The 72,089-nt window shown below is 39.2% G+C and overlaps 1 protein-coding gene and 1 pseudogene across 1 annotated transcript; both read left to right on the top strand.

Annotated features, from left to right (window-relative positions):
• Positions 1-3,663: 3,663 nt before the first annotated feature.
• LOC124963281 (sulfotransferase 1C1) lies at positions 3,664-34,813 on the top strand. Its single transcript, XM_047522906.1, has 9 exons — positions 3,664-3,890; positions 12,786-12,981; positions 14,733-14,861; positions 26,903-27,000; positions 30,978-31,104; positions 32,019-32,113; positions 33,264-33,444; positions 33,630-33,751; positions 34,556-34,813. Exons 2-8 carry the CDS (start codon positions 12,810-12,812, stop codon positions 33,740-33,742), a joined length of 915 nt encoding a protein of 304 aa, XP_047378862.1. The 5' UTR covers positions 3,664-3,890; positions 12,786-12,809; the 3' UTR covers positions 33,743-33,751; positions 34,556-34,813.
• A 5,838-nt stretch (positions 34,814-40,651) lies between these two features.
• Positions 40,652-41,729, top strand: LOC124963724 (sorting nexin-5-like; annotated as a pseudogene).
• The last annotated feature ends 30,360 nt before the right edge of the window (positions 41,730-72,089 follow it).

Here is a 72,089-nt window from a genome sequence, read left to right on the forward strand (position 1 = left end):
GCAGAAGCGTTCCTGAGCTGGTCTCCCCATTGTCATTCCTATCCCTCACAAAGGACTCTCCAACAGCAGACAGTGCACTGTCTGCCCAATGGAAATCAGAACCCTGATTTTAAGCAAGGATCTAAAATCTTCTAAGGGCTCCTTTTGATTCAGAATAAAACCCGAACTCTCACCCAGCCAAAGTCTACTTGGACTGATCCCTTCCTGCCATTCTGACCTCACCCTGTACCACCAACCCCTCAAGACCATCTAGATTTGAGCCCCTTATGATTCCTGGAGCAGATCAAGTCCTAGGTTTTAGAACGTGTGGTTCCCTCTGCCTAGAAGACCCCTGCCAAGGCCTTTGCCAGCCTAGCACACCAGATCTAAATTCAACCTTCCATCTGCCTCTGAGAAAATTTTCATAATTTATAGGTGATCACTCACTGGTTTCCATCACTAGCTCTCCTTATTTTCCTTGTAACATAACACTTGATGAAATCTTGTTGTTACCTATCTCCTTGCATCACATTGGAAGCTTCTCCACAACACTGACAATTAGGTGGTCCCTAGCACATAGGAGGTGCTCAGTCACTGTTGGATGGATGGGTGGGTGGGTGGGTAGGTGAACAAATGAAGCCACCCATCTACCTTTGGCATTCAGACAGAAGACTCGAGTCACCTATTTTTGAATCACCTGGATAAATGCCTATGCTCTATCTCACTCCACAGTGTACACATACTCATTTGCTGTTTTCAAATGTTGAGGCCCATATGTGAGTAGCAGTCTGGTCTCCTTTTGTCATTCTCCCTCTTCGTTCCCCCATCCCTCCCATTGGCTAGTCTGATTAGAAGTCCTAGGGCATTTGCATATGGACAGCAGAATCAATACAGCTATTGAATATTTTGTAGGTAATTTGCAATAAACACGTCCTATCATTTAATTTCAAGGTGTGGGCCTTAGTAGTTGATGAATATTAGTAGTTTCAATAAAAGTCCAGAATGTTAAATATCCAGAAATTGCCAATAAAAAATATACTATTTCTTCCATTTTGCCCTTTTCCCTCAGAGCAAACAGTAATTGGAGTAAATTGAGGTCACAACATAGTATTTACAATTTAGAATCTTATTACTTAGAGCAAGTATCTTTAGGAGACACTTAAAATAGTTTAAAATGTGTATTATATGCATATACATAAACTTGGTAGGCTTTCACTATAATTTAACATAAAAATCTGAAGTATAGTTTACTTAGATAATTATATACTTTCTAATATAATTTCCTTCGAAATAAACGCTTCAAAATCTGGAGAATCCAGTAGAGCAACTGGATCTAATTTTGCATATTTGAAGTAGGCATTAAGTTGCCCAAATCAGCTTTGCAGTTGATATCTCTCTTTCTACTCTACATTGAACCACATAGTAGCTAAAAGATTTTAGGCCTCAACTGCCTGGATTCAAATCATTCACTAGCCTCTGATTCCAGATGGGCTATTGATGCTCTCTGGACCTTAAATCCCTTACCTATAAAATAGGAAAATGATAGTACCTATCAGACAGGACTCCAGTAAAGATTTTCAATTATAGTATACTGGGCTCAATATCTATTAGCTTTTAGTGAGTGTCAGCGGATTATTGTTTGGCTTATTTCATTTGGGACCTGCAAGTCCCTGGCTATTTTTTGCTGCCTGTCAGTCAGGAGCCTGTCAAACTTTTAGAGGTGGCTGCATTCCCAGGCCCACACTTCAAAGGCACCACCAGCAGATGAAGCAGTGCTCATACTTCAGATCTCTCTGAGTCTTCTCTTGAACCCTACCCTTCTGAAGCCTTTCTTCTTTCACATTGTTCTGATTTCTGTCACTTCTTTGGGCCTATGTGATTACATTGGGCTGCTTTGAATAGTCCAGGAAAATCTGCTTTCTATAAAGATGGATGATTAACAAAGTTTAAAATAAAATGAACTTGTAAAGCCTCACAAATATAATTTTAATTATTTGAATGCAGTTTAAACTGCATGTGGAACAAAAAACATATATAAAACAACACTAGAAAAAAAGTCATTATACCTTAATAAAATACCAACAACAGACTTAGCAAATGTGTAAGAGTACCATGCAGTGTGTCTATAGGATATTTTATGGCAATAGAATTATATAAGACACCCAGGTAATTAAATTAAACAACAAAAAAATTATCAGGTACGTGAGAAAATGAAATAATAAAGAAAGAAATTAAGTGTTTCACTGCATCTTTAACCATTGGCTCTCATACTTCCAAGAATATCATGTACATCACAAACCAGGGATGACAAACAGATTTTATCTTTTACCCAATTCTTATTAGTTGGCAGTGACTCTGATGGATGGATTCTGTGTTAAGAAGGATTCTGAGGACACATCAGGGTTCATTGGGAAAGATTCCCTAACCACTTATTAATGTACACTACACATGCAGAAGGGAAAATTATGCAGAACACTTCACATAATTACTACATGGCTTATAATTTCAAACTTGTAAATCAGAGTGGTTTGCCAGTACCAGGAAAAAGCAGCTGTAGGTCAGAATAGTTTGGAATCAAGGACCAGGCTGTGCTTTCAGGAAATCCTGAGTTCACAACCAGGGCTTCCATTTGTTCCTTCCTTCACCTCCCTCTTCCATTGTTCAGTGCTGTGGTTGCTTGGGTAGCCTGATCCCTGGCACACCTTAAGCAGGTCCTATATCTAGGGAAGGAAGGGCCAGGATTAATGCAAGAACTGCTCAGCAGGCCCTCCTCTGCAGGTGGCTCACTGGGGCTTCCGAACTCATGAGCTACCCTGGAAGAAGAGCTTAAAGACATCAGGAGAGTCAATAAGCAGAAAGCAAAGGTCAAGGTCTTGAGAACCACCACCTGGAATCTTGTGAGTACTGGCTGAACATCCTTAGAGTGAATGACCAGAACAGCTTTCCTCAGGGAGAACAGACAGCAAGGTCAGAAGAAAGGAAAGAATTGTTTACTTTTCAGTATAGAAGAGAAAATTATTTTTTTTTTAGACATAAAAGAGGGAAAAAATATTTTTCTGCCTCTTGTGCAAAATTTCCCAAGGCCTCTTTCCATTGTTCTGTGGTGAACTAATTAGATTCACAGCCAAGTCTTTCTTCAAGGATTAACTTAAGGGTCTTCTGAGCAAATCACTGCCAGGTCCTTTCCCTCCCTGTAGGAGGGAGACATGTTGTGCCCAAAGGCTCGAGACCCCACAAAGACCACCAGAGACCATGATCAATGCAAGCAACAAAGAGTCATTTATTAGCAAGCTCGAGCCTGGTCCTCTGCGTCCTTAACCAGTGACGCTAAGAGAGGCCCCCAGCCCTCGTTAGCAGGGTTTTTATAATGAAAGGCAAGCCGTTTTACAGTGTTCTTTTAATTGGTTAACATTTGAACAGCTAAACATTAGTCCTCCTCTGGTTGGGTCCGGCCAATCTATTTGATTCTCATTGGGTCCTGCCAGAACTGAACGGTCCTAGTGGAAGAAGGGAGGAGGGAAGGGGTGAACTATGCAGGAGATGAGTCGGGGCTAAGCCCCGCTCCCGTCCTTGACGGATAAGGTCTCCAGGCAACCGCACATTCCTCGGACAAATATCTCTTAACAACCTTGGTAAGCACAGGGGCCCAGCAGTCCTGTTTGTCCTTGAGACAGTTAGCAGCACAGATACCACCCTGCTCTCAACAGACACCCCAGCCTACCCTCATGGAGGAAGCTGGCCTCCCAATTAAAATGTGTCTGCTCTAAGATGAGGCCAGGATCTCTTCAGTGGAGCCCACACGACAAGGGCAAGGCCCCATCAGGGTTCTCTGGCCGGCTTGCACTGCCTGTTCATAAGGATCCTATTGAGAAGAACAGAAGCACAGCCAGACAGCAGATTAAGGAGCCCAGGTAGGCAGATCGCAGAGTCTGAGGACCAGGGGTGGATGGCCTTCCTTCCTTTCCTCTAGCTAGAGAGAGGGTTCCTTCCTCTTCACCTGCGTTCTCAGATGAAGCTTGGGCTACACAACCACAGACACTTCCATCTAGCGGTCTGACTTCATAGGTCTCACAAAGCTCTTACCCAGGTGGACAGGAGGGCCATGCTGCAGGTGGGACCCCAGCACCTGAAGTCTTGACCCAGTCTTTATACCATGCCAAGGCCTCAGGAGAGGCAGAAGGAGGCTCTTTTGGAACTATCAGGATCTCAGATGAACAAGGCTCAGAGGTCCCTGAAACAGTCACCCTTCACCCCAGTAACAGATTGACATGATATGAAAAAGCCCTACAGGCACTTAGGCATGAAATTGGTTTGTGGAGACAGTACCTTGTCACCTGGCAGGATCAAGTGAGTGGACTGTCCTGTGGCCTCCTGGCACTCTCTAAGCTCCACTGGAATGAGAACCTCTGAGCTGGGACCCACCCCTCAGGTGAAATTGTAGTGTGTAAGAAGGGACCAGGCCCCAGGGACCTCCTGAGATCATTCCTCAGGGCCACAGCAGCAGTGTTGGCTTCTGTGCCCATCACCCTGCTTTGGAGCACAGCAAAAGTCCACGAGGACACAGTAAAAGCATATGGAACGTGAAACAAGAACATCCCTGACCCAGCAGGGCACGTTCACACCCCAGGCGGGGGACCTGGACAGGCCTTCTGCAGAAAGCACTCTTGTTCCCTAAGAGTCCTGTCTCACTCAGACCTCTACGGTCTCAGGTGTGATAGAGGCTGGATCCCGGGGCTTGAAACACCCAGGCAGCCCAGGGTGAAACCCTCTCCTTCCCAGAGAACGGGGAGCTTGCCATGTGCCCATTTCATCTTCCCATAGGGAAATCTGCTGGCCAGGGCTGTGTCCGCAGCGATGATCACATGTAGCTCATTAGGCCTGGCAGGAAGCAAGCTGTAACTCAGGAAGAAAAAGATGCCTTCCCATCTGATCTGTGGATAAGCCCAAAGTCACTTAACAATGACAGAAATCAGGTGTCCGCTCTGTGCTGCCCTAAGACCAGCCACAGAAGGACCAAGTTGCAGATGTGGTTCCTGGAATTGAAAAGCAGAAACTAGTTTGCTTATAAATTTTTGTGGCCAAGTTTACTAAGTGTCACTGTTTTCCTATGTCATTGAAATTATTTTTGCTAAATTTAATGTGTTTAGAAGCACATTTAATTTAAGAATTTATTTTTAGGTACATGTTATTTATATTTTTACTCAGTCTAATAGCTTTAAACCATTTATGCAGGGAGATCCTTTCCATCAGTTTACAGACTAAAGTTTTGTTTCCTTGTTATTTCTTTTTCCCTTAAGCCAAAAATAACAGATTAAGGAACTTCCAGTTCTGATTTAAAAAACTGGCAAGAAAATTTGAAAAATCCTCCCAAGACAAAGACCAAGAAATTCTAGATACATGCATAAAACCATTTTTTGAAAAGTGGAGCTGAGTGTAGAGGGAGAGAAGGGAATTTCAAAGTGCCCAGAATGAAGACTCCAACATCCGGGCACCGCATGGCTGGACGGGCTGCCCCACGGGGCGGGGCGGGTGTTTCAGGCTCCTGAAGGTGAGGAGCGTGGGCCCTTGCAGTGAATGGAGTATGATGAGCAGCCTCGTACAAATGCAAATTCTAGAAAGGGCTCTAGAGAAAACTGGCTCCCCCACCCAATAGGGGAAAAGTAGAAATGCTCAGCTGTGTAATCCTGGACGGTAAATGAAAAAGTCTGTGCTCAGAAAATGCACAGAAAATGGGTCTGTGCACAGATCAAATCACCAAGCTCATTTAGATCCCAGCAACCCCCAAGACAATAAATTAACACAAAAAAAAATCACAAGTTAGAAACATCCCTGAGCCACCTGGTCTGGTGGAGACAGAAGCCCTCAGCCAGGGCATATAGCATTCTGACTTATGTCCCCACAGAAAATGAACTTCATCCAAAATCAAAAGTTCATTCAAAAGCAGAAAGAAAAACAGCATATTGAGGCCTTCTAAAATGTCAGGCAAGGTAGCACAGATATACAGTCATTAATATCGTAAAATGTAGATTAGTCAAGACCCAAAAGAGAAGTAAGTGTATGGAAAAGTAGATGTAGCTGCAGAAATATCCTTTAAAAAGCTGAGCTGGCAAAACTGTAAGGGAAACCCAGAGAAATGACAAGGAAGTGAAAGTTCCCAGGTAATGGGACGGTTCTCACTCAGACAGCCAGAGGGACCGGGGGCCAGGAACCAAAGCCCAGGAGCCCAGAACATGTGGAGCTTGCTAAGGGACCAAATCCAGTGAAAACCCACCTGGGAAGAGAGGTGGCAGATAGACTCCCACTGCCTTGGTGGGCATTTTGGAGGGAAGGAGGAAAATTCTCCCTGAAAATTTGAATCATGAGCTGCCTGTCCTGTGTGTAGGCAACTGATGTAACATAGTAGTCTAACAACAAATGGGACTTTGTTTTTCTCTTACCTCTTCTTTAGAAAAGTTGGGGGCAACGGGGAGGACAAACAATACTTGTGAACCCTCTCCCAGATTCGCTTCTAGGTATTTTCTTCACATTTTCCCCTTCTGTGCCTCCTTCCCATAGTTATGTGCGTATGTGTGTATTTGCACAAGAAAGCAAACATAGATATGCACTATTTTACGGAACCACCTAAAGGCACAGTCAGGGCACTGCGACACTGCAGCCCTCTGCAATTCAGCTGATATCGCTAAGAGTAAGGCCGTTCTCCTCCCTCATCCTAACACTAAACATACAGTGGAGGTCAGATTTTCCAATGTCTTCTAAAACTTTTTTCTATTTTAGAATCCAGGACGTTTCTTGCATTGCCTTTGTGTACATCTCTTTAGTCTTTCTAACCTAGGACTGTCTCCTCTGCCCAAGCCATTTTGTCTTCTTTGGCTGCTTGTTGCTACATGATATTGATTCTTTTGAAAAATTCAGACCAGTTGTCTCACAGGATGTCCCATTCTCCAAGAGTATCCGGTTATTTCCTCAGGATTAAATTCGGGTTAAATATCATTGGTAGAGCTCTTGGCATGTCCTGCTCTTGATCTGTGATTGTCTGAAGCAGACCCAAAATGCCAAGTCTTCCTGTTATCCAGGTGCTAATTTAAGGTGATTGTCCCCATACCTCTTCCAGAGGTTCTAGAATAGAATCTGTTGCCTTGACTTTTCCAGCTTCTAAAATTCTCCTGCATTCCTTGGCTTGAGGCCCCTTCCTTCATCTCCAAAGCCAGTGCCACAGCATCTGCAAATCTTCCCCTACACACACAAACCTTCCTTCTGTCTCTGTTCTTCATCTCTGTTTATCTTAACTCTGAATCTGTCCTCACGTCTCCTTTTCTGACTCTGACTTCCTGGCTACTCATATAAGGCTCGTGCCCAGGATCAACTCATCTCAAGATCCTGAGCTTAATCACATTTGCAAAGCTCCTCTTTCCACATGAGGTGACATATTCACAGGTCCCAGAGTTATGATTTGGACATCTTTGGAAGCCATTATTGTGTTCAACACTCCACTCTTCTCAGTGCTGTGGGATTGCAGAAGAAGCCATTGGAAGCGCTGCTTCCTGTTCAGAAAGCCAGGGTGAAGTGTGTCCCAGTGAGGAGCCATGACAGCCCCTGGCAATAGCATTCCCCCGAAGTTCCCCACCCTACAGCATAGCATTGGAAGTTCAGTCCTGGATCAAAGAAGTTATAGTGGTCCTAGGGTGAGGGGCGCCCCGAGGTAATATTTATGGACATAAGGGCTCTGCTTAGATTCATTCTTTTTATTCAATTATTTAAGTTTTAGATTACAATTTATTTAGTTTCTAAGCACATTCATGGTTAAGCCTATGTACTATACATTCCTAGAAAGCATGTAGACATTGTTAAGGTGGCACTAACAATATATTTTTATAATTTTTTTTTATTTTTACAGACTGCATTTTGATTCATTGTATACAAATGGGGTACAATTTTTCATTTCTATGGTTGTGCACAATGCAGATTCATACCATTTGTGTAATCATACATGTACACAGGGTAATGATGTCTGTCTCATTCCACCATCTTTCATACTCCTGCCCCTCCTTGCTCTCACTTCCCTCTACATAATCTAAAGTTCCTCCATTCTTCTCTTATCCCCCCACCCCTCCATTCCCATTATGTATCATCATCCACTTATCAGGAAAAACATTTGGCCTTTGGATTTTGGGGATTGGCTTATTTCACATAGCATGATATTCTCCAATTTCATCCATTTATCTGCAAATGCCATAATATTATTCTTCTTTATGACTGAATAATATTCCATTGCATACATATACCACAGTTTCTTTATCCATTCATCTGTTGAAGGGCAACTGGGTTGGTTCCACAATCTAGCTATTGTGAAATGAGCTGCTATAAACATTGATGTGACTGCATTATTGTAGTATGCTAATTTTAAGTCCTTTGGGTATAAACTGAGGCATGGGATAACTGGGTCAAAAGGTGAATTCATTCCAAGTTTTCTGAGGAATCTCATACTGCTTTGATAGGCAGAATTAATATTGTCTATATGGCCATTCTACAAAAGGTGCTATACAGATTCAATGCAATTCTAATTAAAATCTCAATGATGTTCCTCACAGAAATAGAGAAAGCAATCATGAAATTCATCTAGGAGAAAGAGAGGCCTTGAATAGCCAAAGCAATCTTGAGCAGAAAGAGTGAAGTAGGAGGTATCACAATACCAGAACTTAAAATATAGTACAGAGCAATAGTAACAAAAATGCCATGTATCAGCACCAAAATAGACAGGAAGGCCAATGGTACAGAATAGAAGACACAGAGACAAACCCACATATATAGTTACCTCATACTAGACAAAGAAGTCAAAAACATACAATGGAGGAAAGATAGCCTGTTCAACAAATGGTGCTGGGAAAACTGGAAATCCACATGGAGTAAAATGAAATTAAACCCCTATCTCTCACCCTGCACAAAATGCAACCCAAAATGGATCAAGGACCTAGGAATTAGACCAGAGACCCTGCACCAAATAAAAGAAAATGTAGGCCCAAATCTTCATCATGTTGGCTTAGGACCAAACTTCCTTAACAAGACTCCCAAAGCACAAGAAAAATCAAAGAATCAATAAATGGAATGGTTTCAAACTGAAATGCTTTTTCTCAGCAAAGTAAATATTTAACAATGTGATGATAGAGCACACAGAATGGGAGAAAATCTTTTCCACGTGTACTTCAGACAGAGCACTAATCTCCAAAATTTATAAAGAACTTACAAAACTTTACACCAAAAATACAAAGAACCCAATCAATAAATAATTCCATTATTAAAACATATAAGAATTATGAGTTGGGTCAAAGGAGATGTACAGATAATAGGTCTACATTTTCTAAATGAACAGGGTAAGTTCTTTGTGTATTCTGGGCTGCCTCCTGGTAACAGATCATTTCTGCACATCAACGTGGCCTGAAACAGATCAGAGATTTTGACATCTCTGGGGATAAATGAATAATTCTGACCCCTTCAAGACATGGTATCTGAGGTGGAAATAAAGCTATAACTGGATGACTGGGCATTGAAGACTCATGGTCAAAGCTCAGTGAAGTGATATTTTAGAGAGTTTTGAAGAATGAGTTAAAAATTGATTACCCACAAGTCATGGCACAGGCACTCAAAACTAGGGTCCATTAAAAGTCTAAGGCTGTTTAAGACATGGAAGTAAGTTTAACGTGGGCAAAGTGTGGACCATGGGGTGGAGAGTGAGACCACATGAGATGGAATGTCTGCTGGGGACCAGAGTCTCTTCTCACTGAGGCTTTCTCTAGGATAGTTGGTAGCTTGCACTTCTCCAAATTTGGAAAATTATGTCATTGTTAATATGTTAAACTTCCACTCAAACCTAGAACAATTTCTAAAAGAATTCAGTTAGGATGTCCCCTCCAGGGTTATGGACTCAGCTCAGTGGCAGAGCACTTGCCTAGCAAGTGCAAGGACTAAGTTCGGTCCTCAGACCTGGGGGAAAAAATGTGCCCTCTCTTTAGGAGGAAGAAGTAGCACTAAGGAGACATTGTCAATGGCTACCTATGTCAGCTGTGGTGGCCCACTTTGTGCCTTCGAAGCCACTTCTTTTGAGATCTGTCTCCATCACCTAATGAAGCCATCCTGTCAGGGTCTGGTGACCCATTAACTTTGGCCTTAAGTAGGATCATGGAAGACTCAGAAAATATGTGTAGTGGGGCTGGGTGCCCTGAATCACACTGCCTATTTCTGAAGCATCAGTTGTACTTGCTGGTAGATATTAATAGCTATGTCATGAGGAAGACTAGAAGACATTTCATTTTTTGAAATACACTTTATTTTTAAGAGCAGTTTTAGGTTTGCAGCAAAACTGAGCAAAAAGTACAAAGAGCCACATGATCCAACCCTCCCCAACCCACACCCACATGCACATCTGCCCCTCATTATCAACAGAGCAGTGCACTTGGTACAACTGACAAACCTGCCCTGATGCTTCACTGTTACACAGAGTCCATGTTTACTTTAGGATCCACTCTACATGTAGGACATTCCATGGGTTCTGACAACAGTGACATGGATCCACCATTGCTATATCATACAGAGCAGTCTCACTGCCCTAAAAACCCACTGTGCTCTTTCTATCTGATCCTCTTTCCCCCAATCACAGGCAAACCCTGATCTTTGTGACTTCTTCACAGTTTTGCCTTTTCCAGGATGTCATAAAGTTGGAACCACACAGTGAACAGCCTTTCAGACTGGCTTCTTTCACCTAGTGGTAAACATTTATGATGACCACATGTCTTTTTGTGGCGTGATGGCCATTTCTTTTGATCATTCAATAATATTCCATTTTTACATAAAAGAAAGTTCGTGCTTTAGGTCCCTCCTCCAACTGTCCCTTCTCCTCCACCGGTGATAAGTCTCACCTCCTCTGACCTTAGTGACGTGGATTCCTGTGAATAATTTAACACACAGTCAGCATGGACAACTTGTCTGTCACATTAGAAGGGAAGAACTGTGTCTTCAAAAGGTAGGTGTCAAGATTGGTTTTTATCCATTCCAGAGTCCTTTTTTTCAAATGTACATGGAAGTCCCAGATAGAAGACAGGTAAAAATGAACATGCTCAGGTCAAAAGGTGTTGGGAGGTCAAGACAGAACCAATCTGCTTGGGACACATCATCCAGATCTCCCAAAGGAACAGGGGTATTCAGTGTCCCCCAAGCAGCTACAGCTGCCTAGAAATGACTAACCCTAAGGAATGGAATCCAGGGCTGGTAAACTAGGACCAGGAGACAGAGCCGGACTGAGGCAAAGGATGGATGTGGAGTGCCAAGACAACAGAGAACAGCAAAAGGTGGCAGGTCCCAAAGCCAAGCTCCATTGCTTGTAGTTGCTCATGCGGGTTGACTGCTCTAAATGCTGTGATGGGAGAAGAGGCCTCAGAGAGCGAACATCTCATAACTGAGTGACCGGTAACTCAGGAAACTGTTTATTACATATGCAATAGCTAAGTCATAGAGAAATCCGAGTGGTAGCCTGATCCCTCATGGTGTAGACGAGAAAAGCAAAACTCAGAAACAGGAAATGAATGAAACGCCTAACACCACACCCAGTAACCTTCTCCCACCTCAAAACCCCTCTAACTGGGCAGAAGGCTATCAGGAGAATTTGGATAAAGATTTACCGCTTAAGTCCTTTTTAATTCTATTTAATAAAATCCTCCTCAATATTTTCAATTATATTTAATTTAATGCTCTTTTTAAAAATTACTTTGTCTAACAATAACAAAAAGAATAATCTTAACTATTAATCCCACAGATCTAATAAACAAGCTTATGAAGATGCTAACTCCATTTCTCTTTAACATTTACAAATCTGGCAAAATTGAATGAAATTTCAACCCCAAATTCCTAAATATTAAATTCTTCAATAGCATGTTAACTATTAACTTCAAATTTCATCTGTTAGACGTTCCAACATACTGTTATTAAACATGACAAAAAGATTCTTAAACTTACAATAAAAATAGTAATGCTATAGTTTGATTTACTTTATTACATTTCTATAGTAAATTTAATTTTGAGACTGTATGAGACTGAAACAAAATTATCTACCATAGAAACAAACATCACATCCCAAGCAAGTCAGAGTTACTCCTCCAAGCAAATAGAGGTCACAGACTTAGCTGGCTGATTGCTCTTCAGTCAGAATTTTGGGGTTTGGTATACAATCTGCGATTGTAGGCATTCAGGGGGATTTCTGCCATGCACTCTGTCATGCTGTTGTCTGTTGATGGCCACTGTATAATGAGGAATCCCAAGAGGAGCTTGAATAATTTCTCCAAGCTCTATAGTTACTCAGGTCAAATGCAGTTTATTCACCCTCTCCCAGCCTGCCTCAGTGACAGTCAACCTAAGTCTTGATTTCATTCTGGCTTCTTTGTGTTGTTCAAACCTGACAAGAGCCCATGACCCTTTTGACCCCTCTGCCATGGGTTCCTCATATCTCTACTTGTCACTCAGTTCTCAGGCAGGTAGACTCTGAAGAACCAACCCAAGGCAGCCAATTTCCCAGATCTGTTTTCCTCCCCAGTATTTATCTCTGTTTGAGATGCATTTGTGTCTTTATTATTGCTACACCCTGAAATACAGCTATTTTAAGTGCTCCATACTTCCACACTTTTGACTTTTCTTACTTACATGAATATTAAACATACTCATAGGCTTCTATCATGCACCTCTCCTGACTTTCTCCAAAGAAAAAAATTAAGAAGTGACTGTTCTAAGTATTAGAAATGACAAAAGTATACCTTTCTTTTAAGTGCCTGTCAAGTCCACATACTAAGATGTCCTTGGAGAAAATGAAAGATCTCCACCTGGAGGAAAAATACCTACAACCAGAAACCACAGAAATTAATGGAGTCCTCATGACCAAGATGATAAGTGATAACTGGGACAAAATCTGGAATTTCCAAGCAAAACCTGATGATCTCCTCATTGCAACCTATGCAAAGGCAGGTGGGTGTGCAGAAATAGCAGTAAGTGACATCACCTTTAGTAAAGCAGGGATACTGGAAGGTGGACTCCTAATTTTAAAAACAATGTAGGGTTTCTCCAGGACTGGTCCCTGGAAAAAATGAAAACAATGCTCACTCATGAACACAGATGCACTAGCACCCAAAGATCCTCCCTCTTATTTAGGTCCTTGGTAAAGAGCGAGATGGTCAGAATTGCAAAGGAATAGAAAAAAATTAAAAATAATGTAAGAGCACAGAATCTAAAAAATAGTATGGAAGTTCTTCCAGTAACTCTTGGCAACCCAGGAACTCCTGTGCTGTTAAACTCTCCTGGAATGAACAGCAGCCCCTGTCCCTCAGATATTCCTCCTAGGGAGAAACTGACAAGGAAATGAAGCCTTTCTGCCCAATAGAAACTGTGCTAAAAGAGCTGGGTCTAAAACCCACATGAGTATGGTGGGATGCATCTGGGAAAGGGCAGGTGATGTCCCAGACTCATAAAATGAAGTGGACTGTGTGGGGAAAAGAATGGTCAGAAAAGGCAAAAGATACCTCAGGACTGTGCAGAGTAGAGAAATAGGAAACATGGCCTCCAGGAAAGACGTGATGAGGTGACTGATGATCTCCTGCATTTTCTGTATTAATAATTCCACTCTGTGTGACCAAGTGAAGCAAAGAAGCGTAAACTGGAACCAGTTTGAAAATGTCCACCTCCTGTGAGCCTTTCTTACGCTTCCCAGCATGAGGAATATGCCTGCCTCTCCCCTAGCTCTTGAAGTTTCCACTCTTGGCTTGCCCTGCCTCCTCAATGGAGAGGCACATTCCATTCCTGCTTCCAGTTTCCATTCCAAGCCTTACACTTTTCTCCTCAATTAAGCCTACCGACCCCTCTGCAGTAAGTCAGCCTTCCTCCCATAGTTTAACTTTTGCCTGTCCATATGTCTATTTATATCCTCTTCTGTATCATTTAGAGTTCAATTTGACTGCAAATATCAGAAAACTCAAAATAACACAAAAGAAAAGTTGTCTGTACGTTGGTAGTCCAGTGCTGAAATAGTGACTGCACTCATCGTCAGCAACCCTGGCTCCTTCTAACTTTCTACTCCACCATCTTAAGGTGTAGCTTTTGAGTCTGTCGTTCTGTACAATTGCTAGAGTTCCAACCATCACATTCCAAATGGCATCCTTTAAAGACAACTTGCCAGAATTTAGTGCCCTGGCCATATCTAATTGCAAGAAAGGTTGAAAATGTAGTTTTTTACATAAATAGTGATATGTCCAGCTAATATTTGAGGATCTCTTAATTTGAGAGAAAAAAAATGAATAGTAGCTAGACAAGCAGCAGTCTCTGTCATATCTCCTCCAATAAACATCATAAGCTTGTTAGAGGAGGTTCATTGGTTAATTCACCTTTATGTCTCATTACCTTTGATTCAGTATTTATACAACCTATCTAGGTCTATCACCTGCAAATCCCTATGCTAAGTACTAGTACTTAGTACTTAATGCAGAGAACAGAAGGTGTTGCAAGGAAGCACATGTTATGAGCAGATCGTGGCAATGAGTATGGAGGGGCACCAGTGCTCAGAGGAGGGCCCCACCCACTTTGGTTGGCACAGAGAGAAGGTGACACATGGGATGATTCTGCTCAATATTCAGAAAGAGCAAATTTAATGAATATATGAATAATCAAGGAAAATGGACCAAATTGTGCCATGAGTGGATGGAGTTGAGAATGATTGATGCCCTTAGGTACAACCTGGACACAGGAGATTGTGGACATGATCCAAAATGACGGGGATGTGCAGAAATGCCAGAGGGCCAACACCTTTGACCGGCATCCTTTCCTAGAGTGGTCATTACCTCCACCTCTCAACTCAGGTAAGTGTACCCAACTGGGACCTAAGAGGTTGTTACCACTGTGCAGGGTCAGTGTTCACCTAAGAAGAAAATCATCTCCCCTAGCCTCTTAGAAAATAGTTCCAAATGAAACTGAGAAGGAATTTGAAGATAATCAAAGTCAAACAACTAGGAAAAAAAGACTTCCAAATTTCTTTGCTAAGATATATGATTTGGCAGCCTCAGATGCACATTCCCTCCTTATGCTTGAGCATTTCAATGTAGAGAAGGCACGTGCTATGGTTTGGGTCAAAATGTCTCCCCAGCGTCCACACAGTGAAGGCTCGAGCCCCAGGTGGAGCTGAGAGAAGGTATAGGATCTTTGGTGGGTAGGGCCTAAGTGGGAAGTGATTACATCACTGGGTGTGCCCTTGGAAGGGGGACCGACCCCATGCTTTCTGTCTGGCACTTCCTGTCCACGAGGTGAGGTTTTTTGTTCCATCACACACTCTCACCATGAGATGCTGCTTCACCACAGGCCCAAAGCAAAAGGGCCAAATGGCCATGGACTGGAACCTCTAGAACTGTGATTTAAAATAAATCTTTCCTCTTTATAAGTTGATTATCTGAAGTATCTCTTTTCTTGATGGAAAGCTGACTCACATAGCAGGATTGAGAACCCATAGCCCCCATTGATTAAGAACCAAGTTCTTGGAATATAGACACTGAAATATTATTCAGCCATAAAGGAGTGAAAGTCTGTCATTTGCCTCAACTTGAATGTGACTGAAGAACATTATGTTAAGTGACATAAGCCAGACACAGAGAAACAAATACTGCAAGTTCTTGCTCACATGTGGGAGTTAAAAGTTGATTTTGTAGAAATTGTAGAATACAAGTCACTAGAGGCTAGAAGGGGAACCAGATCAGATACTGAATAAGGAGCATCAAAATACAGTTAAATAGGAAGAGTTTCAGTATTCTATACAGCACAGTAGGGCATCTGCAGTTTACAACAATTTCATTATGTATTTTATAATGACTATGAAGAGTTCAAAGTTTCCCAACACAAAGAAATGATAAATTTTTAAAAAGGTGGAAATGCTAATTATTTTGACTTGATGATTGCACATTGTATACAATGTTAAATTATCATAGGACCCCATAAGAATGTACCATTTTGTGTCAATCATGTCAATTATTTTAAATGTGTTTTAGAAAGCTACATTCCTGTGTCATTCTGCTGCCAGCTCATGGAAGGATTAATTCAAATGTATTTTATCTAAAATCTGTCTATCAAAGAAATGTCAAATTTATATTATAACATTATCAAAAAATGATCATGCTTCACAACAAATATACTAAGAAATGTAAGACACAGCATGCTGGAAGAGTCTGTAATGAAGTTGAGAATAAAGAACAAGCTTTATTTTTATTTTTTGATAAATTAGACTTTATTAAAATTAAAAATTTCTGCTCTGCTAAAGACACTGTACAGAGAATGAAAAGACAAGGCTTGGACTGGCAGATGATTTTCACCAAACACATATCTGACAAAGGAATTATAACCAGGATATATAAAGAACACTCAAGACTCCATTATAACAAAGCAAACATCTCTCCCCATATTTAAAATATTTGCATGGACATTTATATTTTTAACATTTATTTACTTTATTAACTTTGTTTTTGACACTGATAAATACTTTAGAAAATTTTTTTCATACATGTATATAGGGTAAAAATGTCTGTCTCAATCTATGGTCTTCCCATCCCCCCCCCACCCCACTGCTCCCCTCACTTACCTCTTTACAATCCAAAGTTCCTTCATTCTTCCCTACCCACCCTCCACTATGGATCATCATTTGCTTATCAGAGAAAACATCTGGCCTTTGGTTATTTGGGATTGACTTATATCACTTAGCAGGATCTTCTACAGTTCCATCTATTTCCATGCAAATGCCGTAATTTCATTCTTCTTTAAGGCTGAGTAATATTCCACTGCATAAATGCACCACATTTTCTTTATTATTCATCTGTTGAAGAGCATCGAAGGTTAGTTCCATAGTTTTGCTATCATGAATTGAGCTGCTATAAACATTGTTGTGATTGCATAGTATGCTGATTTTAAGTCCTTGAGTATAAACTGAGAAGTGAGATAGCTGGGTCAAATGGTGGATCCATTCCAAGTTTTCTTAAGAATGTCCATACTGCTTTCCAAAGTGGCTGCACCAATCTACAGTCTCACCAACAATGTATGAGTGTGCCTTTTTCCCCACATTCTCATCAACACTTATTGTTTGTATAATTGCTATTCTGACTGGAGTGAGATGAAATCTTAGAGCATTTTTGATTTGCATTTCTCTAATTGCAAGAGATAATGAAAACTTTTTTCATATGTTTGTTGATCAATTGTATTTCTTCTTCCATGAAGTGTCTGTTCAGTTCCTTATCCCATTTATTTATTGGATTATTTGGTTTTTTTGGTGTTAAGATTTTTAGGTTTATTATATGTCTTAGAGATCAGTGCAGTAACTGAGGTGCGGGGGGTAAAGATTTTTTCCCATTCTGTAGGCTCTCTCTTCAAATAGTTGATCGTTTTCTTTACTGAGAAGAAGCTTTTTATTTGAGTCCATCCCATTTATTGATTCTTAATTTTACTTCTTGTGCTTTAGGAGTCTTGTTAAGGAAGTTAGATCCTAAGCTGACATGGTGAAGATTTGGGCCTACTTTTTCTTCTGTTAGGCACAGGGTCTCTGTTTTAGTGTCTACATTTTTGATTCACTTTGAGTTGATTTTTGTGCAGAGTTAGAGATAGAGGTTTGATTTTATTTTGTACATATGAATTTTCAGTTTTCCCAGCACCATTTGTTGACTAGGCTATCTTTTCTCCAGTGTATATTTTGGCACCTTTGTCTAGTATGAGATAACCATGTTTATGTGGGTTTGTCTACGTGTCTTCTACTTTGTACCATTGGTCTACATGTCTATTTTGGTGCCAATACCATGCCTTTTTGTTACTATTGCTTTGTAGTATAATTTAAAGTCTGGTAGTGTGATGCCTCCTGCTTCACTCTTCTTGCTAAGGATTGCCTTGGCTATTCTAGGTCTCTTATTTTTCCAAATGAATTTCATGATTGCTTTTTCTATTTCTATGAAGAATGTCATTGGGATTTTAACAGGAATTGCATTGACTCTGTATAACACTTTTCATAGTGTGGCCATTTTGACAATACTAATTCTGCCTATTCAAGAGCATGGGAGATTTTTCCATCTTCTAAGGTCTTCTTTAATTTCTTTCTTTAGTGTTCTGTAGTTTTTATTGTAGAGGTCTTTCACCTCTTTTGTTAGATTGATTCCCAAGTATTTTATTTTTGTTGAGGTTATTGTGAATGGAGTAGTTTTCCTAATTTCTCTTGCAGTGGATTCATCACTTATGTCTAGAAATGCGTTTGATGTATGGGTATTGATTATCCTGCTACTTTGCTGAATTCATTTATTAGTTCTAGAAGTTTTCTGTTGGTATTTTTAGAATCTCCTAAATATAAAATTATGTCATCAGCAAATAGTGATAGTTTGAGTTCTTCTTTTTCTATTTGTATCCTTTTAATTTCTTTGGTCTGTCTGATTGTTCTGGCCAGGATTTCAAGGATGATGGTGAATAGAAGTAGTGAAAGAGGGCATCCCTGTCATGTTCCAGTTTTTAGGGGGAATGCTTTCAGTTTTTCTCCATTTAGAATGATATTGGCCATGAGCTTAGCATAGATAGCTTTTAACAATGTTGAGGTATATTCTTAGTATCCCTAGTTTTTCTAGTGTTTTGAACATGAAGAGGTGCTGTATTTTGTCAATTGCTTTTTCTGCCTCTATTGAGAGAATCATATGATCCTTGACTTTAAGTCTATTGATGTGATGTATTACATTTATTGATTTCTGTATGTTGAACCAACCTTGCATTCCAGGGATAAATCCCATTTGATCATGGGGCACTATATATTTAATATATTTCTGTTTGTGATTTGCCAGAATTTTATTGAAAATTTTTGCATGTATGTTGTGAGGGATATTGGCCCAAAGTTTTCTTTCCTTGATGTGTCTTTGTCTGGTTTTGACATAAGGGTGATACTAGCCTCATAGAATGAGTTTGGAAAGTTTCCCTCCTTTTCTACTTCATGGAATAATTTGAGTAGTATTGATGTTAATTCTTTCGAAGGTCTTATAGAACTCGACTGAGAATCTATCTGGTCCTGGGCTTTTCTTGTTTGGTAGGCTTTCAATGACTTCTTCTATTTCTTTGTTGAAATTCATCTATTTACATTGTGTATGTCCTCCTGCATCAGTTTGGATAGATTATATGTCTCTAGAAATTTGTCAATGTCTTCCATATTTTCTATTTTATTTGAGTATAAATTTTCAATATAGTTTCTAATTATCTTCTGTATTTCAGTAGCATCTGTTGTGATATTTACTTTTACATCACAAATTTTAGTAATTTGAGTTTTCTCTCCTTTTTAGTGTGGCTAAGGGTTTATCAATTTTATTTATTTTTTCAATGAACCAATTTTTTGTTTTGCCAATTTTTTGAATTGTTTCTTTTGTTTTAATTTCATTGATTTCAGATCTAATTTTAATTATTTCCTATCTTTTGCTGCTTTTGGTGTTGATTTGTTCTTTTCTAGGACTTTGAGGTGTAATGTTAGGTCATTTATTTGTTGACTTTTTATTATTTTAATGTATGAACTCAATGCAATGAACTTTCCTCTTAGCACTACTTTCATCATAGTAGAGATTTTGATATGTTGTATCAGTGTTCTCATTTATCTCTAAGTATTTTTTATTTCCTCTTTGATTTCTTCTTTTATCCATTCATCATTCAGTAGCATGCTATTTAGTCTCCAGGTGTTGAAGTATCTTCTATTTTTTATTTTATCATTGATTTCTAGTTTCATTCCATTATGATCTGATAGAATCCACGGTAGTATTTCTATATTTTGTATTTCCCAAGAGTTGATTTGTGGCATAACATATGGTCTATTTTAGAGAAGGATCCTTATGCTGCTGATAAGAAAATGTGTTCACACATTCAGGGTTATTATTGAGATATTATTTGTATTCTGGTCTTTTTTGTTTATTTTTGGTTTTTAACGTGACTTAGTTTCTCCTTTCATTGACTTTTCCTTTAGTATAGTTTCTCCTTTTGCTGTTTTTTTTTTTTTATTTCCTCCTCATGGAATATTTGCAGAAAATGTTCTATAATGCAGACTTTCTAGTTGTGAATTCTTTTAACTTTTGTTTATCATGGAAGGTTTTTATTTCATCTTCAAATCTGAAGCTAAATTTTGCTGGATATAAAATTCTGAGTTCAGATTCATTTTCTTTCAGAGCTTGATGTTTGCTATTCCAGGATCTCCAGGCATTGAGGTCTGGGTTGAGAAATCAGCTGAGATCTGAATCAGTTTCCTCCTATATGGAATTTGATTTTTTTTTCTCTCACAGCCTTTAAAATTCTATCCTTATTCAGTGTGTTAGTCATTCTCATTATAATGTGCTGTAGTTTTGTATATTTTGGGTCCTATAAGCCTCTTGTACTTGATTTTCCAATTCATTTTTTAGATTTGGGAAGTTTTCTGGTATTATGTCATTAAAAAATTATGCATTCTTTTGGTTTTATCTCCATGTCTTCGTCTATTCTGATGAATCTTAAATTTGGTCTTTTCATGTTATCCCATATTTCTTGGAAGTTCTGTTCATGGTTTCTTAAACCATCTTCTCTGTGCGGTCAGCTTTATTTTCAAGATTATATATTTTATTTTCATTGTCTGAGTTTCTGTCTTCCAAGTGGTCTAGTCTGTTGACTTTCCATTGAATTTTTATTTCAGTTTATTGTTTCTTTCATTTCAAGGATTCCTACTTGATTCCTTTTTATAATCTCTGACTCTTTATTGATGTGATCTTTCACTTCCTGTATTTTCTCTCCAATACCATCCTTTATTTCAAAGATCAAGCTAACTATGTATTTTCTAAACTTCATCTCTGACATTTCTTATACTGTGTTGTCTATGGATTCTATTGTTGGAACACCTTGGTTTGTTTGAGGCACTTTTTTCCCGTGTGTTTTCATGTTGCTTGTGTATCTGCTTATCTAGCGGTATGGAGCTGAGGCAGTACAGATTCTACCCTGTAGCCGTTTAATGTCCCTGAAGTCTTCCAGTACCTCACCTTTAAGGGGGAGAACAATATTAACAGCACCCAATGCAAATGTTATACCACTTTAAACCAAATGGTTCCTTTTAAGGTGCTTATAGTTTTTTTACAATAAACAGACATGAAGTTTTCAATTATTGTTTACAATATAAGCAGTAAGTTTGACAAAAGGGTTTACCGTTTTAAATGATGGACAATGAGAGAACAGAAGTAGTGTAGGATGTGATGTTTATGCAGAAGAGGGAGAGAGACAGAGGTAAAAATTATAGTAAGAGTGAGGGAGGAATTACTAGAGGATGGCTTTAGTATGAGAAAAGTGAGAAAGAGAATCTAGGGAGACAGGTAGGTGGGAGAAAAAATATGTACAGTTTTTTTTTAAAGTAAAATATAGGAATTCACAAAAAAAATGTATACTATTCAGACATCCCACACATAAATTGATGTATAAAAAATATTTGAATTTAGAGATAGTAGAGGTGTGAGACAGAGGGGAAAAAAAAAAGAGAAAAGACTCAGTGGAAAACTGAATTATTGCTTCCATTGACTTTCAAAAATGTTCTCAGCTTCCCTTCTCCACAGATAGGTGGGATTGTCTGAAGTTTGATGTTAGCGCCAGTCCAGTGGGTGCCAGACTGGTTGGGTGGGTGAGCTGATAGCAAGATGACCTCACACCCTCTTACTGTCTTCCCACCTGCTGTAGCTAGCCCCTTCCATCCCTGTGCACTTCAGGACTCACTCAGGTGGAGATAGCCCAGTTTTCTTCAGTTTCTTTGACCTGTGCTCCCCCAGGGAACTGCCCATAATCTCTGACTTTCCACGGGCTTGCCAGACCCAGACTGGCCCACACAAACCCATCTGCAGTCTGATGGACCTAGGCTTCAGCTTCCCCAGCCCTCTCTTGCTGCAATCCCAAGATCTCAATGTCCTTTCAACTTGCAGAGAGACCACCAGGCCTGTGCTCACACAACAGAGTCACCCTGAAAAGAGGCAGCCAGATGGTGGCCACTACCACACTGAGCAGATAGATCTCAGGTGCAACCAGACCTGCAGGTACCCCAATGTATCTCCAGCCCTGGCCTGAGTCTCCAGACTGAGGTGTCCATGCCCTGAGGTGGCAGCGGCCAAGGTAGCAAACCTGCAGACCCTGGATGTTATCCCAAATGGTGGCAGCCACATGTAACCAAACCTGTGCGTTCTGTGCAAATGGACTTCCAGGTAACAGCAGACAACAGGTGATCTGTTGGTGGTCTGCAGGTGTTCTGCAAGCTAATGGTGAATGGTCGGCAGGTGGATGTTGGGCAATGGGCAATGGGTAGGTGAAAGGCAGGTGATGGGCAGACAAGAGACAGGCAAATGGGCAAATGGCAGATGATAGATGGCAGTCAGTGAGCAAACTGCACTCAAAAAGTAGGTGATATGCTGGCAGATGGCAGGTGATCCCTGTGGATACATGGGGTAAACAGCAAGGGGTTGGTGAGCAGTGAAGACTGCCTCACAGAGATACAGTATTTACTCTGCTCGAATCTTGAGTTATGAAGTAACAAGGAATGCAAACTCCCTCTAGTCCATCATCTTGGATCCTCCAAGAACAAGTTTTAATAAAGTACATAGTAATAAATGGGAGCTTTGGCAATAGAAGATAACCCAATGGTGAGAAGGCAAAGACTTGGGAATCCAACAATTCTGCTGGAAAGGCTGTTGAGATTCTTGACCTTGAATAAGTTATTAAGCATCTCAAAACCTAATGTTTCTTTATTTGTAAAATAATAATACCTAGTATTTATTAGAAACCTATCTATTGAGCCAATTATTCCATCAACCTTTGTTGAAAACCTAGTCTTTCCTTCCATTGAATTGCCTTGACCCTTTTGACAAAATCAGTAACAGTACAGCATGGCTGTATTTCTAGATTTTCCATTATGTGTCTTTTCTTTGTGTATCTATTTTTATTTCTCTATTACATGTAATCTCATTTTGATTACTGTAGCATTATAATAATCTTGAAGTGAAGTTGTAGGTCCTTCCAAGCTTTTCTTCTTTAATATTGATTTAACTATTATAGGATCTTTCACTTCCATATAAATTCTAGAATCAGCATCCTATTATTAATGTATTTCTGTTTCTCATTGCATCTGTTATATTTTGTTTTTTATGAATGGTTACTTGGTTATTTGGTACCCAGATATTTGTTTTTACATTTTATTAATTTAACAGGGTCTTTAGTGCTATCAAGTTCCTCCTCCTTTGTTTCATATGAGAATTGAATCCTGCTTTATCTAATAGCACCACAATCCCTGCTTCTTTCTATTTGCTTGTTTTACCTCTCTTCATTGTGTTATTTTGGCCTTTAATAGTCAGTGTGTTTTAGAAAGTTCTCATATTCCTCGTATAATTAAATTTCCTTTTATGAGTCAATTTGAAAAATCTTAAGACTCCTTAATTTAGAAGCACTGACACTTATTGATATGACTGATTGATAAGTTTAATGATAATTGTGTCAGAGTCAAAATTTTTATATATTAAAATTACCATGTATTTATTATATTTACTGTGTGTGATTTTTTTCTTCTTTTAAAGTGTGTGTAGGATAGAGCTCTTATCTTCAAAATTTATAAATTCTACAAAACTTTACACCAAAATTACAAAGAACCCAATCAATAAATGGACCAAGGAATTGGACAGAAACTTTACAGAAGAAGACACAGGCAATTAATAAATAAATGAAAAAGTGTTCAACATCTCCAGTAATTAAAGAAATGCAAATTAAAACAACTCTTAGATTTCATCTTACTCCAATTAGAATGGCTATTACCAAGAACACAAACAATAATAGATGTTGGCATGGATGTGGGGAAAAAGGCACACTTTTACATTGCTGGTGGAGTTGCAAATTGGTGCAGCCACTCTGGAAAGCTGTGTGGAGATTCCTCAGAACACTTGGAAGGGACCCACCTTTTGAACCAGTTTTCCCACTCCTTGGTTTATACCCTAAGGACTTAAAACCAGCATACTACAGTAACACAGTCACATCAATGTTTATAGCAGCTCAGTTCACAACAGCTAGACTGTGGAACCAACCTAGATGCCCTTCAACAGATTAATAGATAAAGAAACTGTGGTATATATAAACAATGGAATATTATTCAGCCATAAAGAAGAATAATATTATGCCATTTGCAAATAAATGGATGGAATTGGAGAATATCGTGCTAAGTGAAATAAGTCAATCCCTAAAACCAAAGGCCAAATGCTTTCCCTGATAAGTGGAGAATGATATATAATGGGGTTGGAGGTGTGGGAAGTGAGAGAAGAATGGGGGAACTTTAAAAATGTAGAAGGAAATGAAAGGGAGAGGGGATATGAAAAATGGTGGAATGAGACAGACATCATTGTCCTGTGTAAATGTATGATTACACAATGGTGTGAATCTACATCATGCACAACCATAGAAATGAAATGATGTACACCATTTGGGTACAATGAACCAAAATGCAGTCTGTAAAAAATTAAAAGATAAATTAAGAAAACGTGTGTGTAGGACTTTTTGTTTGAGTTTTTATTGTTTTGTTTTGTTGATGATTAGTAAAATTTCTTTCTTTCCAGTGGTCATCTATCTATAAATTACTACCTTCTGTAAACTGTTAATTCTCTTTTCTCTTACTTAATCTTTTATGATCTGATATTCTAGTTTCAAAGGAATTCTCTGACTGAAGTCAGTGATTTTACTCAAATTTTTGAGTTGCATTCTACTTCATTGTAATCTATAAGATTTACACATTACTTTACCCAGGACTTCACTTGTATTTTAGTTCTTGTACTAAATACTGTGAAATATTCCCCATCAGTACTTTCAACAGTGTTCTGGGTCATTTCTTGGTTTAATGAAACTTATTCTAGTAGATAGTTAAGGAAAGGCTCCTGTGTGCTGCATTTACTGACTTCTTGACATTTAATCATTTATTCTACAACTTTGGTACTTAAAGCACAGCTGCACTGGTTACAGTATCTTTTATTCACAAGTTCCTTCCTGAAGCCTCTTTAAAATACCATGTATAATTATAATGTCCTAATAAAAAAGTAAACAGAAATTTTTTTAAAGTAAAAAGAAAATGTTATTCCACAGTTTCCTTGTTTTTAATTCTATGTTTAAGAAGTCTGATGCAAGCTTTATTTTCTCAACTTAATGAATTATTTCATCTGTTGCCTGGAGGCCCTTTTCTTCAAATGTCATAACATAATGATGTTTCATAATTGATCACTATAAATCTACTTCCCTGGTACCCACAGCTAAGATGTAAATTAAAGTCCTCGTTCCAGAAAGTTTGTTCAACTTATGAACTTAAAATTAATTCCATCCCACCAGTTTTATTTACTTCTCAGGAACTCCAGTGCAGGCCAGTGTTGAAACGCCGTCACCTGTCTTCTATTTCAGTTCTTTTTACTTCTTTCCTTTTCTCATTGTCATTCTCTTAGGTATTTTCTTGTTTCCCTTCAATGACTCCTATTAAGTTTTTCTTTCAATCTTTTCTCCATTGTCTACCTCATAATTTAATCTGTAGTTTGTATGGTTTTGTATTTTTTTTTCTGTCTTTCTTGATTTCTATCAGATCTTTGTGCATTTGTCTATCCTTTTTTTTCATTTCTATATTATTTTTGTATTTGATTTAACACATATTTTTTAAAATTCTTAAATTTTTGTTTCAGAATATTGAAGTTAGTCTGATGGGGTTGTGACAGGCTTTCAGCTTTCTAGTTGGTTTGGGAAGGTGTTTGGTTTGCTTTTTCTGACTTTTACAGTGGTTTGGTGTCAATACAGTCAGCCCTTTTCTATATATGTTCATTTCATAGACAGACAGCTCCTGCTTTTAAAGTACGCTCTTGCATCCGTGGTGCCTCTCCTGTGTTCTTTTGTTTGTGGATAGTGGTGACAATGGGAAGAGGAGGAGGAAGAGGCATGAGCTGCTTTTCTTTCATTTCCATGGGATCTTTACTTTTCTCCCTTCCTTCCTTCCTTCCTTTCCCACCAGAGCTCCACCTCATACCTCCCTTTCTCCATAGATCTGCTTCTTTGTCAGAAGGTCTGTCTCCAGCATGGCCTCTTCTGCTTTACCTGCAAGCCCTCCCCTGAACTTCATGTAGCGTTTAGCCAATCCCAGCCTGCATTCAGTGTTTCGGCACTTAGCTTTGGACTTTCTCTTTCTAGGAATGATTTTGACTGTGCCTTACTCAGTCTTGTTGACCTTGCCTGTCTCCAGTTTTTCACAGGAACGTCACCTCTATGGCCCTCCACACCCACAGACTGATGTCTTCCCATCATGGCCCCCACACTTGCTAATTTGGAAAAATGACTTGATCACTATAAAACTCCATTTTTTAGTTAAAAACATATCTCTGCACAGTGCCCAGTGCTGGCACATGACAGGGTATGCTGTGATTCTTGGTTATGGAAGTAAAAGTTGAAAGAAAGTTAAAACTCTAGACAGAGCTTCTGGGGCCATCAGGTTGACCCAGTGACATCCCTCACTTAAAGGAATAGGCAGCTCTTCTCCATTGCAGTAATAGAAAAGCCCACAGAACCAAATACCTGGAGTCTTTTTCTCACTAAATTTAAACTTCCCAAAGCCTTTTGTCTGCCCACCCAAGCCCATACCAATGCTCAGCAGGAGAGGGGAGCAATGCTGCCTCCATGTCTTGCTGTGCCTCATTAGAGCTGTTGTCTACCAGAATTAATAGGAAAACCGTCATCAGGGGGAAAACACAGACTACAACATCGTTCTTCAAGGCACAGAGCCAGTCATGTGGTCAATATGATTCCCAATGTTTGACACAACACTATTGGATCCATGTAGCTGATGAGAACTGTTTGACTTATTTCCCAGGTCTGAACCTGGCCAATAAAATGCCTTCTCCTAGAACTCTGAAGACTCATCTACCTGTTCAGATGCTACCACCATCCTTCTGGAAAGAGAATTCAAAGGTAAGTTTTGCTGGGTACAACCTAAGAATGTCTCTCTCTATGTAGCAACAATCAAAGACAGTAAAAGGACAATAACCAGAGAACTACATGGAACATGGTGGCTTTATGCCACATTCCCATACCCTCCATTCTGGATCCACCTTCCTTTCCAAATACTATTTCTGGAAATATATTAGGAATTTATTCTGATAGTTAACTAAGCCACATTCAAAGACAGTGATCAATGACCCAAAGCAGGCATTTCCCGAGGAAGGTTGGTATCTTAGTTTGGGTCCTCCAAGAAGCATAGGCCATGGAGGAGTAAGATATGAAAGAGATCTATTTGGGGAAAAACCTGTGAGGGGAAAAAGTGGAGACAAAGGAGTATAGAGAGCCATCAGATGGTGAGGCAGGACTGATCCCACAGGGAAGAGGAAAGTAAGGATCTCTGGAGACATTTGCAATGAAGCCCTGAACAAAACGCAGCCACACTGATGCAAGTCCTCCAGCCAAAGCCAACCTTCAGAGAGTCCCTGATTGCCTAGGTGTCCATCACGCTCACTCTTTAGCTAAGAGCAGCCTTTCAGAAATGTGGCCTTTCAAGGAACATGGTTGTGAATTCACAGTACCACAGTTGTCTGTCAGTTACACTCTGCACTGTCAAAGATCTGAAGTCCATGCTCATGTTCACTCCGGCTGCTCCAATTAGATCATGCCCACTTTGGTGTCCAAACCTGGTCCCCTTCCTTTCAGGATGAGAAATCTGATTTTCTTATTATATAGAAACTTGGCCCACCCTTAAAGAGAGCATATCTGATGAAGCAAGATTCCAGATACTATTATGCCTTTATGTCCTCCTTTAAAGATATTTTTGACAGTTCCTAATTCAAATTCCACAGTGTGAGTTGAATATACTAGTGCTTTCTTTTGATATTTGCTCTACCAGTGAAACTTGAAATCAATGAAATATGGAATGTAAACCAAATATCAACTTAAAATTTACAATAGAAAATACAACCACCTGGCAGAATCAAATGCTAATATCAACTAGATTAGACTATTTCCTTTTGGGCAAGATTCTAGGGAAACCCAATTATTTGAAAGTTGCTAATGAAGTGAGTCAATCACTGCCAAGATAAGCACAAGCTCTTTCACTTTCTGTACCAAACTCAATTCCGAAACCATAAGTTATGTCTGTTTAGCCAGGGTACTCTCTCCTCAGTGCAGTGCCCAGATGCAAAATGCAAGTAATTGCTTTCAATTCTGTTTTCTGGGTTTCTATGACTCATTGGTTCTTTATCTTGACCATCTCCTCTCTCCAAAGTACAATACCAATGAATAATTTTTCATTTTCAGAAATTCTATCCCATTCCTGTGATGGGAAAAAGGGAGCAAGACAAAGGAGGGTAGAGAGGCTTAAGACCAGGCTTAGAAATTCTATCCCATTCCTGAATTCTTTCCCTGAGATTATACTCAAGATACTTTGACTTGTGAAAATATTTGCCTTATTCCCACAGATACTTACATTCATGGCATGCTAATTTTGCTGCTCAAAAATCTGTATCATTATCAGATCTTGTAGGCTTAGTGTCTCCAATACCTTCTTTTTGTAAACTTAGGTCTTCTGAATAATGTAAAAATATCAATGGCATTATCTCCCTTTATCCACTAAGATTTGTGGGTTTTTTTGAGTAGGAAATGACTTTAGAGAACTTAGCATAAGCTTTTCATTTTAGGATGGTACAGTCGACTGAAGAGCGGTTGCCCAAAGATATCTGCATCTAATAAACAGTACCTGGGAATGTTATTACAAAATGGACCTTGTAGGTGTGATAAAATTAAGATAGGTTGATTATCCCGGATTATCTAGGCCCTAGGTATCACCACAAAGGTCTTTATAATACAGGAGAAAGAAGATCAAAGTAGGAAATAGAATATATAACAACTAAAGAAGAAGTTAGAGTGATCCAGGAGGGCGTCAAGAGGCAAAGAATGCAGTTACCCTCCAGAAGTCAAAAACAAGAAAATGAAATTTTCCCTAGAGTCACCAAAAGGAACCAGCCTCACTTACACCTCAACTTTATCCCAGTGAAATCTAATCTCTCTGTCTACATAAAATAATAAATCTACATTGTTTTAAGGCACTGCATTTGTGGTAACTTGTTTCAACAGCAATTCAAAACTAATACAAATCAACAGACTCTTGGAAATTGATTTAACATTGACTACACATCCCAATCTAGCCCAGGACTTACACTGTTACTCAGACCTTGAAAGCAAGAACCAACATAAGAATCAAGAAATATCTCACAAAATATATTTACACAAGACTTCATAGTTACCTCAAACATTTTGGTTTCCTAATTATGTTCATGAATATTGTATAGAAATCCAACAGCAAGAAATGGACCAGAAAAACAATCACGCCAGGACAAAGAGAATAGTGGGTGAAATGCAGTTGGTAATGTAAGAGGTAGAACAGTTCACCAAGAGGAAAATATGACTGAGTGGTTGGTTATGTTGGACATAAATTCTGTTGTCAAAGTGATATGCTGGGCAAAAATGCTTGAGAAAACACTGAGCTTGAATCAGTTAGCTTTGAAATACTATAATGAAATATCTGACACATGCTACTTGTGAAGTAAAAGGAGGACTATTTTGGCTTATAATTCTGAAAGGTCAAATAGAAGACCAGGCAGCCCACTTAGTTAGGCCTCCAGTGAGGGCAATATATGGCAGGAGTGCATGCCAGAGTAAGTTGTAAGCTAAAAAGCATACAGAGAGAGAGAGAGATAAAGAGAGAAAGGGAGAGAACAAGAGAGAACACAGGGTCCTACAATCCCCTCTGTGAATACAACTCCAATGACCTAAGACCTCCCTCTCACAAGGTTCAACCTGTTAAAGGTCCATAGCACCTCCCAGTAGCACTATCCTGAGCACCAACTCTTTACATATGGACCTTTGGGGAACACTACCCATCCTCACACCACAGCAGTGCTCTTCCTTCCAAGCCCCACTGAGAATACATACAGCAGCACAGGTTGGAACAGAAGCCAAGGTGGTCAGAGAAGGAGGGGCACAGCAAGACAAGAAGCTAAGTGACCAATTTTTCTTGGTCAGGACAAACCTTTGCCTTTCCTATGAGAAAACACCATCACAAACATCACTAAGGGCAGACTTAGCACTGTATTTAGAGGTTCTCAATCTTATTCATGAATAAAAAGTAGGAAGATAATTCATCTGTAAGCCTGGAATTCATCTTGTAGAAATGGGAAAATAAGCTCACTGCTTTATCCCTTCCTATTTTATAATTTATATTTCTTGCTTATAAAAATACAGGGGAGGACATTTTCTTCACATGTTATGACCCCCTCAGGTTCAAATATTGAAATTCTGATCCCCCAAGCAAAGGCTTTAGGAAAAGGAGGCTTTTGAGGGTGACTAGGTCCTGAGGTCCTGAGACCTCTTATAAAACATGGTCATCTTTGAGGAAGCAAGACCTGACCAAATACCAAATCTGGTAACACCTTAGTTTTAGACGGTCTCACTTCTAGAATTGTGAGAAATAACTTTCTGCTGTTTCTATTGTTGACACGCACCCTATGGCATTTTTGTTAGTGCACCCAGAATGGATGTATATACCATGGGTGGCCTCCTTATTCTCCAACTTAAGTTAGGGTGAGTACAATATTTATGTGCAAACCAAGACAATTCTTTTTTTTTTTTTTACTTTCAATAAAATTTATTCCAATTCTAAGATAAAAAAGAGGTGCTTTCAGTAATAATACTAAGACTACCAGCTACAGATCAGAACTATTTCTAGGCAGACTGGAAGAGATGATCGCTTTGTGGGAAACATACACATGTTCAATTACTCCAGTAGGATCATCCAAGATTCTCCAAATGATCTTTCTAAAACTAAGGACTGCTGCACTGAATAGTGACAATTTTCTATCTTGTTTACTCTCTGCCTCTATCTCTTTTCTGGATGATTCCAGATTATCTATGTGGCTAGAAATGCCAAGGATTGCCTGGTATCCTACTATCATTTCTCAAGAATGAATAAAATGGTGCCTGACCCTGGTACATGGGAGGAATATATTGAAACATTCAAAGCTGGAAAAGGTAAGTGAAAGGAAACTGTGGGTTCCTATTTCCTTACTCACCTAACTATTAACATCAGAAAAGAAAGTTTTTTACTGAATGATTGTATCTCTCAAGGTCCTGCAAGGAAGTAGATGTCATGAATGAGGGCACCTAGGAGACTTCAACAAACAGACTATTTACAACACTGTGGGTAGAGTTTTGGGAAACCAACAAGAGCTACTAAAGTATTCTTGAGGGAACAACAACCTGAAGATAGGAGAGGTTCCTTTAATATGAGCTGAGGCCTTTAGTGGAGGTAGCAATCAACCAAGTGAGCCAACAGGGAGGCAGCAGCAAAATAAATATATTGTTCTTCCTCTCCTCATGCTTTCAAAAGCCTTCCAATGCCTCTTGAGGTAAAGTCCACCTGTCAGTCTGAGGGAAAAGGAGCCCATGGTCACAGTCTGTGCAGGTGGACTTGCAGAGTGCTTGGCAGTGTAGACAATGATAGGAGATAGAGTAGTGCTCAAAGGGACAACAGAAGACACCCAGTAAGCTTCTCTCCCTCCTATTTACCATCACTGAAAACAAAGATGGCAAAGAGCTGGTAATTACAGACTTTTTGAAATAAAAGTCTTTTCAAAATCAGCAGGTTAGAAACAATGTTTATTGATCTACACAAGGAAGAAATTTTTATTCCCTGGCCATAGACAATGTTTTATGGAGAAGTAAGTTTAAAGATGGAACTGTAACCCAGGAAATTCAGAATATTTTTCAAAATTTTCCAAACTACTTTAAAAGTACAAGTTTTCTGTCTTCTGCAAATAAGAATTCTTCTGCTCAGTATATTTGCAATTGGGTTGCACTTAGTAAATGCCCTGTATATTTTATAAGTCATGCTCATTTGACAAGTTTTATATTGACATTGATGTCCCTTCTCTCTCCTTCCTCAGTATTGTGGGGCTCCTGGTATGACCACGTGAAGGGGTGGTGGGATGTGAAGGACCAGCACCGCATTCTCTACCTCTTCTATGAGGACATGAAGGAGGTAAGAAGCAATATGATCCCTGTCACATCATCCTAAATCCTGGGATGTGGGGACCCTGGCATCTGTGCTTGACAACAGAAGAATCACTCCATGACACTCTGTCCAGCTGGGTTTTCTCCTCAGAAGTTCTAACCACCATTTTTTGTCTTCAAAATTGTCTTGGTTTTTGCTCACACTTTTCAAAAGATCCTTTCTTCCTCAGGAAATAGCTTGTGCATGCATTCTAGCTAGATCAACTTGTTGAATACTGATACATATGAGCCATGTTTCTTTACCTACAAAATTATATCATCTCTATCTCATGAGATTATTGTGAAGATGTATGCAATCATAATTATGAAGTGTGCATAGTTGTGTTCAAGAAATTTAACTTCCTTCTCCTCTTCTATGCCCCAAACACTCTTCACCTACTGGAGGTCCAGTCCATATAAAATTGGCAGAAATAGTATCACACATTGGGACAGTGAAGTGATTTCTCCATTTCATTGTGGATGTGTGGATAGCAGATTCAACCCTTGTTACTCTATCAATTAATGTTCTAGAATTACAAAACTACCTCCTATGACCATCCTAAGAAGTCCCCTAAAGTTTAATCAAAAGTTGTGACTCCTCTTTTTGCAACTTTTTTTTTTTTATCAGAAAGAACAAGGTACAAACATGTACATTTCTGGGCTAACTGAGTATCCCTTTTATTCATCCCTTTATTGGCCTTCTACTAAACTCATAAACCATTTGCTGCCAATTCTTATAGCCCAGAGACTACAGTTAAATACCACACTAACCAACATCGTCCCTTATTCATTTTGCCTTCCCTGATCTCCCCCGGAAGATGTCATTGCTCCTTCTCTTGACATCTCCTGTTGCTCCCTCTGGATGCAGGAAGCATGTACTTTCTCAGTCAGGATCTGCAGTTGGTCTTTTTACACTTGATTCCCCTCCTGCAGGAGATAGTAGAAATAGTCCCAATCTTCTTGCCACACATCTGGGATAGTACAGTGACTTTCACTGATAACACTTAGGAAATATTTGTTGAATATGTTTGAATTGATTCATCAACATATCTCTTTACAAATGCAGTTAACCTAAACAGAATATCATCCCTAATGGAAGACTCCAAAATATTTGTTTTGTGTAATTGTTTCACATACAGGACCCAAAGAGGGAAATTGAAAAGATATTGAAGTTCCTGGAGAAAGACATAGCAGAGGAAGTTCTGAATAAAATCATCTATCATACCTCATTTGATGTAATGAAGCAAAACCCAATGGCCAACTATACCACCATACCTACCAGCATTATGGACCACTCCATCTCCCCTTTTATGAGGAAAGGTAGATGAGACATATATCCTAAGAATCCAAGAGAAGCCCTGTAATTCTCATGTCTACTTGGATTTTCCTATTAGTGTTTTATGCTCCATTGCTTATCTTGCCAGCAATTCCACTGTACGACTTGGGTGTACACTCACTTTTCCCTGTACTCCTGCAGCAATCACTGAGATTTTGCCTTGTTTCAGGGATGCCTGGTGACTGGAAGAACTATTTTACTGTGGCCCAAAATGAAGAATTTGACAAGGACTACCAGAAGAAGATGGCAGGGAGCACTGTGACCTTTCGCACAGAGATCTGAGAGCAACCGGTGAGGCGGAGGGTTGCCCCAGACATTATTATTAGATTGTCCCCATTTAAGCCCCATGATATTTAAAACAAAAATATTCTTCCTCCCATCCTAAACCATTCCACACTATCTGTAGATCCTGTGCAACTATAATAATGCTTCAATATAATCAAAGCCTGGTTAGAAAGTTTTAAGTTAAGTTACGTGGTCATTGGTGTGCACACCTGCCACATAGAAATACACTCATCAGTGTGAAAGCAAAATAATTACTACTGCACTCCATCACTTGTCTATAATTACCTGGTTTCTCAAAGACAAAATTTCTGAAAAGAGATTAAAAAAAATAAGAACAAAATGTCAACACAAGAGAAAGTAAAAAATAAAGCAAAGAGAATGAGAAGTACCAGGGAGAATGTGAAGAACCATTTTTTATTCTTAACACTTGTCTTGGTTCATTTTGTGCTGTTATAACTGACCTCAATGATTTATAAAGAACAGAGCTTTGTTTCTTAAAATTCTGAAGAGTAAGGAGTTCAGCACTGAAGGGTCCACATCTGGCATGGGCCTTCTCGATGCATCATCCCATGGTGGAAGGTGTGAGGGCCAGAGACCATGAGGGGTGGGGGCTTATCCTTTCATTAGGAACTCGCTCCCTAAATAACACTCCTATGTGATACCCCTAGTGACCTAATCAGTTCTTATGAAACTCTTCCTACCAATAATGTTGCGATGGGGATTAAGTATCTAACACACAAATTTGGGGGACACATTAAAACCATAGTGATGGTTAATAATGAAAAAAAAATGGCCCAACTCTTATATTAGATTATGAGATACAAAGGATAACATGAAGAATGAAATCCAGTGAGCGGGGTCTGATCCAGGCTGACTGAAGTTGAAATGATCCCAGGTCCAAAGAGAAAGGCCACTGCTGGACATTGGAGCAAATGCTTAAAAGCAGGATATTCAAGAACCTCAGCCAAATTCTGTGACCAAAACAAGGCTGGAAAGCAGAAAGAGATTTTATATTCCAGATGAACATCTTAGGAAAAAAAAGAAAACTGTAATGCAGTCAAGGAAAAATAAAATATCCAGTCCTTCGTCCATTTTAAGAAAAGCTTGAATCTTATATCTCTGGGGGGAAATTTTCACTTTCCATACTTCTTTAATAAAAATTTTCTAGCAAAATTGTTCTTATTGTCAAGTTGATCAGCCACACATAAAATTTTGTTCCGTTTTCTCTTCTTTTTATTAAAACCTGTCTCACAAAAATGTTTGCCATAATTTGCACAAATGATGCAAACATTGGCTCATTATTTTAAAAGAAAGTCAGCAAAATACATTTTGTGTAAGGGATGATTTCCTGTACCACTAAACAAATGATAGAGGAATTGTCTCCTCCACCCAGGAACAAATTAGGCCCTATCTGTGTTCTTTCACCTTTCCACTTTCCAAGGGAAACAAATCATTAACCATATGACAAACAATCCAGTAGTGTAGCCACTATGCAGTGTTGAGCAGCATCTTCAGTTCACATCCAGGAACTTCCTAAAAATTTATACAGAAAGTGTGTAACAACTCCCTTTCTTAACACCAGGTGGGCTTGGTCATATAGGAGGTACTGGTGAAAATATAAGCAATATGTCTGATGTTTTCGGCTAGGCAGAACCTACCTTTTATTTATTTATTTTTTTGGAAAATTGTAAAATTCTTTTTACTTTCATTGTTGTAAAAATGAATTCCACTCTCCTAGTCTTTAAAAATTTCAATTAAAGTATTCCTGGACTTCTTTCTTTAAAAGCTTTGCTATGCCCTTTTAAATAATAAGTACTACAAAGAATAATTATCTGGCTTCCATGTTGCATGATATAATCCCAGTGACTTGGGAGCCTGAGACATTAGGATTGCAAGTTCGAGGCCAGCTTCAATATAATAATGAGATTCTCAGCAACTTAGCAAGACCCTGTCTCAAAATACAAAAATAAAAAGAACTGGGTATATAACTATGTGTTAAAGCATACCTTGGTTTAACCCCTAATACCAAAAAATAATAATAATAATAATTAATGCTTTGATTCCATTTTTAAATATCTGTAGTCCCAACCCTATAAAATAAAGATGATAGAGTCAATGAGCATCCACATAGCCTACCTAACTTAACATGCTCAATGGTCATGGGTACTTTCAAAAGAACATTTATTCTAATGAGACACTATATATTCTCTCTCTCTGCCCTCCCCCAAAATATCAGTAGTGGAAGATCAAATTGTAAATATTTATGGATAAATTACTTGGTAACCATTCACTTATAATGAGATAAAAAAGAAATAGTAGGAAGTTTGGTCAAAAAAATTAGAAATAAGATTAGGAGAGTCAGAAATATTTCACTATTCCACAAGCTCACTTTTTGGATGAGAAAACTAAGCATCACAGAGAGAGCAGGAGAGAGATAACCCTCAGACAGGTTATGTTGGATGCAGCTGAATAAGGACTCCCCCAGTACCCAGCTAGTGTTCCATCCCCTCCACACTATGAAAACCAGAGATTAAAAAATACCTTAAGCTCAAGAGGTTGAAGCAGGAGGATTGCAAGTTCAAAAGCAGCCTCAGCAACTTAGCAAGGCCCAGAACAACTTAGTGAGACCCTGTCTCAAAATGAAAAATAAAAAGGGCTGGCAGATGTGACTCAGTAGTTAAGCATCCCTGGAACAAAAAAAAAAAAAAGTGCCTTCTCTTTGGACAGCATTTTTCAGTTCTTTGATTCCTCTTAGCACTTAGAAGAGCACTACCACAACTTGACTGCTCTATGGATCCTTTCTGGTCTTGTAACAAATGCCAAAACCTTCCCTGCAAGTTGGCTCTATCCCATGGTTAGTCCCTGAATTTCCCTGACTCCCAAACACACCTGGGCTTCCACTTAACTACCCCTGAAATCTCTTCATGAAAACCAGCAACCATTTCATATTTCATCTTCACCATAACCAAAGAAAAAGAAGGGTCCTTGCTTTTTGTGAGCAACTTGGTAGCCCTCTTGGAAATCTCTTCCTCCTGGGACATCTACCTGTGCACTGGGCCACATCTGGCCTTGTACTGGCATTGCCTCGTGTTTGAAACTGGTGCTTTATTTTTTTTTCTTATTTAAACAGCCATTTTATAAATAAATATGTGTATAATGTACTTTTGTATCTATAACCTTTAGAAATGTATTCTATGTATGATATATTTGCTTATAACAGCACAAAGGAGGTACACAGTGGTAAGAGCATACTGAACTAAGGAAATAACAACATTGTAAAGTAAAAATTAGAACAATGTATGTTTTTAACAGGCATATATTTGTTGTTGTCGTTGTTTTAGATTTACATGATTGAGTATAGTAGAGTATATTTTGACATATTTACATACATGGAGTACAACCTGTTCCAATTAGGATCCCATTCTTGTGGTTGTACATAATGCTGTACACCGGAGTTACACCAGTGTTGTATTTGTTGAACTCATGGAAGTGTGTCTACACCAACTACCCATACACTCTGAAGAGCAGAAATATTGGTTTGCCTAAATGTCCATCTGCCTTGAGTGACCATCACTGATTTGCTTCATCTGAGCCTCACATACAGAGACAAAATAATAAAAATATATTCAGAACATGGTTCAAGCTCAGAAAAAAATTTTTTCAGAAAAAATTTTTAAATAAAGTCCTATCACCCTTCTCCTCTGCCCAAGAAAGACAGTCTGGCTCAAGCTGAATTTCTGGCTGCATTCTAGCTGAATCTTCTCTGAGAGGGTGTACAGACATTCTCCAGATCTGTATTTGTGAAGACAGAAGTCCTGGTTGAGGATCACATGGAAGTTCCCAAAAATCTAGAATTTATAAGAACTTTCCAATCTCTTTCCCAAAGAGAACGGAGGAGACCTCCTACAAAAGAGACTTTCACTAGAGAGGGACTACCTCTGTGTGAGGCTTTTGGGGGGAAACATCCAGCTGTGCAAGAAAAATTAAGGTCCAGGTCTCCAGATCCTTGAGCTCCTGAGGTGGGTGCTGCTCCTCCACACACTCCCATCTGGACATATCCCTTTGGAAAAGGTGTACATGCCATGAGTTCTAGGAGTAAGGAGGTGGATGTAGAAGGGACCCATGGTAAATGTGGGTCAGGCTGGCAAGGACTCTATAGTAAGGACAAGGTTTCATTTTCAAGTAGTTAACAGGAACATGGCCTCCATCCAGGAGGGAGAGAATCAAGAAGAGTAGTGAGTAGTTAATGAACAGCGCTCCCTGCACTAGCCTATCCCCAGTAAACCACCGAATTGCTGAAATATTATGGGTAATCAATTTCCAAGGAGGAGTCACTGATGGTGTCCACCCAGAATGATCAGCCCTGCATCCACAGTTTCAGAGAAAAAACTGTACTGACTAACTAGGGTTTTGTCTACCAAGGCTTAAAATTCCAGAGTCTATCATGACTTTAACCAGGAGGCCACTGTCTGCCTCACTAACCTCTGAGGTCATGAAGACCATCCCAACCACCAGCAGTGTGGGCAACAGGGAATAATGGACAGTGCCAGTGACAGGAAGAGCAGGTCAAGCTGCCTTTCCTCAGGGTGCTCTACAGAGTGGGCTGTGATAGCCGAGCATGAGTTCAGATGACCTTCCTAGCAACTCACATGTTTGTGAGTCCAGGACTCCTCTCCTGGCATCCGGGAGGAGGAAGGTGGAATTTGTTAGAACTTTAGGTCACAACCTGCTTGTAATCCTGGAGGAAACTGCAGTCAGCCACAGGCTGTTTAATGAGGCTACCTTCTCATAGCACTCAGGAAGCCACATCAAACTCTGTTTGGAGTTGGGTTACCAGGAGCAGACCCTGGCAGTAAGATTTGGGTGCAAATTCTCCCAAGAGAAAATCATCAGGGAGTGGGGAGATCATATGGATGTCAAGCAGGAGTATGGGCTCTACAAGTCCCTGCCTCAGCCTGATAGTCTAACTGTTCCAGGGAACATCCCTCCTGGAGGCAGGAGCTGGGCTTCCTATTTCCACATCAATCCTTTGCTGTGGGCTGCCACAGAGAGGTTCCTGGAGCCTCACAGCACAGTGACTCAATACAGAGGGCTGCACTCTGAAGGAAGACAGGCCTAGGCTACAGAGGGAAGAGCCAGACTGGGGGATGAGGCAGAGTACTGGGGCTGGAGATCCACATGCACCTGGCAGAGCACCAGCAGCATAATTCCATCTATAGGGAGCTTCAGTGAGGATGAACTCTCTTCTGTATCCCACATGAACAGTCCACCACTGTATGGGCACCATCAGGACCCCTGAGCTCCACGTGATGACAGCATCCTTATGAAGTCAGAGACGGGGTAGTCAGAGGCATATAGGGTACACATGGGGGCAGCTCATACTGAGGCACAGCAGAGGAAGCACATGTGAGATGGACCTGTGAGCCCAGCATCATGAACTCCTCCCTTGCCTTTTGCCGTCCAAGCTGGGAGGTCCACAGGTGATTTCCACTTGTTGAAGAGAGCATTGTTTCCTTGAAAATTCTTGTTGATGTCCAATAATTTAAAAACTAGGATATAAAGCTGAAAATGCTTAAGTACTGTGGTATAAAGGCAATATGTCTCATGTTATAAAATGGGAATGAAAGAGGTAAAAACATGAACACAATATATATGGTGGGGACACACACACACACACACACACACACATGCACAATTACAGTCCTCAGGTCTGTAACTGATCATGTATCTAGAGGAATTGATTCTAGGACTCCTCCATGAATACCTAAATCCATGGATTTTTAATTTTCTTACATCAAATGCTGCAGTATTTGCCTATAAACTATATACATCCTCCTTTATACTTTGTCAACTCTAGATTACTTATGGTACCTAACACTGTGCAAGTGCACTGTAAATGATTTCTATACTGTATAGTCTAAGGTATAATGACAAAAAAAATAGTATATATTCAGTACAGACACAATTTTCAATTTATGTTTGCTTGAATCTGAAGATGCAGAAACCATGTGGACATGGAGAGCCAACTGTACCTTTTTTCACTATCCATTTCATATTATTTTTGCCTCCAGCAAACATCTCAGCAGATCTTTACCTGGTGTGTGGGAGGTGACCTAAACAGTTATCCCAAAGTGTCTAAGCCAGTAGTAGTACTGCCCTGAATTGAACTGTTGAATTTCCTCTGATTTCCACAGATCATGATAATACTAAGAGGTATCCATAATAATACTAAGAGAAAGCCTAGGGGTTCTCCTGTACTCTAGACTTGCTTTTCTTTGCCTCCATTGTAGTTTGTGAGGCCATGGACATTGAGGACAATACATCATCTACTTTACTTGTACCTTCAGGACCTGCCCAACCCAATCACATATAAACCTCTTCCATTCGATGACAATGCTGCACTGATGCAATCCCATGGCTTGGTGAGCTGTTAGCCAGTTTCTGATGGGCAACTCAGGCCACATGGTAACTTGGTGGCCCACGGTTAAATGTTCAATCACTATGAAAGTCCAATATCAGGCTAAGACCTATCTCTAAAAAGGATATAGTTCTCTGAGGAGAATTTTAGTGACTTGCTCAAAAATCTAAAGGCCTGAGTGATAATCCACCTATGGAGTCCTGCCTAAGGCTCTACTCAGCATCCCTATTACACTGACACTTCAAGCACCATTGGACTTGGTGGATCACAGGGATCTGGGGGATCAGCCTGGACCTGAGCAGTGCCTTCTCCTGCTCTGGGCCCCTCTCACACACAGAAGCTTTTCAGATCAACAGTGTATGAACTACACTCTGCCAAGCATCTTCACTGGAGAGTGTCAGTGGCTCTGCTCAGTGTTGAGTCCTGCAGTCAGTGGTCTCATGGTGCTGAGTGAGGCCAAGCGGCCCCTGCTCTAGGCCCGTGTCCTCATGACCACAGTCCCCAAGTGGCTGCAGCAGCAGGAGGAGGACCAGAACACGCTGAGGTCTGTGTCTGTGGACCTGAATGTTGATCCCTCACTTCAGATTGACATACCTGATGCACTCGGTGACAGAGATAAGGTCAAGTTTACAACGTGCACCAAGACTACACAGTCCACATTTCAGAGCCCGAGTTTTCTGTTACAAGGTGACGTGAAAACTTTGTGTGGCTACATGATACTCTTACTGAAACCACAGACTAGGCTTATTATTCCCCCTGTTCCTACAAAACCAGATTTCGATGGTCCTTGAGAAAAGACGCAGAAACTTGGAGAGGGTGAAGTATCTATGGCCAAAGAAGAATTTGCAAAGATAAAGCGAGAACTGGAAGCTGAGTATCTTGTCGTCTTTAAGAAGACCGTGTCCTCTCATGAAGCATTTCTTCAGCTGCTTTCTTCTTATCCTGTTCTCAGTAAATTGCAACTTTCATGATTTCCCGGAATATGATAAGGATCTAAGTGTTAGAAAAATACCAAAGAGATGTTTAATGGCTTCTTAACAAAGTGTGATGAAAAGTGCTGATGAAGTTCTTTTTCCTGGAGTTAAGGAGGTGGATGACTTCTTTGAGCAAGAGAAGAACTTTTAGATGAACCCATGACCATCAAAAATATCTACTGAAGTTGCTGAACTATCTGAAAAACTTAGGAAAGTAGAGGTCGAGTCTCATCAGGTGAAGATTAAAGTCGACAAAGCTTCTCCAATACAACATGTTCAACATAGAGACCGTGAAAGATCTCTTATACAGATGCACCCAAGGCCTCATCAACTATGAGAACGCAAACAAGGCTCTAGATAAGGCCCAGTTAAAAAGTAGAGATGTCAAGGAAGCTAAGGTACACCAGTAGCAATGCTGCCAGAAATCTGAACAGCTTTCTGATCTTCAAAAGAAGAACTTATCAATTTCAAACACAATAGAATGGCAGGGTTTAGAAAGAACCTACTTGAGATGTCTGAACTGGAAACAAAGCATGCCATAAGCAATGTCTCCCTCTTGCAGAGTTGCATTGACTTGTTCAAGAACAATTGATCTGCCTTTTCTCTGAAGGAAACAAATATGAAAATTGCATCACTTGCACTTAAATCATTACCATAAAATATGATTAGCTTTGACTTTCATTTAAAATTATAGACATTTTCATTTCCATCTAATCTTTTGCTTATACATTTAATACCTCAGAGTGGGCAGAATCTAAATACTGGATTCTCCTATAGTTCGTCTCTAGTCACTTAAGAAAAGGTGTATAAGACGTGTGCCTTCCAGAAAAAATAGAAGCAATTACTGGGCCCACGTCTGTCTTCCCAATTCATGTGCCCATGTACCTGCAGACTGGCTCTGTCAGGGCGGTGCCAGTTCATCAAAAACAAGAGCTACTTGTTACAGCTGGCAGACGTTCCATTCTTCATTAGGTGCTTTTTTTTCTCCTTGTTGCTCTCATGGTTCTTGAGTCACCTCAAGTGTTTGTATAATAACAAGTGTAAGAAGATCTCATTTATCTTAAAAAAAAAAAAAACAACCCTTTGCAGTTCTATTTTTGTAGTTGGGATATAAATATTGGAGGGGAGAGAAGTACATAGGGGTAGATACAGAAACAAACAATATGGCCTGCTTTAGAAGATGACTGCACAAGAAGGATGTAAGCTCTTTCCCTGACATTGGAGGAATGGGTGTTGGGATTTTTGTTTCTTATAAAATATACAGTAAAGTAATGCATCATACTACCAAAAAATATATGGACTGACATAACACACCCAAATGAAAACTACAATGCCTTCAATATCTCAAGAGCTCTATTCAGCATTTTTTGTCTCTTGTTTTTACTGTAAGAGGGCAAAAAATTATTCTTTACCTTAGAAGGGATATCTCAATATGCCTCATACTACTGGACACTTAGAATTTTCACTAAAACAAAGTTATGGATTTTCATCAGAATTGTTTCCCACCTTCTCACATGTAAATGTCTTAAAATGTATAGAAGAATATCTTTTCATTAGGTTCAACCAACAGAATGGACTAACATAACATCTTATGGAAGGGAAAGTGGATCAAGATTTCTGCAAACTAGTGATAACTAAGGACTGGAGAGTTGATACACCCCTGAGGAAGGACAAAGAACGTGTTATTTCTGGCCTTGCCAGAAAACAGCAAACTCTTTCTGGTGGACCTTAGTGACAGGAAATGGAGAAAAAATAGATTTTTCAAATCAATAGCTGCATTCCAGGTGCCACGGATATGTCAGTTGTCTCAAGCAATTAATCACATCTGGTATTGCACCTAGTTAAACTTGAAAAATTCGTTGCAATTTTCCAAGATCCATCTGTCTTGTGCACAGACTAAACAGGAAAGTTAAATGAGGATGTGGAAATCACCACCCTTAAATCCTTCAAGTCCTTGATGGTGACACTACTCTCAGTCCTTTCAGGAATGTGGTATTGCTTTTGATTTGTGATTTTTCTAGGAAGAGCCAGTTGTAGTGTATGACACTTGCCATTTCTGATCATAATAGTCCTCATTCCACAGGTCAGGAAATGAATGTGGGGATTATTGCAGTTGATGATTATGACTGTGCCAATTATGCATACCACAACCAGGAAAATAGTCATAGAATGAGTTTGGGAACACACTGAATGCACTAGGAGAGAGAACTAAGATAAAATTCCATTGATCACTTGACCTCCACATGCCCAACTGGTAGACCTCAGTGTTGTTTAGTCTCCTAGGATTAATGTTAGTTCAGAGCCAATGTATTCAGTTGTCTCCAAAACTTCTGATTATTTCCTTTTCCTTTGAGCAAGACTGGGAGAAATACTAACAATACAAATGTTGGTAGTGCACCAGGATCCTTTCCCTTCCATTCAAAATATTGTAAATCTGTAAACAAGCTCAAGTCTAGGAATTGATTGAGAGGCCACACATTTTTATTGTTGATTCAGGTTAGACATTTGTTCAATTGACCTAGAATTTTCCTGTTTATACAGAACATGAATTTAGTAGACTTTCTATCCATTTAATTTCTGGGAACACCCTGATCAATTAACCAATACCATAGTCTTACCTGAGTCAGATTCTTCTGATTGTTGCTTTGACTCTGCTTTCTATTACATAGTCAATCACTCCCATGTTACCTTACCATGAGTGCCTGCCACTTTTCCCCCTGCAATCCTGGTATCCGGTTACTCTCATTGAATTCAGAGTTTCCAATTCAGTGGCCACAGTTCCCGCAATAACATCTTGTGTACAGAGAAGAGCAATCACCGAGCTCCTCAAGAATGCCAGGACCCCCCTCACTTGTTACTCACAGTTGTTATGAAAGCTATATCCAAATATGGGTGACTAGGTCTTCAATGACCAACCCACCCTAATATTGAAATCTCCTAAGCCTTTCAATCCATTTATCTACATTAAATCAAGATGGGTCTGGCATTTTTAACTCATTCACTGTGGGCCATTTTTCAGTTCATGTTTCAGCCAACCAAACATACTTTGAAAACCTTTCCTAAGTCTCCAAGCTCTAAAATTAACTACACTTAGTAAACCCATGTCATAAATTCAGCCAGAACCAGCTTAAGTGTTCCTCTCATTGTTATCCCATCCTCTTAATATTTTCTTCACATGGAAACTTCAATCTTTTTGTATGAATTAGAAAATTCAAATTGAATTTGGAGTATGGTTCGCTTCCACATGGGTCACATGTTTCATTTAACCTTCAGGCCTGCTGGTTCCAGACTCTAATTCTAGATTCTCATTGGAATTTAGGGATTCATTTTCTCTAGGTTCTTCAGAGTCTTTACTTATCTTCCCAATTCAATTTTAAATACCTGATTTCTTCCAAATGAATGTCCTTACATTAAGAGTTGACATCCTGTGAAGCTGGTAATTCAATTTGAATTGTAATTAAATCACTTAAAGAATGAGATTCTGGGTTTGATTTTTTTTCATTTTTTTATTATAAACAAATGAGATACATGTTGTTTCTCTATTTGTACATGGCGTAAAGGCATATCATTTGTGTAATCATAAATTTACATAGGGTAATGTTGTTTCATTCTGTTATTTTTTCCCTTCCCCCCCACCCCTCCCACCCCTTTTTTAGGGTTTGATTTTTAATGAAGTCAACTCTGTAGCTATGAGAGACAGACAGAAAAGCTTTTAGATACATTTGTTTGGCCCATAGCCCTGGATCCAACTTTTTCTTTCCCCACTTTATTCTGTCACATCAGGAGCAAGCAAGCAACCTTATTATATGCATTAACTTAGACCAAAATGTTTCCAAGTATCATATATGTGATCATCCAGATTCTTGCTTTCTGTGTTTGATTATAAGTTTAGAAAGGTGATATTTTGTATACCTCTTTTGTCAGATCATGCCATGGACTATCAGTGCTCTCTTTACTACTGGAAAGAGACTAATTAATGTCTTTAAGTCTAACTATATTAGAGAGCTGATTTTCAAAAACATAGAAGCAATTCAGGAAATTCACTTTTAAGATTTGTTCTTCAAGATAAATAAAATGTGATATATATACACAATGGAATATTATTCAGTCATAAAGAAGAATAATATTATGGCACTTGCAGACAAATGTATGGAACTGGAGAATATTATGCTAAGTGAAATAAGCCAATCCCATAAAACCAAAGGCTGAATGTTTTCCCCGATAAGTGGATGATAATATATAATGGGGCTGGGGTTAGCGAAGGGGGGAAGTAAGAGAAGAATGGAGGAAAGTTTCGATTGTGTTGAGGGAAATGGGGCAGGAGGGGTTGGGGGAAGGACAGATAGTGGACTGAGACAGAAGGTATTACCCAACGTACATGTATGATTACATGAATGGTATGAATTTACACCATGCACAACCATAGAAACAAAAAGGTGTACCCTATTTGTGTACGATGAATCAAAATGCAGTCTATAAAAATAAAAAAGTCATAGAAAAAGAATCACTCTCTAGAGAAAGAGAACCCATGGTACAAACATAGTTATGTGAACATAATATTTATTTATGATAGCCAAGGCACTCACAGTCATGAAAGCTGTAAGTCCAAAATCTACAGAGCTACCACCCCAATTTATGTCCAAAGACCCCAAGACTGCCTTCAAGAGTCCCACTTCCAAGGTCATCAGGGCGTGCCGCAGTGTAGTTCAGTGGCAGAGAACATGCACAGAGCCTGCTGTTGATGCCCAGCACTGGAAAAAAGGAATTGGGAGAAATCGAATTCTCTTCTAATCAGATAGGAGTTAGTCTTTTGTTCTATTTAGGCCTTTAACTAATTAGATAAGGTCCAATACAACCCACTTCACTGGGTCTACATGTTATTCACATCCAAAAATGTCCTAATGGAAATATATAAAATAATGCCTGACCAAATATTTGGCACCCCATGACCCAATCAAATTGACATAAAAAAATCTACCATCATCAGGAACTAGGATCAAAGTTGTGCCTTCTTAACACCTTATTCTCTAGCAAGTCCCCTGTTCATCACATCACATCATATATAGTAAGGGCAACCTCTCCAAAATGTTTTGACTGCTGTTTTTCTCTTTCCCATTATTATCCCTGCCTCAGTAACATGTACCCCTCACCTGGGCTCTTATAGCAGTCTTTTAATTTCCCTCCCATTCTCCATAATGGTTTTTCCAGCCCATTTGATAGTCTTCTAACATCTCCTTTAAAGGAAGCTACAAATATGCCATTCTGCCACACAAAACCCTTTTAAAGTTACCTACTGACTATCAGACTAATCATATACTCCTTGAAACAGGATTAGAAGAGTCACCACAGTATTATGCTCATTACATTATTTAGGAGTCCAAACAGATTTTATTTAAGTGGGTTATAGTTTTCAATGTATTTTATGTCAGAAATTCAATGAGAACTTTTTTAAAACTTGATCACACACACTACTCAGTCCATCATTTCGCTGGTCATCAAAATGATGGCATCATCACACATAATATAGTTCTGAAGAATCCCAGTGCATACTCCCAAGAAAATGAGTAGGGAAAAGAAAAATGTCATCTTATTATTATGAAAATATTTTGACCCTGTGGGACTCCTGACAGGGTTTCAATTATCACCAGGATTTCAAGAGCATGCTTTGGGAACTGCTGCTCTAAATTAAAGTCAAACAAGAATGGTTGTTGTTACCCAAATAGATCTCCACCTTCCAGTCTCCTTAATTTTATTCAAGCTGTTTACTTTGTCTGAATCCTTTTTGATAATATACATGCCATGCTAAAAGATATATTCTCTGAATTTGATTATGTAATTTGCAGGAAAATAAATGGAACTTGAGAGCATTATGTTAAGTGAATAAAGCCTAACTCAGAAAGTCAAAGGTTATATATTTTCCTCTTACATGTGGAAGTTAGAAAGAAAAGAAAAATGCAAAAAGAAAAAAAAAAAGGTGTGGGATTATTAGTCAACATTTTCTCATTGTGACCAAAATACCTGAAAAGAGCAACTTAGAGGAGAGAAAGAACTTTGGCTTATTGTTCCAGAGGTTTAGTCCATGTTTAAACCATTGCTTTGGGCCCAATATGAGGAAGAATGTCAGGGAGAAAGAGTGTGAAGAAAACCACAGCTATACTCATAGCATTCATAAAGCAAAGAGAGGAAAAGGTGAAAGGGTCACAGGGAAGAACCATTTTAGGACATGCCAAGTGACCCACCTCCCTCAACATTACACCTGCCTATCCCTGTAATCAAAGCATCCGTTTTTTAGGTCCTACATGGCTGAGCAGTGTAAAACAATGCCCTAGGCCCCCTGGTGGAAGCAGGGTGCCACTAAGATCTTTTCTCACAGAATTTTTTTCTCTACCTCATTGAGTATGCAAATGGATTATTGTCTTGCAAATTCCTGAGATGTTCTCAAGCCATCTTTCCTATTATGACAGGACAAAGTGCTTAACACTCTTTAGTCATCATACTACCAAGTCAGTCCCTTCAAACTAGGATGAACTAATTAGGTTACAGCTCTCATAATACAATCATTTTACCTTTGAATATTCTTGCATTAACACAGGAACTTTTGAGGGACACCTCATATCCAAACTGTGGTACCCAAAACTCACATCTATCTCAAAACACACACACAAAAAAATGCATTACTCAATCTCCAAGAGTCTCATGGTCTTAATAGTTTTAGCATTGTTCCAAAGTCTATGTCCAAAGTTTCCTTGAGACAAGGCAAATCTCTCGACTGTGAGTCACTGTAAAGATCAGAAAGAAGTTAATTGCTAATTTACAATAAGGGGGTGGCTAGGGGAAAAATACAGGTACTTTAGATTAGGCAGAGGGGAGTGAAGGAAGGGGTGGGGATGTGGGGTTCAAATAGATATTATTACCCTATGTACATATAAGATTATATGACCAGTATGATTCTACAATATGTACAACCAGAAGAATGAGAAGTTATACTCCATTTTATGTATGATGTGTCAAAATGCATTCTACTGTCATGTATAACCAATTAGAACAAATAAAAATTATCTCACCCTAAAAAGATAAATAAATAGCATTAAAAATTAAATATATGCAATATACAGTAGCACAGAGTAAACCTTCCCATTCCAAAATGGAGGAATAGGAGTATAGACAAAAGAGATGAACTAAAACTAGACACAAACTCAGTCAAGCTAGTAAGTCCTATATCTCCACCTCTGGCATCTGGGAAACTTGGTGGTAAGATGTGATTTCCAAAGGGCTTAGGTAGCTCTGCCTCTTTAGTCCTGCCAGTTGCAACACACATATGTTCTCCATAGCTTGTGTCTCTCCACAGTCAGAAGATTTCTTTCAGTGGACAGTTCATGTTACAGGCATCTCTTAATTCTCGGGGTCTTCATTTCAGCTTTGTTGTTATGATCACAACTTCATGCGTCACCCATGGCCTTTAATTCGAGCCTTCTGCATTTCTGCAGAACCAGCATCCTGCAGATGATACTAAGGTCTGCTACCAGCTTGGGCAGTACCTAGACCCCTGTAATCAAAGCATCCGTTTTTTAGGTCCTACATGGCTGAGCAGTGTAAAACAATGCCCTAGGCCCCCTGGTGGAAGCAGGGTGCCACTAAGATCTTTTCTCACAGAATTTTTTTCTCTACCTCATTGAGTATGCAAATGGATTATTGTCTTGCAAATTCCTGAGATGTTCTCAAGCCATCTTTCCTATTATGACAGGGCAAAGTGCTTAACACTCTTTAGTCATCATAATCTCCTTAAAAATTACTTCTTTTTTGGTCACAAATTTACATGCACTTTTTGGTCAAGTTGAAGTTTTTTAAATTCTTCAGATCTGCTTTCTATCCCCAAATTTTCACAGTAAACCTGGCTAAAAGCTACCAGCAATACCCATGCCACTGACTGAATGCTGTGCTGCCTTGATATTTCCTCCATAAGATTAATTATTCTATCATCTTTAGAAATGGTCTCATGCAAAGTCTCAGATCATGGGCAGAATGTAACAACTTCATGGCCAGTATAGAACATGAACTGTCTCTAGTCAAATTTCCAAGAGAATCCTATTTCCCTCTGAAACCTTATGAGCAGTTTTTATCTCTGCATTCTTGTATTCTGAACTCCCACCAGAATTGCCCATTAAGCTCTACTTATAACTTTCTAAAGCTTTTCCAGCCTGCTTCTCCAGCCTTTTCAAAACTTTTCCCCAAAACCAGCTCCAAAGGCTTCTGGATCATATGTCAGGTTAGTCACATCAATGACCCCACTTCTTATACTAATTTTTGTATGATAAATTTTGCATTTTTCTGACAAAACTGCCTGAAAAAACACCTTAGAGGTGGGAAAGTTTACTTTTGTTCACAGTTCAAGAGGTTTAATTCATGTTCAGCTGAGTACATTGCTCTGGGCCCAAAGTGAAGCAGAACATCATAGAAGAATATGATGGAGGACCACTACTACATCATGGCAGCCAGGAATCAGAAATAGGAACAGGTGAAAGGGTCACCAGGAAGGTGGAACCTTCTAGGGCACATCTCTAGTGACCCACCTTCTCCAGCCATGTCCCCCCTGCCTACAGTTACCACCCAGCCCATTCAAACTTGGATGAACTGATTAGATTAATACTCTTGCAATCCAATTCTTTTACCTCTGAATATTCCTGCATGAATATAGGAGCTTTGTAGGCACACTTCATATCTCACCCATAACAGGGGTAAAGGTCATGAAAATAGAAGAGAGACCAGGAGGGTACAGGCATGGGTCCAGAGGGAGTGCTGAAAGGAGCGACAGAGGAGATACTGAAGAATGATATTGACCAAATTAAGTTGTTACATTACATGCAAGTATAATCATGCCACAACAATTCCATTAGGTAATGATTTTAATGTGCCCATAAATTATGTAAAAAGGGAAAAATAAATAAAAATATGACTCCTAACTTCAGAGTGCTAAGTGTTTACCAATTTAAAAAAAAAAAAAAGATGTCTTTTTGGAGAAACATTTCCATTTCCTTTGTGCAAGTTTTCACGATGAATCAGTGTGTGTGTGTGTGTGTGTGTGTGTGTGTGCGCATGTGCATGTGTGTGCATGCACTTCTTTCCTTGGAACCTTAAAAGAGCTTCCTTCATGGTGTTTACATATTCCTCCTTCCATTATTGCTATTTATGCATTTGTCTTGTTCCTTTCTGGTATATATATATATACACATACATATACATATATATATATTGCTATTACCTTTCCAATACCAATCCCTTTGGCTATCACCACCCTGATTTTGCTTAGACGAAACACCACTCTCTAAATGTAAATTCATGGAATTATCAATCTACAAACCCACTTTTCCTGGCCAAGGGTAAACACATGACCCAAAGCAGGTCAGCCATATGCCCTGCACTAGAATTTTAATTAAAAACAGAGACAAAATATATTTGGTGCTCACTCAATTTGACAGAAGTGATTTAAAGAGAGATGATCCCACAGTTCCAGCTTCCTAAATTCCCATAGCTGCCTCACTTCCTGTCCTGCTTCTTCTGTTTTGTGAACTATACCATATCCTTATTATTAAGTATTTTTGTTCCTTATTTAACCATGATCATTTCCTGTTTCTTACAATCAAGGAACTCTAATAAGCATTTGTTCCAATACACATATGCAATATACACATGAACCCTCACAACCGCATGTTCCATGACAGCAGGGAAAGTGTGATCTTGCCAATTTTATAAACTGCCCCCACCACCAACCCATCACAAACACACTCCACAGAACCCCACAAAGAAGTCAATAACTTGAAAAAGTTAAATTCCATGAAATATTTATTATCATAAATTCCCTAATTTAATATCATCTCTTTGCTAGGAATGACAAATGATTACTTAGAACCCAAAACTCTACAAAAGGGAAAAATCTGATGTTTCTAATCATCATGCTACCTCTGAACAATTCCAACTCCAATTCCACCTACTTCCATCCAATTCTGCCTACTACCACCTTATGTCCCCAAGTTCCATTAATGCCTCCATCACTTCCAAAATAAGTTATACCTGCTGGTAAGCCAAAGTACCATTGACCTACCAACCCTATAATCAGTGATGCCAAGAGTGCACTTCTGGAGTCAATTCAAAAAGGTATTCAGCTACATAAAATAGAAGAGCAGAATAAATGAGAAGTTCACTGTGATGACACTGTCCCATCCTGTCTGGCCACATTGCTATGAACTGGAGTGGTTCAGGAGGTGTTTCAGAAGTTGTTAAGTATAATGGGAACAACAAAAATCATTGATGATTATGATAAAACTTAATGCAAGTGTCTTTTGCCATGTTTCTTGTTTTAAAATGTTTGATCATTCTAATGTTTTGCTTTATTTTTCACATGATAAATAATCCCTTATCTCCTTAATTTTTTTTATTTCTAAGAAACATATTAGTTTATATTTCAAAGTAAACACTGTACAGTGGCTTATTTTTCACTGAAATGATCTAATGATCTAGTCAAATAAACCCACACTAAAAATGAACATCTGCTAGAGCAGCAGATGCAGTTTTTTTGACATTTTAATTGCACACATGATGAATTTCAATTTAAAGGAAACCACTGATATTGAAATCTTGAGGGCAGTTATATCTTCTGAGGCTTTATTCATTTCCTAATTTTATGAAAGAAGAAAGAGTATCTTGACTATATGAATCACTCAGAATGGTGTATTTAGCTTGTAGTGTTAAACACTCTTAGCAGAATTTAAATTTTAAAAATTATTTCTATTATTTTGGTATTCTAAATACTTATCTTATTCAGAAATAGGTGTCTTATAATCATCTATGAATACACAACCAGTATAACTCCACATCATGTACAACCTCAAGAATGGGAAGTTATACTCCATGTATGTATAATATGTTAAAATACACTTTACCGTCATGTATATCTAAAAAGAACAAATAAACAATTTTAAAAATATTTAACTTATTTGAGTGTTTAGTATTACCCTCTTTTTACTTATAAACTGTATGGTATGGGTTTGCTTGCCTCTGAGAGTGAATATTTTTCCATGTGAAATAATCTGGATTAAACATAAATGTGATTATGTAACAGTTAAGAATAACAGTGTTTTTTTAAAATGAGCAAAAAACCTTGAATAGACATTTCTCCAAAATTATACAAATGTCCATCAGTGTTTGAAAAAATTCTCACCATCTTAAATATCACATTAAGAAAATGTGAATCAAACTGCAATAAAATATCACTTCATACTCACTAGGATGACTATAGTAAAAAAAGACATAATAGGACATATTGGTGAGAATGTAGAGAAATTGGAACCCTCCTCACTCATCCTGGTTAAATTGTTAGATGATGCAGTTACCTGGGAAAATAGTCTAGCAGCTCCTTCAAAAGCTATACAGCAAACATTTGCTATGGTTTGTACCCAAGAGGTTCATGTGCTAGAATCTTGGGTTTCTAGATTTTGAGAGATGTTGGGACCTTAAGTGGTGGACCCTTCATGGGAGGTAATTAGGTCATGGAGGGTACCTCCTTAGAATAAACTAATGCTGGTCTTTCAGAATGAGTTAGCTTTCAAAAGATAGTACATTATAAAGTGAGGCTACCCCACATGCTTCACTCCTTCTGTACACATTGAGTTCCCTTTCCATTTCCCTGCTATGTTGTGATGCAGTCGGAGGACTGATTCCATGCTGTTTGAACCCTACAGCATTAGACAGGAGTCAGATGAACTTTATAAAGTATCCAGCCTTGGTATGTTGTTATATCAACAGAAAACAGACTAATGCTCCATATGATCCAGAAATTCCACTCTGAGTATATACTCAAAAAAAATAAAATAAAAAAAACAAGAGGATAAGTCCACACAAAAAAATTATACACAAATATGCATACAGTAACGTTACTCTTCATAACTTAATGGAGGAAGCAATTTACATTAACTGGTAATTAGGTTAACAAAACATAATATATTTATACAATTGATTATTATTCAGGTATAAAAAGAAATAAAGTACTGGTACATGCTACAATCTGGATGAATCTTGAAAAGATAATGAAGTTGAAATTCCAAGATTATTGTGAAAGAATCTAGTCACAAAAGGCCACATATTATGTGATTATATTTATATGAAATATCCAGAATAGGTAAATCTACACAATTATAATGTAGATTAGTGGTTTCAAGAGCTAGATGGGTGATAGAAGGGTTAGGAGAGGTATCTAAAGAGCATGGGGGTGTTCCTGCTGTGACTGGTCTCCCTGATGCATCTGATTGTCCTCCGCCCAGAGGGCTGGGTGCGGGCGGTCAGTCGGCCCTACCTTTCCTGGTCTGGCCTTGTTGGGGAGTGCTCCCTTCCCTTGTCGCTGGTCCAAAAGAGCAAGGGGGCTAAAGACCCCAACATCTGGCACCCAACATGGGGACCCTCAAGGCTGATCCGCAGCCAAAGTGAAGAGGCAACTTCGAAACCGAAAGTACAGGTGGATTGGGCCAAGTGAGTTCCAAGGTAAGGCATCCCTGAAAAGATGGGGCAAACACACACCGCACATGGTGACCCTGCGCTCTCAGCTCTTAGACTCATGCTGAAGAGTAGGGACCTTGAGTTGTCTGAATAACAGGTGGAAAAAGCCTGGGATACCTTTACTTGGGTGACCCCTTGACTTCCTGCCACTAATCTTTTTGACTGGTCCACATGGGATTGTGTAAAATACTTGTTAGGAAGAGGGAAATCAATTTAGGGAAGGGTCCCCCATTGGTAATCTACCCTACATTATCCACCTTTAAGGCCTGCTTCTCTCCAGGACCTCCCACAGGGGGCTCTAAGGTTCCCCCCAAAGAGCTGCTGCCTAAAGAACCGCCGGCTCCTCCCGTTGCATCTCCTTCCAGAAACTTGCCACACAGTAAACAACATTGGGAGACCTTTAATAAGGAGCCAAATCCATCTCTGTCTGCTCCTCCCAAGGTTGAGGAACCATGAGGGCAGCCAGCCTCTACACATAGCAAGGGCCCACTTCTGCCCTGGGGAGGCTCATTGCCACCATCTTGTATTCTGGGGCCACATCAGACTCCAATGAAAGTCCTCACCCTCCTCCTTCCAGATGGCAGGGAATCTTCCCAGTGGCCATTTTATGATACTGGGAGAGAACTCACTGACTAATCTCCCCCTTCCCTGTATGACCTTCCTGGTAAATGCTAAAATGTTAGTTTGGGAATAAATGACTACCGATCACAAATTGGCCTGTGCAGGGATGAAAGATCGCTCCATGGGAAGGTAGATTGTGGCTACCAAAGATATTGGCACACAGCTTCCGTGAGTGAGCGGGCAGATGGAAAGGGATTCCTTATCTTCTTTCTTGTGCTTCTATGCTCTTCCTGCAAACTTGAATGCCTCCTTCTTCTCCCCCTCTTAATCCCTCCTTCTCCTCCAACTTTGACTCAGCTGTTTCTACTTCCATTCCCTGGCCCAGCCCACCTAGTCCTCCTGCCATGAGGTCCCACATATGCTGGTGTGGAGGGAGTAACCAGCCCAACCATCAGTGGCATGTCCCAGTAAGGAGTATGATAAAGCAGCCCCATTCCCCACAAGTAGTGGGAGATAATGTTTAACAATTTTTTGCATCCAAACGTGAATTGATTACAAATGAGGAAAAAATGGCTAAAATGCCCTAGGCACAAAGTTTCTGCTAAAACCTGTTAGCTCCTTCCAGATGTCAGTCAAGGCTTACATTGAAATGTAAATAGAGGAAGCCTGAAGACTCAGTAGGAGACCAGTCTCAAACCCAAGGAAAAAAAAAAAAGGCAAAAAGAGTCTTACCTGAACTCCAGCAAAAGTAAATTTTATGGTGCTTTACTAAAGTAATTAACGGCTGTATCATTTTTCCAGGATGCTTGTTTTTTTTTTTAATTCTACATTTTTTTTGAGCTCATGACTTTTTGATCAGTTCTATTTTTTATTCAACTAGAGTTTTTGAACATCTGTTACATTTTAATGGAGATTCACCTATAAAGTTACAAGGCCCTTTGATTTTGTGTTATTTGTATGTCATACTGTCTGATGTCATGTTTTGTCTGTATCAAAACTGAGCACTCCTAAAATTAAAATTTAAAAATGGATCCAAATACCTTTAATTCACATGATTTAAAAAGGTTCAATTCAAATTGGGTAAACTAATAAAAGTAAAATGTCTTTAAAAATAACTCACAAGTCTCTAGGTGGTCAAACTAATAAAATATTGATGTTAATAAAAGGTCTAACATCAATTTTTCTAGGACTTTTCTTCCACAGGAAAGAGACAGCAAATACTGTTGGCACACTTGTCTGATATCTTGTTTTTTTTACAATAAGATAAGTGAATTAGAGTTGACATGTATGGGATTACTCAAATGTGTTAGAGTCATCTGATTAATTTACAAAGTTAAAATGCTAATCATTAAATAACATCAAGTACTTTTAACTCCTTAAATTCCATGGGGAACATACTTAAACATTATTGTTGTTTTCATAGGTTGGTAAATAAAAGGGTTTAAAATTGCTTTGTGTCACCACTAAACTAAAAACAAGGTTACTAAGAGTTATGTCCTAACAGGTACAATTCTATATACAAAGGGTTCCAAAAGTTTCAACTGTGTTTCAATTAGAGTACTATAAACAACAAAATATTTAATCTTATTAAAATGGAGTAATTTATATAAATTAAGAAATTTCTTAAGAGTTTCAGAATGTGAACAAAAAGGTCAACACATAGGAAAGAAAAAATAAAAGGTTCTAGATATGGAAATATATTTAGTGAAGAACAAAATATTTCTGGGTAAAAAAGTGCTTATGTGATGAAATGCATGAGGGTCTAAGTAAGTGCTAAAAAAGTCTGTAAAGGGCAAGTTTCAACAAGTTTTCATGTAACAAGTTGGTTGTATGTATGTGACACAGTTAAAGCTATTTAAGGTTTTTCCTAAGGTGAAATACTAATGTTCTGATATAAACCAAAGTTTAGTCCACATGGTAAAATGACAAGGATTTCTTAGAAACACTGATTCACTCTTAACTTTGTGTCTATTAACTTTTATTCTTTAGAACAATTAATCTTAAAAATTAGGGTTTATACAATTAATGTTAAACAACTGTTAGAGTATTGTACTATGTTAGAGTCTAAATTTTTCTTTAAAAACTAAATTTGGTAATATAAAAGTGTCAAGATAATTGTAAAATGGCCACTCTTTGTATATTACATGTGTTCATATTTTCCAGGTATATAAGTTTTTAAAACAGGAAATTTATCAAGCTGCTATTCTCCAAAGTAAACTTGTCTGTAATGGTAATTTTAAACCTATAAAGAGTAAAATTTTATTGTGGATTTACTTCTATCATGTAATGTTCTATTATAGGACCTGTTATCAATAGGGTATATGTAAAATTTGTTACTTTTTACACCGAGATAAAATTTTAAGTGTAAATGTATTTCTAAAAGTTAGAGCCTGATTTGTTTAAAGGTTAAACATGAAAGCATTTTGCCACTTTGCCACACAAAAGGAAAGTTAAAAGCTCTCTCAGCCTTTCTTTAATTCATGTTTTAGATATAATGTTAAATTGTGATAACTAAAGTTCGTATAGACTCAGGAGTCAATATATGTAAACTGCTTAAAATGACATTTAAGAAAGAGTGTAATGCACAGTAGCAAAAATGGGACAACAATGATTGAGATTGGGGTCTCTGACCTCATGACTTTGGACAGTGGACTTCCTTGAGAGCTACACAGAGTTCCTAACATTGCACTTTGCAGCTCTACCATCTTAGATCTACAGGCTCAACTTGATTCCTTGGCTGCTGTTGTCCTGCAAAATCATTGCGGTTTGGATCTGCTAACGGCTAAGGATGGAGGGCTTTACCTGTTCCTCGGTGAAGAGTGCTGTTTCTATGCCAACAGCTCTGGCATTGTACAAGATAAAATCAAAAGCCTACAAGAAGATCTGGAATGTCATAGGAGCGAGCTCCACTCTAATTTCCTCTGGACTGGGTTACATGGGTGGTTCCCCTACCTCCTCCCGCTTATGGGACCACTAATCACCATTATCCTTGTGTTCACCTTTGGGCCTTGCATAATCAATAAGCTTATCCATTTCCTGAAAAGCCAGGCTAAGCCTGTGCAGCTCATGGTGGTGCAATAGCATTATACCGCCCTTCATAATGATGATTTGGAGCCCTATAGGATCATGGATCACTCGTATCAGGACACTGGGGTCTAAGTGTCTCTCCCTTAAGCCCTGCTCCTCTTGAGGGGCCCACCTGAAGTGCTAAGGTGGTAGTCAATGATGGGTAAGATCCTCAGAGGAGGACAACCTAAGACAGGCACACCCTTAATATAAACAAAAAAGGGGGAAATGTTGGGACTAATGACACGTTAACTAACTCAGGCTGACTCCTTACTCCCTGGTGAGTGAGCAAGATCAAGGCCTCAAAGGCGGTTTCAAAAGTTAATGACGATAAATCGGACCACCATCAGGGATTGGTTAATAACAGTTCCGTAAACGTGATCAGCTCGTGCTTGCCATATAGTCCTATGGGACTCTCGCCTGTGTGAACCCCGCCCCCCTGTGCCTAGCCTTCACCCTGCATAAAAGCTGCGTGACTTCCTCAATAAATGAGTTCCTGCTGTGAAAAAAATAAAAATAAAAAAAATAAATAAAGAGCATGGGATTTCTTCTGTGAACACATTTAACTGTACATTCTAAATGGGTAAATTCTATGGTATGTAAATTATACCTAAAAGAAATATTTACAAAATAAAACAAAAAAAAAAGGACAACAACATTAAGGCCATCCATATAAGGGGGGCAGGTTGTACCCAACCTGTACAACCCACTTCACTGTGCAGTATCCCATGACAGTGAAGAAGACAGAGATGCAAGTAGGGAAAAGCTTATTCAAAGTTGCTTTTCTTTCAAGTTCAAGAATTTCCTCTTTATTCTATGTACCAGAGTGGACTAACTGCAGCTTGCCACTTGTTTCTGTAAATAAAGTTTTATTGGAATGCAGCCCACTTGTAGTATTTTCTAGAGCTGCTTTCACACTGCAGTTACTGAGTTATATAGTTGCAACCTGACACCCTATGATCAAAACATCAAAATATTTACTACTTGGTCATGTACAAAGTTTTCTGACTGCTGCTGTTAAGGTTTGAATTTATCCCCCATAAATTCTTGTGCTGGAAATTTAATCCCCACATTCATTTGTTAATGGATTTGGAGGTGGGGCCTTTGGGAGGTGAATGAGAGTAAATGAGATTATGAGGGAGGTGCCCCCATGATGGCATTAATGGCTTTATAAAAGAGAAATACCCGATCCTGCATGCTCGCTCTGTCTCACCATGTGCTACTCCCCTGCCATGACATAATGCAGTAAGAAGACCCTCACCAAATGCTGGCACCATACTCTTTAACTTTCCACACTTCAGAACTTGAGCTGAATAAACTTCTATTCTTTACTACATTGCCCAGTATTGGGTATTTTGTTATAGAAACATAAAATGAACTAAGATATCTGCTATTGTTATGGGGCACAACTTAAGAACAGACCGATCACCACTGAGAAGTCCAAATTTGAGAGTCTTTATTAAGCTGGCCGGCTGACTGTCTCACACAATGCCCCCAAAAATGGCTATTGCAGCCCCAACCACAGGGTTGTAGGGGTTCTCATACCAAAAATCACATCAATCATAAGTGTCTGTTGCTATGATTCGAAATTACAAACTAACATTGTGAGATCATCAACAGAGGGGGAAGTGGGTCAGAATGACCCTTACCTAGGTACAAACTAAAGAATGGTCGCTAACATCCACACAATCACTGTTCACATGGTACATTGTTTAGGAGCAATAGGAATCAAAAGAGAGCAATTCTTACTAGATAAGAGTTGCCATTGTATATTATTAAACATGTCACACCAAGTAACTGATGATGGGCACAGAAACAGGGTGTTCTCATGGGAGAAACTTATTTCCTACATAACATGGAGTCTCAGAGCAAAATGGAGTCTGTTTAGTCATTTCCCTTAGAGTCTGGCCTGTAACATTCTCATGGAGCCAGATCTGTCAGTCCATCACATTCCCCACTGGTTTTTTGTGCATAATCAAATCATTGACTTATTAGTAGTGTATAGGTGATTGTAGTGAGTGTGCAACACCATTAGCTTAACAGACTGGATTTTATCTCTAAAATATTTAAGTCCAAATCTGTTTGTCTACTTAAAGTTTTGAAATTCTGATTTCCAGTAATCAGTGCAGTGGTTCGTACAGCTGTGGAGCCCATTATACCTATTTCCACTATAAGGGGAACTAAGACAGGGGCTGCTTGTTTAGATATTAGCCCCATATGTTCCTTTTATCCCTCCCCATCATAATAGTATACAGAATTTAGCCCATTTGGCAATCTCAAAAAGTTGAATGGTTATGCATAGAGTTATTCCTGACATAGTCCAAGCAAGAGAAAAAACACAATTAACATTTTTTTTCAGTCTTATCTTTAGATGGTGGTTGGGGTCTCTGAAGGCTGTCCATTTTTCTGTTGTCTTGACTCACATGTGATGAGCCCATGTTGAGAGTAAGGTCCCTTCCATTTCAGCCAGGTGATAGTCTTTTCTGGAACAATTGGATGTAGACAGTCTTCTGACTGAAATGGGTGTTGGAAATCAGTGGTCTCTTTGGGCTGGTTTTCTCATAAGCTGAACCTGTTAGAAAGATTTAACAACAGGTTAGAACAGGAGCAGGTTCTTTGTAAGGGTGGAGGAAGGGCTCTGGAAGCATTAACCTTTTAATCTCTCAAAGGTCATTTGCCTCCAACTTTCTGGACCCAAACTGGCCCTTATTTTTATGATTTAACCCAATTTACTTATCTATATTGACTCCCTTTTAAAATTCTTATTATTACCCCTCTAATTTTAGGGGACTCTTTACTGCTGTAAGGAAAAAGGGCTATGACCACTCTTGCTGCTTCGAGCTGAGAGGGGATGATGTGGGGTGGGGCAAGCAGTAAAAAGTTCCCTTCTAGGGGTAAAAGTCTTATTCTATGAAAGAAACAAAAAACCATGAGTGCAAAATAAATAGCATCTGGAACATGTCAATGAATATCATGAAGCTGATAGAAATTAATAATCTCTTACCAGGAGGTGGAAGAGCTGAGAGGTTGATCCCATAAAAAGGCTTAACAAAGCTTAACAAGTCTGGAGAGGATAAGGCCTCAATTGTAAATCTTTAACACTGTCGAAGTTATCAGGAATGTAAGCACAATATAAGTTACTTAATGTCACCTGATTTTTGTAAAATATTTTTTTACTGTCATGATCTTTTTGTTTAGTAGAGATCCCTTTATTTTTGTTACTTAGGGTTAGAGAATCATACTAGCAAACATTGATTAAGTCTACCTGTACTGGAGGTTAGATGATCTGTAGGCCTTAAACTGACTAAATACTTATAACTCTAGCAGTTTCTCTTGATAGTTATCAGGCATTTTTGTCTAAGAATCTTTTTTGTTACCTCTAGTCTTACTTATTTGGGGGGGGGGCCTACCAAAAGCATACATCTGGTTACATTAAAATAACTGTTGTTTAGTTTTTAAAATGTCCAGGAATGACTGTGTTTTAGTTTTAACTGTTTTTGCTAGGTATTCAAGATCAAGCTGGTCAAATTGACCTTGTTCCTATCTGCTGTTAAGAGTCAGTTGAGTTCCCACAGGGGTCACTCTTGGGGAACTTCAGAGCAGCTTCTTAGCTCCTTTAGTGCCATTCACCTAGTGGGGTCTCCTTGATGAGGTGGGTTCCTTTGGAAGCATTAGGGATGGCTCCCTTTCCCAAGGAACCTCCTCTGCAGCAGGTGCACTGATTGGCTTTTCATTCTCTAGTGGTCTCATCAATCTCCCTGATTGGAAGGTTGTGTGGACCAGACTTGCAAAACTCTTTACAGAAGTTCTCTTGTTCCCTGGGTTTAGGCTGACTCTGAGGGCAAGAGCCAAATATTGATTCTCTTGACACCTTTATTTTAATCTCAATCTTTAGGCTTTGATATTTTTTTTTTCATTTTATGTTTTTTATTATTATTGTAAAAAAATGGGATACATGTTGTTCCTCTGTTTGTATATGGCGTAAAGGCATACCATTTGTGTAATCATAAATTTATATAGGGTAATGTTGTTTGATTCATTCTGTTATTTTTTCCCTTCCCCCGCACCCCTCCCACCCCTCTTTTCCCTCTATACAGTCCTTCCTTCCTCCATTCTTGCCCCCCTCCCTAACCCTAACTCTAACCCTAACACTAACCCCTCCCACCCCCCATTATGTGTCATCATCCACTTATTAGCCATATCATTCATCCTTTGGTTTTTTGAGATTGGCTTATCTCACTTAGCATGATATACTCCAGTTTCATCCGTTTGCCTGCAAATGCCATAATTTTATCATTCTTCATGGCTGAGTAATATTCCATTGTATATATATACCACAGTTTCTTTATCCATTCATCAATTGAAGGACATCTAGGTTGGTTCCACAATCTGGCTATTGTGAACTGAGCAGCTACGAACATTGATGTGGCTGTATCTCTGTAATATGCTGACTTTAAGTCCTTTGGGTATAGGTCAAGGAGTGGGATAGCTGGGTCAAATGGTGGTTCCATTCCAAGTTTTCTAAGGAGTCTCCACACTGCTTTCCAGAGTGGCTGCACTAATTTGCATCCCCACCAGCAATGTATGAGTGTACCTTTCTCGCCACATCCTCGCCAACACCTATTGTTGCTTGTATTCTTGATAATCGCCATTCTAATTGGGGTGAGATGGAATCTAAGGGTGGTTTTGATTTGCATTTCTCTTATTACTAGAGATGTTGAACATTTTTCCATATGTTTGTTGCTTGCTTGTAGATCTTCTTCTGTGAAGTGTCTATTTATTTCCTTAGCCCATTTGTCGATTGGATTATGTGCATTCTTGGTGTAGAGTTTTTTGAGTTCTTTATAAATTCTGGAGATTAGTGCTCTATCTGAAGTATGATTGGCAAAGATTTTCTCCCACTCGGTAGGCTCTTTCTTTGCACTGCTGATAGTTTCCTTTGCTGAGAGAAAGCTTTTTAGTTTGAATCTATCCCAGTTATTGATTCTTGTTTTTATTTCTTGTGCTATGGGAGTCCTGAGCTCTGGACCTACTTTTTCTTCTATAAGATGCAAGGTCACTGGTCTGATTCCGAGGTCCTTAATCCATTTTGAGTTTAGTTTTGTGCATGGTGAGAGATAGGGGTTTAGTTTCATTCTGTTGCATATGGATTTGCAATTCTCCCAGCACCATTTGTTGAAGAGGCTATCTTTCTCCATTGCATATTTTTGACCCCTTTGTCTAGTATGAGAAAATTGTATTTATTTGGGTTTGTGTCCTTGTCCTCTATTCTGTACCATTGATCCACCTTTCTATTTTGGTACCAATACCTTGCTTTGTAGTAGAGTTGAAGATCTGGTATTGTGATACCCCCTGCTTCACTCTTTCTGCCAAGGATTGCTTTAGCTATTCTGGATTTATTATTCTTCCAGATGAATTTCATAATTGCTTGCTCTATTTCTGCAAGGTACATCATTGGGATTTTAATTGGAACTGCATTGAATCTGTACAGCACTTTTGGTAGTATAGCCATTTTGACAATATTAATTCTTCCTATCCAAGAACATGAGAGATCTTTCCATCTTCTATGATTTTCTTTAATTTCTTTCTTTAGTGTACTGTAGTTCTCATTGTAGAGGTCTTCCACCTCTTTTGTGAGATTGATTCCCAAGTATTTTATTTTTTTCGATGCTATTGTGAATGGGGTAGATTTCCTAATTTCTCTTTCTGAAGATTCATCGCTTATGTATAAAAATGCCATAGATTTATGTGCATTGATCTTATATCCCGCTACTATACTGAATTCACTTATGAGTTCTAAGAGTTTTCTGATGGAATTTCCTGGTTCCTCTAAGTATATGATCATATCATCAGCAAATAGGGATAGTTTGAGTTCTTCTTTTCCTATTCGTATCCCTTTAATTTTTTAGTCTGTCTAATTGCTCTGGCTAGAGTTTCAAGGACGATATTGAAAAGAAATGGTGAAAGAGGGCATCCCTGCCTTGTTCCAGTTTTTAGGGGGAATGCTTTCAGTTTTTCACCATTTAGAATGATATTAGCCATGGCTTAGCATACATGGCCTTTACAATGTTAAGGAATGTTCCCACTATCCCTATTTTTTCTAGTGTTTTGAGCATGAAGGGGTGCTGTATTTTATCAAATGCTTTTCTGCATCTATTGAAATAATCATGTGATTCTTGACTTTAAGTCTATTGATATGGTGAATGACATTTATTGATTTCCTGATGTTGAACCAACCTTGCATCCCTGGGATGAAACCCACTTGATCATGGTGCACTACCTTTTTAATATGTTTTTGTATGCGATTTGCTAAAATTTTGTTGAGAATTTTTGCGTCGATGTTCATTAAGGATATTGGTCTGAAATTTTCTTTCCTCGATGTGTCTCTGTCTGGTTTAGTTATCAGGGTAATATTGGCTTCATAGAACCAGTTTGAGAGGGTTCCCTCCTCTTCTATTTTATGGAATACTTTGAGAAGTATTGGAATGAGCTCTTCTTTAAAGGTTTTGTAGAACTCGGCTCAGAACCCATCTGGTCCTGGACTTTTCTTTGTTGGTAGGCTTTTGATGACTTCTTCTATTTCATTACTTGAAATTGGTCTACTTAAATTGTGTATGTCCTCCTCGTTCAGTTTAGGCAATTCATATGTCTCTAGAAACCTGTTGATGTCTTTGAAATTTTCTATTTTGTTGGAGTATAGATTTTCAAAATAGCTTCTAATTATGTTTTGTATTTCACTTGTGTCTGTTGTGATATTTCCTTGTTCATTCCGAATTTTAGTGATTTGGGTTTTCTCTCATCTTCTCTTTGTTAGTGTGGCTAAAGGTTTATCAATTTTGTTTATTTTTTCGAAGAACCAACTATTTATTTTGTCAATTTTTTGTATTGTTTCTTTTGCTTCAATTTCGTTGATTTCAGCTCTGAGTTTAACTATTTCCTGTCTTCTACTACTTTTGGTGTTGGCCTGTTCTTCTTTTTCTAGGGCTTTGAGTTGTAGGGTTAGGTCATTTATTTGTTGAGTTTTACTTCTTTTATTAAATGCGCTCCATGAAATAAATTTTCCTCTAAGTACTGCTTTCATAGTGTCCCAGAGATTTTGATATGATGTTTCTTTGTTCTCGTTTACCTCTAAGAATTTTTTAATTTCCTTCCTAATATCTTTTATCCATTCATCATATAATAGCATATTGTTTAATCTCCAGGTGTTGGAGTAATTTCTGTTTCTTACTCTTTCATTTATTTCTAACTTCAATCCATTATGATCTGATAGAATGCAAGGTAGTGTCTCTATCGTCTTGTATTTGCTGACATTAGCTTTGTGGCATAATATATGGTCTATTTTAGAGAAGGATCCATGTGCTGCTGAGAAGAAAGTTTATTCGCTCTTGGTTGGATGGTATATTCTATAAATGTCTGTTAAGTCTAAATTATTGATTGTGTTATTGATATCTATGTTTTCTTTGTTCAATTTTTGTTTGGAAGATCTGTCCAGTGGTGAGAGAGGCGTGTTAAAATCACCTAGTATTATTGTGTTATGGTCTATTTGGTTTCTAAAATTGAGAAGGATTTGTTTGACATACATGGATGAGCCACTGTTTGGGGCATAGATGTTTATGATTGTAATATCTTGCTGATTTATGGTTCCCTTCAGCAGTATGAAATGTCCTTCTTTATCCCTTCTGACTAACATTGGCTTGAAGTCCACATTATCTGAAATGAGGATGGATACTCCAGCTTTTTTGCTGAGTCCATGTGCATGGTATGTTTTTCCCCATCCTTTCACCTTTAGTCTATGGGTATCTCTTTCTATGAGGTGAGTCTCTTGCAGGCAACATATTGTTGGATCTTTCTTTTTAATCCAATCTGCCAGTCTATGTCTTTTGATTGATGAATTCAGGCCATTAACATTCAGGGTTATTATTGAGATATGATTTGTATTCCCGGTCATTTGGTTCATTTTTTAAATTTTATTTATTTATTTATTTATCTATTTTTCTGACACGACTTGGTTCCTCCTTTATTTGACAGTTCCTTTAGGATAATTCCTCCCTTTGCTGAATTGCTTCTTTGTTTTTTATCTCTTCCTCATGGAATATTTTGCTGAGAATGTTCTGTAATGCTGGCTTTCGTTTTGTAAATTCTTTTAGCTTTTGCTTATCATGGAATGATTTTATTTCATCGTCAAATTTGAAGGTAAGTTTTGCTGGGTATAAGATTCTTGGTTGGCATCCATTTTCTTTCAGAGCTTGAAAAATGTTGTTCCAGGCCCTGCTAGCTTTTAGGGTCTGGATTGAAAAATCTGCTGATATCCATATGGGTTTCCCCCTGAATGTAATTTGGTTCTTTTCTCTCACAGCCTTTAGAATTCTGTCTTCATTTTGTATGTTAGGTATTTTCATTATAATGTGCCTTGGTGTGGGTCTGTTGTAATTTTGTGTATTTGGAGTCCTATAAGCCACTTGAACTTGATTTTGCATTTCATTCTTCAGATTTTGGAAATTTTCTGATATTATTTCATTGAATAGATTGTTTGTTCCTTTGGTTTGTTTCTCTAAGCCTTCCTCAATCCCAATAATTCTCAAATTTGGTCTTTTCATGACATCCCATAGTTCTTGGAGATTCTGTTCATGATTTCTTACCATCTTCTCTGTTTGTTCAACTTTGTTTTCGAGGTTAAATATTTTGTCTTCAATATCTGAGGTTCTGTCTTCCAGGTCTTCTATCCTATTGGTTATGCTTTCTATGGAGTTCTTAATTTGGTTTATTGTTTCCTTCATTTCAAGGATTTCTGTTTTTTTTTTTTTTCAATATCTCTAACTCTTTATTGAAATGGTCTTTTGCTTCCTGTATTTGCTCTTTTAACTGTCGATTGGTGTGATCATTCAATGCCTTCATTTGCTCTTTCATCTCATCATTCAATGCCTGCATTTGTTCTTTCATCTCATCATTTGCTTCCCTGATCCTTTTAATTATGTACATTCTGAATTCCCTTTCTGTCATTTCTTCTGCCATGCTGTCGTTGGATTTTATTGATGTAACATCTAGATTTGTTTGGGGCATTTTCTTCCCTTGTTTTCTCATATTGTTCAGGAATCAGTGGGTCATTAAGATATTGCAGATATCCTCTATTGACTTATAATGTCTCTGAAGATTGCTAGTATATCCCCTCTTATCCTTTAGTAGCCTGAAGTCTTAGAGGAAGTTGATAATGCAGAGCTCCACAAAGAAGCTGCCTCTCTAGGGGTGGTGACCCTCAGGTGGGGTCTATTCCCTGCTAGTGGGCAGAGGTGCCTCCACTTGTTGACCAATGGTCATCGAACGGGGAACTAGGCTGCAGGCTGAGGCTAGGCCTGTTTGTGCCTGTGTCTCTGGTTTTACCGTCCATGTGGGAAAACCTCACCCGGCAGGGAAGACTTACCGGGTGGGGAGGTCTCGCTGGTCAGTTCCCCTCCTAGAAGTTCCCCTCAATCTACAACTACCACCTGGGCTGGGCCGTCTTCCTCTGCAATGTTCCCAGGGTCCCGGACCTACCTCCTGGGCCTGGGAGCCTCACCTTTCACAGGTGAGTCTCCTTAGGCTGCCTCTCCTCAGAGAATCTGCCCACAGTCCTGGAATCTTCGCTCCACCCCTAGGCCTGTCTCTGTGCGGCTCTTCCAGCAAGAAGCCACCTAGGTCCTGGGACCCTGCTCTGCACCTAATCGCCTGTCTATGCGGTCCCTCCTCTGAGATGCCACCTGGAGCCCCATACAGTAGCTCTGAGTCCCAGAGAGCCACCACACACCTCTTCCTCTGGACATCCGCCCGGTGTTCCGACGCAGTCACTAGGAGTCATAGCAACTCACTTCGCGTCTCCTCAACCCGCCAACAGCCTGTCGCCCTAGGCAGTCACTCCGAGTCATGTGACCCACCCTGTTCCTCCTCCTCCTCGGGGTAGCCCCCTGGGTCTTCAGGAGCAGTCGCTCCGAGACCAAGCGACCCACTGCGCTCCTCCTCCAGGCAGGCCACCGGTGTTCAAGAGCGGTCGCTTTGAGTCTAAACAACTCACCACTCGCCTCCTCCTCTGAGCAGCCACCCAGAGCTCTGATGCAGTCACTCCTAGACCAAGCGACCCGCCGTGCTCCTCCTCTTCCTCCGGGCAGCCCCCTGGTGTTCAGAAGCAGTCGCTCTGAGTCTAAACAGCTCGCCAAGTAACTCCTCCTCAGGGAGCCACCCGGAACACCAGTGGTTGCAACGAGTCTGAGTGCTGTGCTGAGCAGACACCTCTACGATGCTCCAAGTTGTTCGTGTTTACCGCTCCAGTGGGGGGAGGGGCGTCTCGCCGGGCAACTCTACTTCACAAAGTTCCCTGTGTTCCGGGGCTACCGCCCCATCTGGGACGCCTCCCCAACGGGAGAGACTCACCCGGCGGCTTTGAGTTGGGCCCAAGTCTCTCACTATCTGCTCCTTTGAATCCTGTGTCCTGCAGCAACATGAAATGCAGCCGCCCTCTAGTCTGCCCTCTTGAAACCCTAGGTTTTGATCTTAAACATCCAGCAAGTGTGTTTCACCAGTCATACAGTAAGAGTACTGGGTTTTAACTTTAACGTCTATGACTTTATAGTTATTTACTAATTTTTATTTTCCTGGAGTCTATATTATCTGTCCTATAGGTGATGACTTATTATCACAAATTAATTTAGATTGTTCTTGAAGTACCTCTGTAAAACATTAATCAGTCAAAAGTTAGAGTTTACAAGGAAAATACAAAATGGAATTAACAACAGTAAAAACATATTTAGTTGTATAATAGCTATCTTAAATTTTGGCTGAGCTATATATTATATTTCCTATTTAAGATCACAGTAATTTCATAACAAAAAATCAATCTTTAGAGTGTAACTTATGAGCTGAAGTCTGTCTTATTTTGGAGCCATTGTAACATGTAGTAAGATAGGAAGCAGAGGCTTATTTCAGGTAGGCGGGGCTCTTCATAAATCTTAGGTAAAGCATTCTAGTTCTGAAGCTGATTTTTATCTTTTTAAAAAATATCGTTTTATAAAGTTTACATATATTATTTCCTAAGTCTATATGAATGTTAATTAACACAGTATGAAATTACACCTAAAACATGAATCAAAGAAAGCTGAGAGAGCTTTTAACTTTCCTTTTGTTTAGTAAAGTGGCAAAATGTTTTTCCTGTTTTATGATATTAACTTTTAAACAGATCAGACTCTCATTATCTCTTAGAAATACATTTACCCTTTTATCCCAGTGCAGAAGGTAACATAAGGTTCAGGTCCAGTTACAGAACACTAAATGATATAAATAAATCCCCAATAAAATTTCTTATTCTGATAAGTTTAAAATTACCATTACAACTTGAGGTAGAGAACACCAGCTTGATAAAATGTTCTTTTAAACCTTTTAAAGACTTGCATACCTGGAAGATATGAACACATTTAATATATGAATAAGAATAATAGAATCATAATTACATTGATGTTTTTCTATTAACCATGTTTAACTTTTAAAGAAAACTTAGGCTTTGTAATGTAGTACAACACTCTAACAGTTGCTGTTTAACCAGAGTTGTAAAAACCTCTAATTTTTAAGACTAGTTGCTCTAGAGAATAAAACATAACAGATACAATGTTAAGAGTAAATAAATGCTTTCAGAATTATTGGTCATTTTAGCATATAGACTGAAATTTGGTTTATATCAGTACATTAATATTTGACCTTAGGAAAAAACCTTGAATAGTTTTAACTGTTGTGTTACTTACATATACATGTAAACCTTTTAGAATTTACTCTTAATTAACCTTTTTTAATCACTTAGACACTCTTGTTGTTTACTTATATGTACTACAGCCTTATTTTATCACATAAAGGCTTTTTCATCTAGAAACATTTTTATTAAATATATTTTATATCTAAAACCTTGTAATGTTTTAACCTGTTGATCCCCTTTTAAAAATTTATATTCTGAAACAATCTTTATAAATTTCTGAATTCAGATAAATTACTCCATTTTAATCTGATGAAATACTTTGTTACTTACAGAACTCTATTTAAATACAGTTGAAACTTTTGGACCCTTTATATAGAATAATACCTGTTAAGACTTTTATTGGAGGTTTTCAAGATGGTGGACTAGAGGGCGCCTGCATTTCACGTTGCTCCAGGATGCAAGATTCAAAAGAGGAGATAGTGAGAGACTTGGGCCCAACTCAAAGCCGCCGGGTGAGTCTCTCCCATTGGGGAGGTGTCCCAGATGGGGCGGTAGCCCCGGAACACAGGGAACTTTGTGAAGTAGAGTTGCCCGGCGAGACGCCCCTCCCCCCACTGGAGCGGTAAACACGGACAACTGGGATCATCGTAGAGGAGGCGGCTCAGCACAGCGCTTGGACTCAGAGCAACCACTGGGGCTCCGGGCAGCTGCCTGAGGAGGAGCTGCATGGCAAGCTGTTTAGACTCAGAGTGACCGCTTCTGAACACTGGGGGGTTGCCCTGAGGAAGAGGAGGAGCGCAGCGGGTCACTTGGTCTAGGAGTGACTGCATCAGAGCCACAGGCAGTTGCCAGAGGAAGAGGCAAGTGATCAGTTGATTGGACTCAAAGCGACCGCTCCTGAACACTGGTGGTCTGCCTGGAGGAGGAGTGCAGTGGGTCACTTGGTCTCAGAGCCACCACTCCTGAACACCTGGGGGGCTACCCTGAGGAGGAGGAGGAGGAACAGGGTGGGTCACTTGGACTCGGAGTAACTGCCTAGGGCTACGGGCGGTTGGTGGGAGGAGGAGACGCGAAGTGACTTGCTAGGACTCCTAGTGACTGCGTCGATAACCGGGTGGCTGTCCGGAGGAGGAGGTGTGTGGTGGGTCTCTGGGTCTCGGAGCTATTGTACGGGGCTCCAGATGGGAGCACACAGGAGGGGCCGCATAGCCAGGCGATTAGGTGCAGAGCAGGGTCCCAGGACCTAGGTGGCTTCTTGTTGGAAGAGCCGCACAGAGACAAGCCTAGGGGCAGAGAGAAGTTTCCAGGACTGCGGGCAGATTCTCTGAGGAGAGGCAGCCTAAGGAGACTCACCTGTGAAAGGTGAGGCTCCCAGGCCCAGGAGGTAGGTCCGGGCCCCTGGGAACGTTGCAGAGGAAGACGGCCCAGCCCAGGTGGTAGTTGTAGATTGAGGGGAACTTCTAGGAGGGGAACTGACCAGCGAGACCTCCCCACCCGGTAAGCCTTCCCTGCCGGGTGAGGTTCTCCCACATGGATGGTAAAACCAGAGACACAGGCACAAACAGGCCTAGTCTCAGCCTGCAGCCTAGTTCCCCATTCGATGACCATTGGTCAACAAGTGGAGGCACCTCTGCCCACTAGCAGGGAATAGACCCCACCTGAGGGTCACCACCCCTAGAGAGGCAGCTTCTTTGTGGAGCTCTGCATTATCAACTTCCTCCAAGACTTCAGGCTACTGAAGGATAAGAGGGGATATACTAGCAATCTTCAGAGATATTATAAGTCAATAGAGGATATCTGCAATATCTTAATGACCCACTGATTCCTGAACAATATGAGAAAACAAGGGAAGAAAATGCCCCAAACAAATCTAGATGTTACATCAATAAAATCCAACGACAGCATGGCAGAAGAAATGACAGAAAGGGAGTTCAGAATGCACATAATTAAAATGATCAGGGAAGCAAATGATGAGATGAAAGAGAAAATGCAGGCATTGAATGATCACACCAATCAACAGTGAACAGAGCAAATACAGGAAGAAAAAGATCATTTCAATAAAGAGTTAGAGATATTGGAAAAAAGCCAAACAGAAATTCTGAAATGAAGGAAACAATAAACCAAATTAAGAACTCCATAGAAAGCATAACCAATAGGATAGAACACCTGGAAGATAGAACTTCAGATATTGAAGACAAAATATTTAACCTCGAAAACAAAGTTGAACAAACAGAGAAGATGGTAAGAAATCATGAACAGAATCTCCAAGAACTATGGGATGTCATGAAAAGACCAAATTTGAGAATTATTGGGATTGAGGAAGGCTTAGAGAAACAAACCAAAGGAACAAACAATCTATTCAATGAAATAATATCAGAAAATTTCCAAAATCTGAAGAATGAAATGCAAAATCAAGTTCAAGTGGCTTATAGGACTCCAAATACACAAAATTACAACAGACCCACACCAAGGCACATTATAATGAAAATACCTAACATACAAAATGAAGACAGAATTCTAAAGGCTGTGAGAGAAAAGAACCAAATTACATTCAGGGGGAAACCCATATGGATATCAGCAGATTTTTCAATCCAGACCCTAAAAGCTAGCAGGACCTGGAACAACATTTTTCAAGCTCTGAAAGAAAATGGATGCCAACCAAGAATCTTATACCCAGCAAAACTTACCTTCAAATTTGACAATGAAATAAAATCATTCCATGATAAGCAAAAGCTAAAAGAATTTACAAAACGAAAGCCAGCATTACAGAACATTCTCAGCAAAATATTCCATGAGGAAGAGATAAAAAACAAAGAAGCAATTCAGCAAAGGGAGGAATTATCCTAAAGGAACTGTCAAATAAAGGAGGAACCAAGTCGTGTCAGAAAAATAGATAAATAAATAAATAAATAAAATTTAAAAAATGAACCAAATGACCGGGAATACAAATCATATCTCAATAATAACCCTGAATGTTAATGGCCTGAATTCATCAATCAAAAGACATAGACTGGCAGATTGGATTAAAAAGAAAGATCCAACAATATGTTGCCTGCAAGAGACTCACCT

This window comes from Sciurus carolinensis, chromosome 13 (genome assembly GCF_902686445.1).
Source record: "Sciurus carolinensis chromosome 13, mSciCar1.2, whole genome shotgun sequence".
Taxonomy (NCBI): Eukaryota; Metazoa; Chordata; class Mammalia; order Rodentia; family Sciuridae; genus Sciurus; species Sciurus carolinensis.

Excerpts from the sequence above, each read along its gene's own strand:
- LOC124963281 (XM_047522906.1), top strand. The coding sequence starts at position 12,810 with ATGTCCTTGGAGAAAATGAAAGATCTCCACCTGGAGGAAAAATACCTA. Across the intron at positions 12,982-14,732 it reads TGCAACCTATGCAAAGGCAG|GTACAACCTGGACACAGGAG; the intron begins GTGGGTGTGCAG and ends TGATGCCCTTAG. Across the intron at positions 31,105-32,018 it reads AACATTCAAAGCTGGAAAAG|TATTGTGGGGCTCCTGGTAT; the intron begins GTAAGTGAAAGG and ends CTCCTTCCTCAG.